A 60,948-nucleotide genomic window follows, 5' to 3' on the forward strand; every position below is an offset into this window, starting at 1 on the left:
CGACCTCTCGCCCTGCACATCGCACCCATCATACTATCGATACTGGTTCGGCTCGTCCCATTCGTCAAAAGCCCTATCGCGTGTCCCCATCTGAGCGCAAATTCATTCATGAGCAAGTGGAGGACATGCTACGGAAGTAGGTAATACAGGAGTCATCTAGCCCCTGGGCTGCTGTTATTCTTGTACGCAAGAAAGACGGTTCGTGGCGATTCTGCGTCGATTATCGGCGTCTAAATTCTGTTACGAAAAAGGACGTCTATCCCCTTCCTCGCATAGGCGATGCCCTCGACTGCCTCTCTGGTACGTCCCATTTTTCTTGTCTTGATCTCAGATCGGGCTACTGGCAAATTCCAATGGACCCTGCGGATATGAAAAAAACAGCCTTCGTAACGCCAGATGGCCTTTATGAGTTTAATGTTATGCCATTCGGGCTGTGTAATGCGCCAGCCACATTTGAACGCTTTATGGACACAGTTTTGTGCGGCTTAAAATGGGACATTTGGCTTTGATATCTGGACGATGTCGTCATATTTGGGAAATCCTTCCAACAACACAATGACCGTCTAGTACGCGTCTTGAATTGTCTGCACAACGCCGCCCTAATTCTAAGCTCGAAAAAGTGCCGCTTTGGAGAGCGCCAAGCGCTGGTGCTAGGACACCTTGTCAATGGTGATGGTGTAATGCCGGATCCCCAGAAAACTGTCGCTGTTGAGTATTTTAAACCCCCGCAGACAGTGAAGGAGTTGCGCAGTTTTCTAGGGTTGTGTTCGTATTTTAGACGATTTATACATCGCTTTGCTGACGTTGCTTACCCATTGACGTGCCTTCTCAACAAAACCTCCACTTTTGTCTGGACACCAGACTGCGACGCGTCATTTCGTCAACTCAAGTTTCTTTTAATATCGAAACCCATCCTACGTCACTTTGATCCTGCTGCAGTGACAGAAGTTCACACGGACGCTAGTGGAATCGGTCTCGGGGCAGTCCTTGTCCAACGGCACGATGAACGAGAGCATGTTATGGCGTACGCAAGTCGCACCCTGAGCAAGCCGGAGCGAAACTACACAGTCACCGAACAGGAATGCCTAGCTGTAGTTTTCGCTGTGCAGCATTTCCGTTCATATTTGTACGAACGGTCGTTTACTATCGTAACTGACCATCATTCACTCTGTTGGCTGCGGAACCTTCGATACGGTAGCCTCGCACGCTGGGCCCTCCGGTTAAAGGAATATTATTTTGCCGTGGTGCACAAAAGCGGGAGGCGTCATGCAGACGCAGATTGTCTTTCTAGGATGCCAATGGCCACGACTGGACTTGACAATGACGATTTCGACAATTATATATCGTTCCTCGAGCCAGCGTTCCCTGACACGAATGTTTTCAAAACGGAACAGCAAAATGATAGCCGTCTGCAGCCTCTCTTTGCCGCCGCCCAAGCCAGTGTACCTACAAGCCGTTTTTGTGTGGGTGATGGCCTCCTATGGAAAAAGAGGTATTCGCCTGTCGGCCAGCGATACCTACTCGTAGTTCCCAAGACGCTGTGCACGGACGTATTGCGTGTTATGCATGATGATCCAACTTCTGGGCATTTGGGATCGGTTCGAACACTCCACCGTGCTCAAGAAAGATTTTACTGGCCCAGAATGCGCTCGACGATTGAACAATACGTTGCCAGTTGCAAGCAATGTCAACGCCACAAACGTCCAACTGCAACTCCATCTGGCTTGCTGCACCCTGTGAAGACCCCGACAGCTCCGTTTGATCAAGTAGGCATTGACCTCGTAAGTTCGTTTCCGAAGTCCGTGGATGGAAATCGTTGGATTATAATCTTCGTGGACTATCTCACACGTTACTGTCAAACCGCCGCTCTTACATCTGCTACGGCGCATCAGGTGTCGCTTTTCTTGCTGCACTCAGTCATCTTACGACACGGGCCGCCGCGAATTGTCATCACTGATCGGGGCCGACAATTCACTGCTGATGTTATTGAAGAGCTCATGCGTTTATCCTCCGTAACTTTCCGACACTCGACGCCATACCATCCACAGACAAATGGCTTGACTGAGCGCGTCAACAGAACGCTTATCAACATGCTAGCCATGTATTGGACGCAGGGCATAATAACTGGGACACCATACTACCCTTCATCACGTATGCGTTTAATACAGCCACGAACGAGATGACTGGGTACAGTCCATTTTTCCTGCTCTATGCCAGACCGCCACGCTACCCCCTGGATACTATCCTGCCCTTCACAAGCCGTGAAGACCCCTGCCTGGCTGAGACCCTCTGTCTCGCCGAAGAAGCTCGGAGAATCGCCCGATTACGGTCTGGTGCTTCACAAGAACGTTCTAAAGTGCGATACGATGCCAGTCACCTGCGGGTCACGTATTCTGTAGGTGATTTAGTCTGGCTGGGGCGTCCCATTTGGCGCCGTGGCCTACATCAAAAACTCTTGGCCCACTATGACGGACCATATGTGGTTGTCAAGCGCATCAGTGACTTAACTTATGCAATAGCCCGCCTGACAGCATCGGATCGTCGGTTTGCCAAAACCGAACTATATCATGTTGCCCGCTTGAAGCCGTGTTAGCCTCGCATGACCCACGAACACGCCCAGAGGGTTTAGGCTGAGTAGGGGGAAAATTTTGCTATTTCATCGTAACAATATATATATATATATATATATTATACGTACGCCTGGTCCTGGCTTTTATTGTCCTAAATGATGAGATGCTCGAACGTCGGCACGTTTTTTCTTTTTTTTTTCATCTCGTTGCTCCTGCTGCAATGAACTGCCAAATGGAGCGCGTTGCACAATTACCGGCGTGCCGTAGAATGCTTCTCCCAGCTAAACCGCGGAACCCTCGCAGCTCACATTTCGGGCAGAAATGGCATTTTGTCGTTGGTATGGTTCTTGCCTGATTCGATCAGAAGTCGGATGTTCCCATCGTACGCGGTGGCGATGCCGGTGTTATCGCTGAGGAAGTGGCTTGTCTTGCATCGCCGCCGCCGCATATAATGGAAACAATCGACTTCTTCTGATCGAATCAGGCAAGTACCCCAAAAAAATTTAGTATTAAAAATATTAACGGCAAAATGCCATTTTTGTGCAAATTTTCAGCTGCGAGGGTTTGGCGCTTTAGCTGAGAGGAGCATTCTACAGCGCGCTGTAAATTTCCGGGTCTCCTCTTTTAGAGATCTTTTATGTTTCTGTAAACGAAGTTAAGGCACCTACCTGCCTGTCTGTCCTATATATGCACTTTTCCACGGGCCATCGGAATGCGGTAAATAACCCGTCTTGCCTCTACCAAGGTTTTTATTTGCTTGATTTTACTGTTCTACACGTATGCGTCCTTCTTCATTCCCTTTGTTTTTCAATTTTCAAAGATAGGCTAATCATTTTGGAAGGGGAAGAAAACCGAATGCGTACACCGCGTCGTCGTGCTCTTTATTAATATTGCAGGAGACGTTATTTTGGCATGTCATCATTCATAATTTTTTTATACGCTCCGATTTCAGGAGGTTCTTTTATATCCGTCCATTGCGTCTTTTGTTTCAACTGGTACGCTCATTTTGTTACAGTTTTAAGGTGCACAAACTACCCCAAGAGCTAGCCCTATGGTTCCTAGTTTACCAGGGCTCTTTCTTTTGCAGTGCTTCGGTGTGTTTCGTGCTGGCTGCACTACGCTGTGGGGTGGTTGCAGTCACCGCTTCTCGGGCGCTTTTGTGATGAAACACGACGCATGCATGTTTTCCGCCACGCCGCAGACCATGCACTTCACGTTTTTCAATGCAGCACACACGGGTTTGCAGCAACATTGTGCGACACGATGCCTTCGAGCATAAGTTGAATGGAAAACTTACAAAAGACCAGCTAGCTGGCTACCTGCCAAGCCACGTACAGCCTGTGATACTTGCACGCGGTCACTTATCCTTTCTAGTTCCGAGAACTCAGGAAACTGGGCATTGATTTTTTCGCTCGCCTTATGACACAGCGCAAAGGTGACGCACGCTTTTTTGTCCTGATAAGCTTGCCCCTCAAGGAACATCGGAATTTTGGACACTGAATCTCAAGCGCCAATAGCCGTGTTTACATGAATGCACAGCTAGCGCATCGCATCGCATCTCAACCGGTTCCTACAGCATCGCATTCATGTAAACAGGGGTAATGCGCTAGGAAAGCGCACCGCATTAATGCGCCAAGCAGGGCTGGATTTAGAGGGGTAAGTCGACGTACCCCTCTACATCTCAATAGGCGACACCGCGTTCCGCCACCACCGCGCTAGAGATGATGCGCTAAATGTAAACACTGTCGCATCGCATTACCGTGAGGCGCTACGAAATGCGATGCGATGCGATGCGATGTGCTACTGTCGCCTTCATGTAAACACGCCTAATGATGGAGGCGGGGTAAGGAACAATCAGAAGAACTCCCCGGAACTCTTCACAGCGTGAAATCATTTTTCGCCGGACTTTCGGAAACCAGTTTGGCTGTAGCTTCCACATTGCCTACGCGGGGTACACGAGACTGTTCATTGTGAACAATATGGCAGGGCCGAGGGAGCCCAAATTGCGTGCCTCTTTTCAACGGCGAGCACGTAGTAGCTCTGGACACATACTCTTCTCAAGGCTCCGTCTCCGTGGGGTCACGAGTCATTCCAGCAGAAGCGATGTCCTGTTTGAACGCGGAAGCATCGAGCGGTCTCTGTCTTATGCCTATGGGCACTGCCCTGGAGTTGTAAATATTTGTATCATACTCAACATGCAAATAGATATGCGCGAGCGAAGTCCTTCGTTGTCACTGCAGGGAACTACCCCCTGTAGAGACGTAACCTTAAATTAACTGACGCGGCAGAATTCTGTTAAGGGCGCAGCTCACGACGACTCTGCAATCAGCGACGACGTGGAGCGTGGATAAAGCCAGAGGTACGCATCTTCTAGTGCTCCAACCGTCTTGGGCTGCCCAAAAGCAGCAGCGGAAGAGAGGGCTCGTTAGCAGATTTGCTGGGCCAGCGTTGAGAACAAGTATGGACTTGAAAGGTTAGGTTACTGCTGCCGTGGCGCCGTGTCACAAAGACAAGCTTAGGACTCCATGACGCATGCAAATGATGGGCGACAGCAGCAGGTGTGGCAGCAGCGATCAACGTACACCGGCGCATGGGGCTTGTAAGGTTCATTTTCAAACTTCTTGCTGCCCTTGTTGTGGGTTTAGGCAGGTACTCCAGGTACTCATTTAATCAGCACGCGTCGCAATAGTGAGCATAGTGTTGAGCCCGAGGTTCGTGTGGTCCCAATCTCTATAATCAGCAGGCGTGATGGCATTTGAGTGACCACCCATACGTATACCACGTGTTTCAGCGAAGGTGAACCAGAAGATTTAAAACTGCTTTTTGTGATATTGAGATAGTTTAAAATTGCAATTGTTTACATCAGGTAATAGGTTATTCAAGCTAATATGGTGGTTAATTAAACTCGTAACAATTGACTTCATATTGCACTTACGTAATCAATATTCGTGGTTACCTAAGTTTGTAAGTGCAAGATGCCGGGCTAGTCGGTACTGCATTCCTAATGAACAGCGCAAGGAACAACATGGAAACACACAGAATGGATGGACACTGGCGCTGACTATACTTCGTCTCACAAGATGCTTGCAGCACTGCGAAAGGCAGAGGCACCCCGGTGTAATCAGGATCACGCGCACTACAATAGGCAATTGTGCTCCTATGCGGCTCTCGCCCCCAAATTGGCGGGGGTAACAGTATAGGAGCACAATTCTCTATTATAGTGTGCAGGGGCGAGAAGCACTTTGGAGCATAATTGCAAGGGCTCCTCTTCCTTTTGCAGTGCTATAGATAACTTGTGAGACGAAGAACAAGTGAAATTTCATTACCGAGCAAAACATATATAAACATGCATAAAGAGGTGGAGCCAGGGCAATTACTAGACTGTTTTCGGTGATCGCACAGCATCACCTTGGCTTCTGACCTTTATGCATGTTTATATATGTTGTGCTCCGAAATAAAATTTCTGTTGTTATTGAGCGCCTGTGTCCGTCCATTCTTCTGTGTGTTTCCTTGTTGTTCCTTGCACTGTTATTTAGGCATACCTAAGTTTGGTCTAGTTTTGGGACACGTCCTTTAGAGTTTTCTGACGTTGAGCGCTAGCGTTGTTGATTACTGTGTCATATCATTTCTCCTACGGTAAAACGGCTTAACAGAATCATGCGCACAGCTTTGAACTTTAGGCCAGTTTGCGCAGTTTAATTTCATGTCTCATAATGGACAGTTTTGCAGTAGCTTCCTGCGATTGCACAAAGCCCCTCATCTACCATTTTTGATGACCATGCTTTCGAAGAAGAAGGAGTTTTCTGAGCGTGCTTTTCACGAACGTCCCCTCAGTTATCGACGCCCTGTCCTGCTACACAGTAATGGACCTTTTCCAAGTGGCGCACCCCTTTTGTGACCGCCAGGTGAAGTACTCTTGACGGGACGGCTTACCGAGGTTCCCTCGCATATTTCCAGCAAAAAATTTTTCACAATAGTTGAGGGGGCTTATTTTTTTAGCAGTAGTTGAATGCGGGACTGTTATGTATGAAGCAGATGAAGTGCAGGGGGAAGGTATATCAGGGCGTGTCCACAGATGCCTCAAGCATTACTACACATGCTAGCTGAAAGTAGCCCTGCACTTAACTATACTGCTTGGAAAACAGGCTGGCACCACACTGCGAAAGAATTTGTGCAGAAAAAATTAGAGCGATCCTCGGTAACCCGCCCCGTCAGACGTTCCTCGATTGGCGGTCACAAGAAGGGTGCGGTGCTGGAAAAATGTTTCCCATGCAAGAGAAAGGCTTGCTGTATCTGCAGCCGCGACGCGGTTCCAACACGCTTCCATTTTTCTTTCCGCGTCGCCGTAGTTTAGTCGCCGAGGTGTTTCCATCGCTTGCATGTGTATACATTGTGAATGTGTGTACTCCCTCACAACTCATTTTTCTCTCGTTGTTCTCTCACACATGTTCCCTCGGGGTATGGATTCAACCAAAACGATGACAAAAGACTACTCGGTTATCCTGCCGTTTTCAAACGCAATAAAAATTAAACAATGCCTTAAGTCCTCATGTACTAATATCGGTGTGCAAACTGCACCCTGAATGGCTACATGGCCCGTCACAAATATGTCGGTCTAGCACGAAGAAACCAACATTGCGGAAGCGAGGGCGTCTGTGACCGGCTCACGAAGACATCATATTGCCGCGAAACCTTCAAAACAGTATTTTTTGTTTTTTAACAGCCGCCGGCATACAGGCTTATCACTGATTCTGGACTGTGTATCAGTTCCGTAATCTTTGTTTGTTAATGCTCGATGTCGCGAGTCACATCTTTATCAGTTTTGTTGTAGTGCAAGATGCACCGAGATCTGTCTCGAAGGTTCCGGCCACTTGGGTGTCTTTCCACAATGTTCCAGCCCGTGCTGGTTTTTTGCGACGTTATCTAGATTGTTCTGTGCAGCCTTTAAATTGAGCGTTGCCGAGTGTGACGTGCATTCTTTGTTCGACGACCGACGAGCAGGTTTGGTGCTATCGCCGCCGCCGAGTTGCTTAGTTTTTTTGCGGGCGCAAGTCAGCCCCAATAAAGAGTTATTTTAGTACCATCACGCCTTTGTTTTCTTTTGGCGTGTACGGTCTGGCCACACTACGTGACATCTGGTGGAGGTGCTGCCTTTGATCCTTCAAGCGAAGACCCTAACCGTGTTCTTGTCGCCCTGGAAGAACAGCCTACAGGTCACCGAGCCAGCCGCCGACTTCAAGGCCTACAACCCGAACACGGTCTGCTGCCTGACCCCATTCGATTTCGGAAGGCATCGACGCTGACAATGGCCCAGCCTACAGCACAGGCTGTTTTCGCCCGACCCCGTGAGCCCCCCTGCTTCCATGGACGACCGGATGAAGATGCTGGAGACTGGATGGACCTTTTCGACCTTGTGGCAGAATTTAACGGCTGGAACGATGCTGCGAAACTCAAGCAGGTCTACTTTACTCTTCAAGGACATGCCGAGTTTAGTTCGAAAATCATGAGGCAGCTATGAAGGATTGGGAGATTTTCAAGGAAGTGTTTTTGGCTGCCTTTTCAAGCATCGTCCGAAAGAAAAGAGCCCAGGCCCTCCTTCAGTCAAGACTTCAACTTACTGACGAGCCTGTACTGGCATACGTTGAGGAGATGAAGCGCCTCTTTCGCTGCGCCGACCCTAACATGACCAAAGGTGAGAGAGTTAAATTTTAAATGCGAGGCGTCAAATAATCGTTTTTTGCAAGTCTTGTCCGAAATCCGCCAAAAACCGTGGCGGAATTTGAAACGGAGGCGTCTAGTATCGAGAAGACGTTTGCCACCGGGATGCGCCCCTACGAGGACTGCTCAACCCGCTACCCCAACGCATCTGCATGCGGAGAGAACCTTCGGGACCTCATTCGGGAGATCGTGTGAGAGGAGGTCCGCCGAATGCTACCATCATCGCAACAATCCCAGGTGGCGACGCTCGCGGACGTCATCTGTGAAGTTCAGCAGGCGCTGGGCGTTCCTAAAGCGACGACTCCGACGGCTCCAGAGCATGAATCAGCAGCGATGGACTATGCAGCTGCATTATGTCGTCCTGCACCCCGACGCGCCGCCCCTTGGCCCCCGCCCGCCAAGTCTACCAACGATCTTCAAGCTCCAGGAAATGTGACGCCTGGAGGACAGCAAACAGCCGACCGCTCTGCTTCCATTGTGGCGAGGCAGGACACATCCTCCGTCACTGCCCGTACAGGCGGATCGGCCTCCGTGGTTTCGCTGTCGACGCCCCACGACCCCGTCCTGGCGAGCGTCCACAGGAAATCAACGACTTCCTGCGCAGCGGAGAGCACTCGTCGCCAAGGCGTCTATCACGCTCCCCATCACCGTACAATGCCCGATTTGCGTCGCCGGGCCACGGTTACGTGCAACGATGGTCTCCTAGCCCCCGTAGGGGAAACTAAAGGCAGCAACCTTTGGAGGGGAGGTTGCTCAACGGCGAAAAGACGAAGATCCCCCGCCGCCGACGACTATTAACGACGACGCAAATATTTCATCGCCGCTCCACACGACGACATCGACGACAACACGACCAGATTGCAAGCAGACACCGCCGCCCAGCGAAGTAACAACGGTATGCCCCAACCATGACTTGAAGAAACGACGGAGCTGAGATCGGACACTAAGGCCCATGTGCAATGCGAGGAAGCGAACAAGTGCCTTTGAAGTTGATATCGACGGTCCGGTGTCTACAAGTGCCCTTGTAGACACCGGAGCTGACTATTCAGTTATCAGTGGATCGCTGTTGCGTCGATACTTTGGGCCGTACAAAATCCTTCGCCGCGTCGGACCACTGGACTATGAAGTCATTCCCGACGGAACGTCAGCATCACAACGGCGACGCGCACGCCCAGAAATTGTACATGTTGTGCGACTGAAGCCATATTACGCGCGTTAAAGAATCTGTGGTGTTTAAACTTTGCAGTGTTTATGTTTAAGTTTCTTTGTTCTGGAACATCGAGGCGATGTTTTTTTTAAGGGGGGAGTAATGCCGCGAAACCTTCAAAACAGTATTTGTTGTTTTTTAACAGCCGCCGGCATACAGGCTTATCACTGATTCTGGACCGTGTATCAGTTCCGTAATCTTTGTTTGTTAATGCTCGATGTCGCGAGTCACATCTTTATCAGTTTTGTTGTAGCGCAAGATGCACCGAGATCTGTCTCGAAGGTTCCGGCCACTTTGGTGTCTTTCCACAATGTTCCAGCCCGTGCTGGTAGCTGTTTGCGACGTTATCTAGATTGTTCTGTGCAGCCTTTAAATTGAGCGTTGCCGAGTGTGACGTGCATTCTTTGTTCGACGACCGACGAGCAGGTTTGGTGGTATCGCCGCCGCCGAGTTGCTTAGTTTTTTTGCGGGCGCAAGTCAGCCCCAATAAAGAGTTATTTTGGTACCATCACGCCTGTGTTTTCTTTTGGCGTGTACGGTCTGGCCACACTACGTGACAACATATCTTTTCAGCAAACGTTTTTCTTGTGTATATGGCGTACGTTAAGGCTGTTTAATGTTGCAGCGGAGGCAGCATTACCACACATATGCCAAACGGAGTCGATGCGTTGCAAATAAAGAAAATGTATGTCTCGTATCGCTTCGATAGCGGCGACGTCTTGTGACTGACTGCACAATCAGTCGAAGTGTGGTAGTTTTCAAATTACTAGCGTACCAGTGTGCGCCTAGAGTATATTTTGAAGGGCGCAAACATACCCTTCGAAGGAAAAGAACATTATCTTAAATGGGTGCAAAAACATACTATAATATGAATTTATTTTCTTCCTCTGGGTGGTAATATTACCCTTCCAAACAAAGCATAACTATGAACGTAGAAGTGCAAAGTTACGCCCATTCATAGGGTGCAAAGATGCACTTACAGGGTGCTATAGTAAGCTCATTACGCTGGCATAAATGCAGACCCTGTGAGGGTAAGTTTACGCCTTAGGATTACGCATAAGCTTATTCCAACTGGGGGCATTCCACTTTCATGGCATAACCTTTAGTCCTTCTGAGAAAGAGCAACGTTACTCCCCAGAAGCATATACTTGCACTTCACCATATGGCGTAACGTTAGCCTCGTTGCAGCGTAAACGTTACACCACACGCACTTAAGCCCCTGTCGAGGGTGTAACTTTGCACCCAAAGGGGCTCCCCAGTGCGTCAGTGGACTTACCCCCTAAAGGGTAAGATCACACTTTTTTTTCTTAGAGTCTCACGGGGCCTGCAACGCTGGCATATGTGCGGGTGCATTGGCTCTGTTCGTGTCCATGCCTTCGGCAGGCACAGCAACATGGTGCTTTTCACTGTCGTTGGCACTTAAGTGCCAACTCGCTTGCAACAGTGACATGGCGCGGAAGGTCGTCAAGCTTCATCCCTGGCTGGAGCTTGAGGGACACCAACCTCCTAGTCGAGCCTTTATCGGCGACACTTTGAACGCGCCACCGCTCTCTCGTGACATCACTGACTGTCCCGTATGGGTCAAAAGCTAGCCTCAGGTCTTCGTCAGTTACGCCATGAAGAAGCCAGTGCAATTACATACGCACGCATTGGCTCACGCGGCTCAATAACAAGGCACCGATGCTCTTTAACCTTCAGCTCGCCCGCACTCAAAATCTTCTTCACACCTTCCGCATCCTTGAAAGTTACCGCCCATACATGGCTCATTCGATACGCCCCCAGAGCCATAACGTCTCAGAGCAGCGACATTCCGGCCAGCGCGTCGCGAAAGTCTTCAACCCCATATGGGCGGGCCCTTATGTCAGCGTGCAGAATAATAGAATTCAAAACAACTCACCCGGTTGACAGAAATGGCAGGATAACCTGCTATTCCTTTTCAGATTCAAAAACCTCGTTTCCGCGGTCAGGCATTGCCGCTGTAGGCGCTTCGGCGGAGCCTTGCATCCTGCATCTGTTCACTTTCGCGACCGGAAGCAGAATCCTTGGGCCCAGCAGGCGTCCACTGCGCCACTCGTTTTTTTTTTCTTCATTGCTAAATTTATAATTAGATTTTTAACCCATGTTGTTTGCTTGTCGAGTAATGTTTTTTTTTGTGTGTGTAAAACCTTCCACTGCTCCACTGTGCTGTAGAAGCATTCCGTTAAAGGTGAAAGGCATTGCAGTGCAGATAATAAAGGGATTACAACTGCTACAGGTTGACGTGCTCGTAACAGCTCCTAACAACAGTAAAAATAAAGTATAGCAGAGCGTGGTTTCGATCCACGGACCTCTGGGTTATGGACCCAGCACGCTTCCGCCACTCTGCTGAGCTATTGTTTTTTTTATTGCTTGCTTAGATAAAATATACAAAGGTTAGAACACGCTGACCGCCGCGCGGTCTACATGATCATTTAAAGCCTCTTGAGGGTGAGGAGCGTATCCAGGAGCCCTACTCAGTGAGGCGGGTCTGGAAGGACCCGACAGGCGTCACGCACATACATAATGCTTTGTATGAAGTTTTCTCTAACACAAGAAATGCTAACATCAGCATGGCTGACTAACATTCAAATTTTCCATATTCTATGGAGGCCTATGAGCATTATCATGTCGTGAGGAATGTCGTAATCATTATCAACGGGTAGAAATCGAATACTATACGATGTAATTGCAGATCCTTTTTAAGGGTACGTTTTCATATATCCCAATAAAACATCGGGCCCCAAAAATCAATGAATACGTGCCCTATTGTCTGCTGCTTCTTGCATAACGAACAATTTACTGTCCATGGCACAAAAATGCCTTTTTCTTTTAGCCATGTCTTGACCGGAAGAGTATGCACTTTAAAAAAATTGTTTTCATACTTGGTTTAATACTCATTCTTCTTACTCTCTTCAAAACGTCATGCCCGGGACCTCCATGGTATATAGTTCTGTAAGAAGCTGCTGCGACTGATATGAGGAGGTCGTTATACAGGCGTCGCCTGCTAACAGAGCTGAGGTATTCCATTGAAAAATCACTTTCAGTATTCGGAATGCGAATACCACTTCACGCCAAAATCTGAACAGGTCACAGCGCTTATATTGACAGGTTGACACAATAAACTCTGGCAGTGCTGTCACGAAGCGGGTTTACATCACCGTGAACAGAAATGGGTCCCTCTGATCTCTCAAGAAAAGAAAGCGTGATACAATTTGTTTAACAAAAAGGTGGCAGAGGCTTAAACCACCGTTGCGAACAGAATGAAACATATTTGTGCCGCTGGTACTTTCCCCATTTCTGCCCCAAAAGAACACTTTAAGGACTCGGTGAACTTTCTGCAGATTGGTTCGCTTCATGAACAGGAACTGTAAAACACACCACAGGTTAGCTGCAATAAATATTTTGTATATTGTTGCAAGAGAAAACATCGACAGATTGCGACCTTGGCATCCTTTCGTTTTTTCCATGGCTCGATCCGTTTCATCATTCCAGTACACTTGAGTTTCCTTGTAGTGCTCTAGGGCACGCCAAGGTACTTAAGTACAGCGCTGTCCATCGCATGTTTGCAAACAATTCAGGGGTTTCATTCCAAATTCCCATGCCAAAATTCAGCAGACTTATCCCCGTTCATTTGACAACCCGTTTTGTTACAAACTTCTCTCGCTACTCGCATCACTTGGTTTATGCTTTCTTATTTTCACAAAATACTACAACATCATCGGCGTAGGCTAAAACTTTCACCTCAAGTTTTTCCCAGTGTGAATCCTCGGATCCTTTCATTATTGACTAAGCGTAAGCAGAAAGGGTCGATGATGATGATAAGCTCTTTATTTGCTCCCAAAGAAGAGGAACCAGCCGAAAGACTGGTAGTAATGCCTAGAGAAGGTCAGCAGGGATCCCTTGGGACTCTGCGGCCTCCAATGCGTGCAAAATGAGCTGGCGCTGTTGGGCGAGCTCGGTGGTACACAGGAGGGACTCCCACGCATCCACTGTAGCTGTATTGTCTGCGTTGTATCGTGTACATGTCCACACCATGTGAATTAATGTGGTCGGTTGTGAGCAGTGTTTTCAACTAGGTGCAATAAGATTTGGGAAAATTTTGCTATATAGCCATGGGTTTGGAAAGGTTCCTGTTTGTATTTTGCGCCTGTGGACGGCCTCGCACCGGGATAGTTCCCGGTGTGCAGGGGGGTATAGACACCGTTTGAGCAGATAGTGTTGGAGGATCTCCGTGTATGTAACAAGGCGTGAATGAGTGCCTTGGGGAGTGTCAGAGGAAGCGGCAGGCTGAGGAGGGTGCTCCGCCCGGTAGCTGAGTTCTAGGGCTAGAGCATGCGCCTGTGTGTTCCCGCTGAGCGCCTCATGAGCTGGGGTCCATATGAGAAGACGAGGTGTACACGGTAAGGGGAGAGATCGGAGGATAGTGTGCGCCTGTCGGGATATACGACCTGCATCGAAGTTACGAATTGCCTGTTGGGAATCGCTAACGACTACTTTGGTGGAGGGGTCGGTCAGAGCTGACGCGATGGCAACCTCTTCCGCGGTGGTAACAGTTGCGGCGTTGAGGACGCCGCAGGCGTTGTGCCACTTTCGGTGCGGTGCCAATGCAACCGCAACCATAGCTCGGTGACGGGGGTGGTGGGAGGCATCTGTGTATGTAACGTCGGGGCGACCAGTAAAACGTTTGTTGAGTTGCCGGGCTCGGTCGGCTCTGCGCTCTGTATGATACTCTGGATGCATACGTTTGGGAAGCGGAGGTATACGAAGACTGAGTCTCTGCTCAGGCGTGAGGTCCATATACGTAGAAGTCGCCCTCAGAGGAGTGATTCCTACCTGGCTCTGTACTGCACGGCCCACATGTGTCAGCGAGAGGCGCTCATATTGGGAAGTTAGAGTCGCTTCAATCAGCTTGTCGACTGTGTTGGAGATCCCGAGGGTCACACGTTTGGTGGTGGAAGTGGGCAGGGGTAGACCCAATGCTGTCTTGTATGCCTTGCGCAGTGATGCATCCAGTCGCTCCCGATCTGTTCGCGTGAGGCGAATGTTAAAGGCAACATAGGCAATGCGCGTACAAACGAAGTCTTGTACGAGGCGCAAGAGGTTGGATTCGCGCATGTCCTTATGCTTGTTGGCGACTCTCTTGAGCAGGCGGCTGATCGGGATTACAGATTGATCTATTCGCTGAAGAATAGTGGCGTTTCCTCCATTATCTTGTAGATGAAGGCCCAGGATACGGATTCGGTCGGTACGGGGTAAGGGGGTGCCCTGTACTTGCAGATTGAAGGATGCCGGAGGTGATCTGGGGCGTCTTCCCTGGGTTGGGACAATGATGTATTCAGACTTGGTGGCCGAGCAAGATAGGTCGACTGTGGCCAGGTAGGTACTAACGCGATCGATGGCTGTCTGCAGAGTCGACCTCGATCTGGCCGTCACTGCCGTGTGTAATCCACAGAGCGAGGTCGTCGGCGTATAGGCTGTGGTGCAAGTGGGAATATCTGCCAAAAGATTGCGCAGGCCAAGCAGCGCAATACTGAACAGGAGTGAGGAAAGCACTGAGCGTGGGGTGTACCCCGGCTTCCAGGAGAGATGATGGAAGGATCTTCTGAGCCGGTGTCAAGTTGCACTGTGCTGTTCGTGAGAAAGATGCGTATATATGCATACGTTCTTTGTCCCACCACTAGGGTCTGGAGGTTCTGCAGAATGGCTTCGTGCCGGAAATTGTTAAAGGCCTTCGCGACATCTAGACCAACTATGACTTTGGTGTCCAAAGTGCTATGTGTCAGCACCTGATGCTTGAGCAAGAGCATGATGTCTGGGGTCGCAAGGTGTGGTCGAAAACCAAACATTTTTTCTGGAACTAGGTGATGTTCTTCCAGGTAACGAAGAAGACGGGTCTGAATTACATGCTCCAATAGTTTTCCCACGCAGGGCGTGAGAGAAATGGGGCGGAGGTTCGAGAGAGTAGGTGTTTTGCCCGGCTTGGGGATGGAGCACGAGGTTGGCGCATTTGCACTCTTGCGGGATGGCTCCCCGCTTCCAGCATTTACGTCTGTGAGAGCATGAATCGAGGCGTCGTTGAGGTTCTGAAGCATAGGGTGAGATATCCGCTCCGGGCCTGCAGCTGAGTTTGTCTTGAGACGATTGAGCTCGGCTGGTACCTCCGGTAAAGTGATAGGAGCATCCAAACGGACGTTTTCCTTCCCCTGATAAGGAGGGAGAGATTTCACCGGTCCTGGGCGGATGTATGTGTCTATTAGCTCCTGTTTGAGGGCGTATGAGGTGCCGGCAAATTGGTGGAAGATACGCTGGAGCTGCTGGCGAGCTTGGCACTTGCTCCTTTCAAGGTCGATGAGGTGACGGAGTAGTTTTCAGGTGCTTCTGGTGTAAGGAGCCTTATCCATCTGGTCACATATATTGTACCAGTTTTGGCGTGTAAGCTCTACGGCATAGTTCGCGATGTTTGTATGGACTCGGGCGAGCCGTCGTCGAAGATTCCAATCCCACTTGCGAGTTTGTATCAGGGCCTCCAGCTTGCGCTTGCGGTCCCACAGTTGGGCATAATATCTGTCGCATTTTGGTACGGAGTCTTCCACAGCTACTTCAGCAGTGACATCTGCAACTTGTTTGAGGGTGTCGGCTTACCAAGCGGCGATGTCTGTGATAGGTTGGGAACTCTTTTCGCTTGGCGCGAAAGCAGTCCTAGTTGACCACTTTAGCTGGTCGCGTATGTTGTCGAGTAGGCTCCTGAATGACAATCTCCAGAACGTAGTGGTCACTTCCGAATGTTTCATGAGTATTGCACCAGGTACCTGCAATTCCCGGTCCCGTAAAGGCGAGATCCGGGGTTGTGTCCCGCGAGACGCCCCTTCCTTTCCGAGTGGGTTGGGTGATATCTGTTAAGAGGTACAATGCGAAAACCAAGAGCAGCAACGGACAGCCCTGCCTGACAGACGATCGCAAAGCCACAGCTTCAGTAACGTGTCTGTTAACGTTAAGCCGGGTCGTGCACCCTGAGTAGGCCATTTTCACCCTGTCAAATATAACATTGCCTATGTTAACATATTCTAATATGGTCTATAGAACCTCGTGGGAAACGATATCAAACGCTTTCGCAAGGTCTAACTGCAACATATCAGCATGACTCCCGAAAGTATCACAACATTCCAAAACGCTTCTAGTAAGGTGATCATTCGATCAGATCGGGCGCTCTTTAATGCCACATGTTTGATATTGGTCGTACCAGTTGCTTTATTACACTTTGTAACCTTCTTGCCAAGACTTTCATGAAACTCTGGTAGTTAACGTTGGTGAGGCTTATAGGTCGGTAAGACCCCACCGACTGTAAATCAACAGGGTCCTCAGTTTTCGGTATTAGCCCAACATGAGCAGTTCGAAAAGAGGGTGGCAAGTCATTCATTTCTTATGCTTCTATCAAAACTCGATGCAAAGCCTCGCTGATGTCTGCTTTGAATTCCTTATAGAATGCAGCGCCTAATCCATCGGATCCAGGAGACTTTCCGGCGCTCAGCTCGTTTATTGCTTTTTCAATTTTTAGCACACTAAATGGGCTGCAAGTATAGCTTTGGCATCTTCGTCTAATTTAGACATATGCTGCAAAAAATGAGTACTCTAACCGTTTTCTTTTATTTTCTTGGGCGCCAGTAGATCACGATAGTGCTCCACAAATGCTCTTTCTATCTTAGCTTCGTCTGACGTAACTATTATCGTACACTATTTGGCCGATAGTGCTTTTTGCTGCCTAGCACGTTTCGTCACTTAGCGTCCGTTTGCTTGGTGTTTCGCCCATCCATAATAGTTCTGCGTGCGCACATACTATAGCTCCCCTGTATCTGTATTCGTCGATAAGTTCCAGCCTACTCTTGACATCCCTTATCTGTTTCGTAAGCATGCCAGGCTGCACACTTTCTATGCTTAGCAATAGGTCAAGTTCGCTTTGCAGCTCTTTTTCATTCTCTTGTTTTCTTCGATGCTACACAGACGCCCTTTCTATTGCCTTAATTTTAGCCTCAGCCTTGAAATTTTCCCAACCCTCTGCCCAGTTTCCAAAGCTAGTATTGAGGAGTTTCTTTAACAATTCATTTACTCTGTTGACATAAGTTGGTGTGTTGGTGTGTTGAGGATTTTCGCACATAAGCGACTAAGGCTATCATGCGCCAAGAACAAGGTTGTTTGTTTTTACATTTTGGATGTGATTAATCTATTTTTAAATTGTCGGTTGGTTGGTTTGTGGGGTTTAACGTCCCAAAGCGATATTTTTAAATTGTTGTAGCTTGTTAAGGATCGTTACTTCTTTTAGGAATCCGAAAATGTGACAAATTTGAACGATTGAATTTTCTCCCAAAACGCAGTCTGGGATGGAAAGGGATCTGTTCAGTGTAAAACGGTGCAAAATATTTTTGTCTTAATTTTTAGAATAGTGCATGAGAGTAGAATGTGATTTGTTGTTAGTTCGCCTCCACAATTTTTACATAAAGGTTTGCCTTCTTTTTTAAGAGTGATACCATGTGTTAGGTGCGTGTTACGCTCTGATAATCTGTACAAATAATGCTGTTTCTAATGCCTTTCAGTAGTATTTCTTCTACAGCCACTGAAATGGCATGATACTCAGCTGCGAAAATCGATGAACACTCAGGCAACCCTACTACTTTCTCCCATTTACCTTGTATGACAGCCCTTCAAGTGTAACGCACTGTCTTAAAATCATCTGTATAGAATTCTGTATAATGTTTGTATTTTTAATGAAGTGCCAAAAACTAATGTAATGTGTTCATGCGGTGTTTGTTTCTTTTGAATGTAGGTTAATGTGAAGTCGCGCACAGAGGGAAAATGGTACCAAGGCGGAAGTGGGCTTCGTTTCCGGGCAATATTTGGAAGTGAACCCAGTATGTTTAATTCCTGGCATGACTATTCAAAACGAAGGCATAATGGTTTGATTTCTCTGGGTTTGTTGTTAAAGAGGGTTCTAGATGGGCAGCTTGTGACTATCGGGTAACATAGATGTTTCGGTAAGGATTCTATTTCAGTACATATGCACAAGTAACAATTGTTCTCCTGTATTTAAGCGGTGGTTCATTTGTTTCAACATAAGGACATTTTATTGGAGATGTCCTATATGCGCCAGTGGAGTGGCGCAATCACGAGCTGTGTACTGGATCCAAGCGTTTGAGATACGATGGTCTCGCTGAATCATACACAATGCTTCCAAAATCTAGGGTAGAGCATATTAGAGACCGATAAATATGTAGAAGGCATGTCCTGTCGGACCCCCAGTGTTTTCTTTACAATAATTTAAGCATGTTTATTGATTGAGAAGCTTTCTGTTTGAGGGCATTTATGTGGGGTAAAAATGTCAACTTTTTATCAAAGATAATTCCCAGAATTATACGTTCATTTTTTAACGGTGGTGCGGTTTTCTTTAAGTGTAGCGCTGGGGCAGTATGGAAGCCTCGTACTGTCATCTACCAGTTTACCATTGAGCTTCCAAAGTTCCCAGATAAATTTTACTTGTTTTTTTCGCTCCAATGTTGTATACATTACTAAACGGTGATCGGTAAATGATGCATATTGCGGCGAAACCTTGAAAACTGTATTTGTTGTTTTTTAACAGCCACCAGCATACAGGCTTATTACTCCGATTCTGGAACGCGTATCAGTTCCGTAATCTTTGTTTGTTAATGCTCGATGTCGCGAGTCACACCTTTATCAGTTTTGTTGTAGCGCGAGATGCACCGAGATCTGTCTCGAAGGTTCCGGCCACTCGGGTGTCTTTCCACAATGTTCCAGCCCGTGCTGGTAGCTGTTTGCGACGTTATCTAGATTGTTCTGTGCAGCCTTTAAATTGAGCGTTGACGGGTGTGACGAGCATTCTTTGTCCGACGACCGACGAGCACGTTTGTTGCTATCGCCGCCGCCGATTTGCTTAGTTCTTTTGCGGGCGCAATTCAGCCCAATAAAGAGTTTCTTCAGTGCAATCATCGACCCTTCACTTGTGTCGTCAACCTTGGTTTGGTTTGGTTTGTGGGGTTTAACGTCCCAAAGCAACTCAGGCTATGAGAGACGCCCCAGTGGAGGACTCCGGAAATTTCGACCACCTCGGGTTCTTTAACGTGCACTGACATCGCACGGCACACGGGCGCCTTGCTTTTCGCCTCCATCGAAAAGCTGCCGCCGAGGCCGGGATTCGATCCCGCGTCCTTGGGAACAGTAGTCGAGTGCCGTAACCACTGCGCCACCCCGGCGGGGCCCGTCGACCTTGTCACCCCTACGTGAGAACTGGTGGAGGTGCTGCCTTTGATCCTTCAAGCGAAGACCCAAGCCGTGTTCCTGTCACCCTGGAAGACCAGCCTACAGGTCACCGAGCCAGCAGCCGACTTCAAGGCCTACAACCCGAACACGGTCTGCTGCCTGACCCCATTCGATCTCGGAAGGCATCGACACTGCCAATGGCCCAGCCTACTACAGCACCGGTTGTTTTCGTCTAACCCCGTGAGCCCCCTGCTCCCACGGACGACCGGATGAAGATGCTGGAGACTGGATGGACCTTTTCGACCGTGTGGCAGAATTCAACGGCTGGAACGACGCTGCGAAACTGAGTCAGGTCTACTTTGCTCTTTACGGACATGCCCGAGTTTGGTTCGAAAATCATGAGGCAGCTATGAAGGATTGGGAGGTTTTCAAGGAAGCGTTTTTGACTGCCTTTTCAAGCATAGTCCGAAAGGAAAGAGCCCAGGCCTTCCTTGAGTCAAGACTTCAAAATACTGACGAGCCTGTCCTGGCACACGTTGAGGAGATGAAGCGCCTCTTTCGCCGCGCCGACCCTAACATGACCGAAGGTGAGAGAGTCAAATTTTAATGCGAGGCATCAAAGAATCGCTTTTGCAAGTCTTGTCCGAAATCCGCCAAAAACCGTGGCGGAATTTGAAACGGAGGCGTCTACTATCGAGAAGACGTTGGCCACCCGGATGCGCCACTACGAGCGACCACTTCAGCCGGACTGCTCAACCCTTTACCCCAAAGCATCTGCAAGCAGAGAGAACCTTCCGGACCTCATACGGGAGATCGTGCGAGAGGAGCTCCGCCGAATGCTACCATCATCGCAACAACCTTAGGTGGCGACGCTCGCGGACGTCGTCCGTGAAGAAGTTCAGCAGGCGCTAGGCGTTCCTAAAGCGACGACTCCGACGGCTCCAGAGCATGAATCAGCAGCGATGGACTATGCAGCTGCATTTTGTCGTCCTGCACCCCGACACGACCTCCCAAGCCGACGCGACCTCCCAAGCCCTCGTCGCTACCATCCTGCTTCCGAGAGCCGCCCCTTGGTCCCCGCCCGCCAAGCCTACCAATGAACCCCAAGCCCCAGAAAGTGCGACGCCTGGAGGACAGCAAACAACCGACCGCTCTGCTTTCATTGTGGTGAGGCAGGCCACATCCTCCGTTACTGCCCGTACAGGCGGATCGGCCTCCGTGGTTTTGCTGTCGACGCCCCACGACCGCGTCCTGGCGAGCGACCACAGGAAATACATGACTTCCTGCGCAGCGGAGAGCACTCGTCGCCAAGGCGCCTGTCACGCTCCCCATCCCCTTACAATGCCCGATTTGCGTCGCCGGGCCGCGGTTACGTGAAAGGACGGTCTCTAGCCCCCGTAGGGGAAACTAAAGGCAGCAACCTTTGGAGGTGCGGTTGCTCAACGGCGAAAAGACGAAGATCCTCCGCCGCCGACGACCACTAACGACGACGCAATCATTTCATCGCCGCTCCACACGACGACATCGACGACAACACGACCAGTGCAAGCAGACACTGCCGCCCAGCGAAGTAACAACGGTATGCCCCGGCCATGACCTGAAGAAGCAACGGAGCCGAGGTCGGATACTAACGCCCGTATTCACAAACGCGCCTCGACTCGACGCTCCACCTCCACTTGTTGGAGCGGAGAATACAGCCGCTACTCCACTCCAGGGCCGATTCGGATTCATGAACGCCCCTCGGCGTTTCCTCCGACAAGTTCTCCTCGAGAATACCTCCTCCACTCGGAGCAGCGCAAGTGGCATATGGGGACGAGATTAAGATGAACTTTCGGCCCGAAAACTGCGTGCTGAACTGTGTAACGTGCTCAGTTTTTCATGTCAAGTCTTCTAAACAACTTTCGAAACCGACCTCGACGTTAACAGCATAGTGCAACTTGTTTTGTGGGCTGGATGAAAAGGGCGGCTGTGAAAAATAGCTGAAAATGTTTTCGCATCTGGCAACGGTCGCTGCTGGTGACGTCAGCTTCGAGAAATGGTGTGAATATTTCAGTTTATTTTTTTGGTGTGAGATCTACGCTCGGCCTTTATCGCTTTGCCTTTTTTTATTACCAGGCTTTGACAGACGTTTTTTCTTTTTTTTTTTATTGACAGGCTTGACCGACATTTTTTTTACCATGCTTTTTTTTTATTGCTGGGCGTCAAAATACATTGAAGGAGAAAAAAAAAGTACAAGCCGCGAACTCCTACTGTTCCTACGAGCATGGCTCGCCTGCTCGGAGGCGAGCTAAACATGCGTGCTGCTTCGCAGCGCATTGCAGCTCATGCACGCTGAATTCTACCCTCCAGAAGAAAATGCCGCGTGCGGTTTCCAAACAAGTAGGGAGCCCTAATTAAAAACGTGCTTGAAAAGCCATGCTCTTCGTCGGCCGCGAATATCCCTCCGTAGGAGGAGCACACCAACGCGCTCCCTCGACAGCGCCGCGCCGGCAGCGCGTCCGCAGACGTACTACGTACCCTCAGGCGACGGGCAAGCCATTTATGTCCGCACAGTCCCACCGCGCCTCCGGTGCTCGCCAGCTTACTGGATCCAACACAACACGCTGTTCCCCCACAAGTTCGGCGCCGTCTGTGGAAGCGCGCGGGGCGAGCCACGGAAAGTGCGCCGCCGCAGCTCGACTCCGGCCGCGGGCGAGCTCACCATTTGGCCAAATCGCGCCTCAATTCTGCACTCGGTGGACTCCGAAAAGGTTATCCATTTATCTAGTGACGACTTATTAAAATGTGCCCGCGCCACACACGCGCAATGCGACGATGCGACATCAAACACAGTCGTCGGTGGCTGATCACGGTTATCCATGTTCGGCGTGAGCGGCAGGGACGGCCGGAGGCTAGCCATGACCACATTCGTAAAACGATAGCGTGCCAGAAGTCCCGGGTGACTGTCACTCTCAGCTGATGCTTTAGCGAAAGGTTCGGTGCATCCTTGTCGTATCTTCTTTCGTGAAAAGTTTGGTATACCGGCAGAACGAATTCCACACAGCGAGCAAGCGATGCGATGTCGGCCATGTTTACAAGCGGAGTGGTGGTCGAGGAGCGGCCAAGGTAGCGTCGTCGCAGACTCGAGATTCTCGAGAAAACTCAAGTTTTCTCCGCCGCTGGAGGAGCGATTCGAGTGGAGATTGCTTTGTGAAACGAAAAACAGGCCTCGAGGGCCGCTTGGAGTAGAAGTTCGAATGAAGGCGTGTTTGTGAATACGGCGGTAAGGCCCACGTGCAATGCGAGGACGCGAACAAGTGACCTTGAAGTTGATATCGATGGTCGCAGAGTCACTGCCCTTGTAGACACCGGAGCTGACTATTCAGTCATCAGTGGACCATTAGCCTCCCATCTTAGGAAAGTTACAACCGCTTGGGATGGCCCGCTGATTCGCACCGCAGGTGGCAACCTGATTACTCCATCGGGACGATGTACTGCAAGAATAACCGTAAATGGGCGTACTTACCCCACCAGCTTTGTGGTCTTGCAGCCGTGTTCCCGCTACGTGATTTTAGCCATGGACTTCCTAAATGAAAATAGGGCTATCATCAACCTCCGATCCAAGCTCATCAAGCTCTCTGCAGACAAAGCCATACCTGCTACGACGCCCTCGACGGAACACGTCGCTCTAAACGTCCTCGACGGAGAATTGACCGTGCCGCCCCGATCAAGCGTCGCCGTCAGCGTAGGTAGCACAGACATCGAAACCGCTGAAGGCATCGTCGAAGGAATCCAATTGCTCTTGGAACGAGGTATCGGCATCGCAAGAGGCATCGCGAAATTCCGGAGAGGACAAGCTCAGGTGCTGGTAACAAACTTCACTGAAGAATACCGGCATCTCAACAAGGGCTCGACCATCGCTTTTCTCGACGAATTAGCGGACCTCAAAGACGTATTCGCCCTCCACGACCAACCACTGGAAGACGCACCGGACCAATTCCGTCAGCCCACATTTGACATCAACCCAGTATTGACCCACAGCAGGAAAAACCAGATTCGCAGTCTTCTTCGAAACTACAGGGAGTGCTTCTCGTCATCATCGAAGGTACGACAAACACCACTGGCCAAGCACCGCATTATAACGGACGAAAACGACCGACCTCTGCGCCAAAGCCCTTATCGTGTATCGCCGCGAGAACGGCAGGCCATTCGCGATCAAGTTGAGGAAATGCTGCGTGATGACGTAATCCAGCCATCGAACAGCCCCTGGGCGGCACCAGTCGTTTTGGTCAAGAAGAAAGACAGCACACTTCGCTTCTGCGTTGATTACCGCCGCTTGAATAGCATAACTAAGAAAGATGTCTACCCGCTTCACAGCATCGACGACACTCTCGACCGGCTCTGCAATGCAAAGTACTTCTCATCGATGGACCTGAAGAGCGGATATTGGCAAATTGAGGTCGACGAATGAGATCGCGAGAAAACCGCATTCATCACACCGGACGGCCTTTATGAGTTCAAGGGTGATGCCATTTGGCCTCTGCTCCGCACAAGCCACGTTTCAACGAGTAATGGACACAGTCCTGGCAGGATTGAAGTGGCAAATTCGTTTGGTATATTTGGACGACGTTGTTGTCTTCTCGTCAAACTTTGAAGACCACCTAAAACAACTACAGACAGTGCTGGAAGCCATCAAGTCATCGGGACTAACGCTAAAAGCAGAGAAGTGTCACTTCGCCTACGAAGAACTCCGGTTGCTATGTCACATCGTTAGCAAGGACGGTATTCGCCCAGACCCGGAGAAAACAGCTGCAATCGCACAATTCCCACCGCCTGCCGACAAGAAAGCTGTGCGCCGATTGCTTGGGCTGTGCGCTTATTATCGACGATTTGTCAGAAACTTTTCGCGGATCGCCGAACCGTTGACGCAGCTTACAAAGGCTGACGTACCTTTTAAATGGGAAGCGCCACAAGGAGAAGCCTTCGACGAACTTAAGCGCCGCCTGCAATGCCCTCCTGTACTTGGCCAATTTGATGAAAACGCCGAGACCGAAATTCACACCGACGCGAGCAGTGTGGGCCTAGGAGCCGTTCTCGTGCAGAAGAGTGCCGGACAGGAGAAAGTAATCGCCTACGCTAGCAGGTCCCTCACAAAAGCCGAAGTCAATTACTCGACGACCGAGAAGGAGTGCCTTGCAATCATCTGGGCCACTTCAAAGTTTCGTCCATACCTATACGGCCGACCATTCAAGGTGGTAAGCGACCATCACGCGCTCTGCTGGCTGGCTAATTTGAAAGATCCTTCTGGCCGCCTTGCCAGATGGAGCCTACGACTTCAAGAATTTGACATGACTGTAGTCTATAAGTCGGGCCGGAAGCATTCCGACGCAGACTGCTTATCCCGCACTCCCGTCGATGCTCCCCCGAAGGACGATGACGACGACGCCTTTTTAGGACCGGTAAGCGCCAGCAGTTTCGCAGAACAACAGCGATCAGACCCTGAGCTGAAAGCGCTAGCCGATTACTTGGAAGGAAAGACCGCTTCCCCGCCAGGTGTGTTCAGGCGACTTTTATCTTCATTCGCGTTAAGCAATCGCCTCCTCGTGAAGAAGAACTTCGCACCCAACAGGACTGCGCAACTTGTAGTGCCTAAAAACTTCCGGCAGGAAATTCTGCAGGCGTTTCATTATGAGCCCACAGCAGCCCATATCGAGTTTGCACGCACGTTGCGTCGAATCCAGGAGAAGTACTACTGGCCGCGACTGCCTGCCGAAGTTGCCCACTACGTGAAGACATGTCGTGAGTGCCAACGAAGAAAAGACGCCGCCTATCAGACCAGCAGGACTACTAAACCCGATTCCGCCCCCAATCCTGCCCTTTCAACAAATTGGGATGGATCTCCTCGGCCCCTTTCCATCTTCGTCTATGGGTAACAAGTGGATTATCGTGGCCACTGACTGCCTTACCCGTTACGCCGAAGCTAGAGCACTACCAAATGGTACCGCGGCAGAAGTCGCCAAACGGCGTTTACGGCAGAGTTGACGCAAGCCATCCTGGAATATAGCCACACAAGCCATCGACGAACAACTGCGTACCATCCCCAGACCAATGGCCTTACGGAGCGCCTGAACAAAACGATCGCGGAATGATCGCTATGTACGTCGACGCTGAACACAAGACCTGGGATGCCATCTTGCCGTACGTGATCTTCGCGTATAACACGGCAGTCCTGGAGACGACCAGAGCGACCCCGTTTAAGCTTGTGTACGGCGAGAGCCCACGACGACGCTCGAAGCAATGCTGCCGCTCGTAACCAGCGAAGACAACCTTGACGTCGCCGCCTACCTGCAGCGTGCAGAGGAAGCGCGACGACTCGCACGGCTGCGTATTAAACACCAACAGCGCACCGACAGCCGACGATACAATTTACGACGATGCCACGCAGAGTACAATCCAGAAGACCAAGTGTGGGTTTGGACACCAATTCGCCGTCGCGGATTAAGTGAAAAGTTGTTGCGTCGATACTTTAGGCCATACAAAATCCTTCGCCGCGTCGGACCCCTGGACTATGAAGTCATTCCCGACGGAACGTCAGAATCACAACGGCGACGCGCACGCCCAGAAATTGTACATGTTGTACGACTGAAGCCATATTACGCGCGTTAAAGAATCTGTGGTGTTTAAACTTTGCAGTGTTTATGTTTAAGTTTCTTTGTTTTGGAACATCGAGGCGATGTTTTTTTTTTTTTTTAATGGGGAGTAATGCCGCGAGACCTTCAAAACTGTATTTGTTGTTTTTTAACAGCCACCGGCATACAGGCTTATCACTCTGATTCTGGACCGCGTATCAGTTCCGTAATCTTTGTTTGTTAATGCTCGATGTCGCGAGTCACACCTTTATCAGTTTTGTTGTATCGCAAGATGCACCGAGATCTGTCTCGAAGGTTCCGGCCAATCGGGTGTCTTTCCACAATGTTCCAGCCCGTGCTGGTAGCTGTTTGCGACGTTATCTAGATTGTTGTGTGCAGCCTTTAAATTGAGCTTTGACGAGTGTGACGAGCATTCTTTGTCCGACGACCGACGAGCACGTTTGTTGCTATCGCCGCCGCCGATTTGCTTAGTTCTTTTGCGGGCGCAAGTCAGCCCAATAAAGAGTTTCTTCAGTGCAATCATCGACCCTTCATTTGTGTCGTCGACCTTGTCACCCCTACGTGACAATATTTAACTTCATATATTTTGCATAGGGGGACAAGCTCCAAGCTGATGTACGCGCGATCAAGCCTTGCATAGCTTCTACGCTCGAAGTGAGTGTATTGCACTTGTTTGCCATATGTGACATTGCACCTGATGTCTTCCAAGTTCTATTCTAAAACCAGCGTGCTCAATACATATTCACTCTGGTCCGTTACAACTTGCCTCCTCGCGCGATCATCAGACAATCACACACAATTGAAGTCACCCAGTAAATTAACCTTCGCTCACATTTAAAGTACACCTCAAGTTGTTCAAAAAATATCCTTCAGTCAATTTCCTTTTTCTGCGCGTACACACCCACTACTCGCCACTTCAGGTTAGAAAAGGAAAAATCGACTACAACCAATCGTACAGAGGCACACACCGTGACTGTCTCTTCAACTATTCCCAAGTTATTTCGTAATGAGATAGCACAGCCTGCCGAGATACCAACCGCATGGCATACACAAACATCGTACCGAGATCTAAATGGCTGCACTATGTGGTCCGTTTGCTCTTGGCTCTCTACCTTTGTTTCTTGTATAGCAACCACATATATCTCATTTTCAAACAGAAGCCGGTTACCTTGGTACGGTCCCTAGCTGCCAAGCCCCTGCCGTTTAAGGTCGCTACACGTAGCGTTGACTGAAAGTTTGACGCCATTTCAAAGTAAAACAAACGGACCACAGAGTGCTTACCTCGACGGGTTGAAACCTTGGTTTCCAGGCGTCCCTAAAGCAAGTGACAACCATGTAGTCGCCGTGTCTAGTACGAAGCCATTTTTGGTTGAAAGTTCCTTTTCCTCTCTTAGTGTGCTGGCCCCCATTGCTACGGAGGCCATTATTCGGCCGGTGGAGACATTGGGCTATGGTTTAAACATTCTGGCTAGCGGCACCTCCCGAACCGTCCCATTCAGGCTGTCGTCTGTCCCTGCAATCTCGCCGTGCCTTCTCTACCCTGCTGCGTTCTCAGCTACTTCCATAAGCTCCGACTGACTCTTATCGTTTGCCACTGCTGCGACGCTCTCGTCGTTCGCTACAGTAGTTTTTGATGCGCTCGCCTCGTCGATGCCATCTTAGTCTCGAACCTTCCTCTCCTCAATCTTCAGAGTTGGCCTCAGCTGCCTTTTCAGGCGCAGTCTGTTGAGAACCTGGTAATCACCCAGACTTTTCTGTCGTCCCAATAATTACTTCCTCGGCATCGGCTTCGTCCATGATGTGCTCCGAAACTTCTGCCGAACCTCCCGGCTCAGCTATGCTTGCGGAGGTCTTGACGCAGGCCTCTTCATCATGACCAAAGCGTCTGCCCTTGGTGCAGCGAGGTACACGACACTCGCATCGGATGTGACGCATAGATCGAAAACGAAGGCATAGCGGTGGTCGACCTGGCACGACGTACAAGGCCATTGCACCGGCAATGCGCAGTTGGCGTGGCAGATCGTCGACAAACACTCCTGGCTTCAGCTTGAGTGCAATAAGCCTCGTCGTCGTTGTCTTTCCGTGATTCCGTGGACCCGCCACATTTCCTTCGAAATGTTGGTCACTTTTCCATAAGGCACTAAAGCCGCACGGATGTCTTCGTCGGGCATGCTGTAGAACAACCAATGCATCTTGAGCCTGATGTCTTGGTTCGACGGGTCAGTTATCATGCATCGGCTTCCGTTTGCAGTCAGCTCATGTATTCCGACATTTTTCGCATTCCTATTCCATCCTTGAAGGTAAGCGCCCATACGTGTTTCATCTGATACGCCCCCAAGGCGATATCCTCGGGGAGCATATCCAGACGAGAGAGCAAATCACGAAAGTCTTTAACGTGGTACAACCTACTTTTTACATCGGCATGCAAGAAAATTGTGTTCAAAACAGTATGACCTGATGGCAGCGGCGGCAAAACCAATTGGTAGTCCTGGTCCGTTGAATCCAAAAACCTGTTTCCACGACCCTACTGGGCCTCTGACACCGCTCCGTTGGAGCCCATGAAAACACGCCCGCCTCGCCGGCCGGAGGTACAATCCACTGCGCCACTCAGCTGGACAAGCATCTCGTTAGAAGGGAATGTTATTTCCGTGCAGATAATGAAGCGATTACAGCTTCTATAGGTTTACGTGCTCGTAACTGCTCGTAACAACAAAAAAATAAAACTTAGCAGAGCGTGGTTTTGATCCACGGACCTCTGGGTTATGGGCCCAGCACGCTTCCACTGCTCCACTCATTTTTTTTTCTTTATTTCCGAGGTATACATGAACAACAAATTGTCACACTTAATAAAACACTTCAGCTGCCCTTGAGCTGACGCGAATGAGGTTAAAATTTCTTCAATTTTACCAGGTCATCCAGAACTTCTGCCCACTGTGGTGGGTCGGGGAGCGCGCAGTTACATTCCCGTAGATAAACAGCACTTTCAACAAAATTTTCACGTACACTGCGAATGTTAATATCTTCATGCCTTACTTGCATCCGTGTTTTCCACAAGCTGTGGAGGCCCAGAAGCATTATTAAATCATAGGGTACGTCTTCGTTCTCCACCGGTAAAAACCAGATGCCATAAGGGTTTAGTGGTAGCTCTTTTTTAATTGTTCTTTGTAGCACGTCCCAATGAAATACTGCATCCCAGCAGTCTAAGAATATGTGTTCAGTTGTCTCTGGCTTCTTGCAAAGCAGGCAGTTTGTCGTCCAAGGGACATAGATTCCTTTTTCGTGAAGCCAGGTTTTGACGGGTAGAGTGTTCGAGTGCAACTTAAAAAAGAACGTTTTGGCAGCCGGTCGAACTGGCATCCTCTTCACTCGTTTTAAAATATCCTGCCCTGGGCCTCCACGGTAGGGCTCTCGATACAAAGGTGCCGGCAGCATTATTTCCACTAGGTCCTTATACAGCTTTTTCTTGCCAACACTGTACAAATATTCACGGGAAAAACGCACTTCTAACAACTTGTAAGAGAGAACTACCTCGCGCAAATATCCTGTGACAGCACCACGCATGTTTTCACTTGAGGAGACAACAAATCCGGGTAACAGCCTTTGCAGCCGCACTTGCATGACTGTTCTTAAAAAGGTGTCATTTTGGTCGCGAAGAAAAAAAAAGAGCGATACCACTTGGCGCAGAAACAAATGAATCAAACCGACTCCTCCGCTTTTTAAAGAAAAAAATAAATTCGTTCGCCTCGTCTTTTCCCAGGTCGAAGTCCAAAGAAAAACCGCAAACACACGATGAATTTTTTGAATGGCAGTTCGTGACGCACATAGAACTTTCATTACATACCATATCTTTGAAATAAAAAACACATTGCAGATGAACGCGCGTGAAAAGATTGACAGTTGCCTTCCCTGCCATGCTTCCGCTTTCTCTCGCACTCTATTTGTTTCTTCCTTCCAATGTAAGCTAGGATCGCGATAACATTGTAGGGGCACACCCAGATACTGCATTGGCACGGAAGACCATTGCAATCGGGAGAAAGAAGCCGGTTCAGCATCCCATAAGCCGTGCCAAAATCCGGAGCTTTTTTCCCAGTTAACCCGACATCCAGTCTTGTCACAAAACTTTTCAACAACGTTAACCAATTCACAAATGCTCTCTCTGTTTTCACAAAATGCTGCAATGTCGTCCGCGTATGCAAGTAGCTTCACATGCGCCGATTGAAGCTTGAAACCCGAGATGCATTCATTATTGAGAATGGCCAAGCATAATGGCTCGAGATAGGCTGCAAAAAGCCTTGCCTCACAGAAGAACGCACTGCGAGACTGTCAGTGAGATCGCCATTCACTATAATACGCGTCGAGCAGTTTGCGTACGCCATTCTCACTCCCTCCACGATTACCGAGCCCAGGTTACAATGCTCTAGAATGGAGAAAAGGATGTCGTGTGATACGCGATCGAACGCTTTTTCCAAATCCAGCTGAATCATGGCAACCTGACTTCCAAGCGTGTCTACACATTCCAGTACGGTTCGTGCCACTCATTTCTTTAATTGCGCCCCGCCGGGGTGGCGCAGTGGTTACGGCGCTCGACTACTGTTCCCAAGGACGCGGGATCGAATCCCGGCCTCGGCGGCCGCTTTTCAATGGAGGCGAAAAGCAAGGCGCCCGTGTGCTGTGCGATGTCAGTACACGTTAAAGAACCCCAGGTGGTCAAAATTTGCAGAGTCCTCCACTACGGCGTCTCTCATAGCCTGAGTCGCTTTGGGACGTTAAACCCCACAAACCAAACCAAACCATTTTTTTAATTGCCGGTCTTCAACACTGTAAATTAAAACATGAAGGCTATGTACACCAGTTTTACAAATGTAGCCGAACCCAGGCTAGCGGCTCTGGCTTTGTCACATTAAAATTCGTTAAGTGTCACCCAGGGTTCTAGCCTTGGTAGCCACTATGAACGCTGTCCTGCAACATTTGTATTTATACATACTTATGCATATTTTCCCGAACATACATTCGCGCTGGGTGTGCGCCCAGATTACCACGATACCCAGCCATACGAGAACGCCAAATACTGTGGAGGCCCACCAGCATGACTAAGTAAAACGGGAAATCGCTCTCATTTTCTGTTGGCAAGAACTTTATTCCATATGAGTCTAGCGGAAGCTCTATTTTGATCGTCGTCTGTAGCAAATCCCAAAAATAGATACCTTCCCAGCAGTGCAGAAATACATGGTCGACTGTTTCCGGTTGCTTGCATATAAGACACTGTGACCCCCATGGCAGAAACATCTGTTTTGCCTCCAGAAAGTTTTTTACTGGCACAGTCCATGTGTGTAGTTTAAAGAAGTAGTTCTTGATTCCCGGTGACAGCTTCATTTGCTTTACCCTTTTTAATACGTTGCCACATGGGGCTCCACAGTACAAAACTGTGTACAAGGGAGTGGGGAAAATAACATCACGCACATTCTTATATATTGTCTTTCTGGTCACTGCACTCAAATATTCAAGCTCTGCCTCATTAACATGCCATTAAGTAACTGCACTCTTGTCACGAAGGACACGGTTTGTTGTTTTATCTTCCGGTCTACAGACACAGTTGAAGTCGCCAAGCAGGAGAACACGCCTCTCATGTATTAGGAAGGATTTAATATATTGAAAAACCTCTTAGCGCTCAAATGTTCTAGTCGGTGCATAAACGCAGATCACTATCCAGTCCAATTCAGAAAAACTGAAATCACATATCAAAAGCCGTCCACTCTCACACGAGAACACAGACTATACACACTCTATGCAATTTCGAATGAAAATGACACATCCCCCCGATCTTCCAACCGCATGACAAACGCAAACACTATATTTAGAACGATATATTTCAGCCATTTTCTCTGTTTGTTGTTCGCCTTCAATTTTCCTCTCTTGAACTGCTAGCACATCAATTTCATTTTCAAGCAGAAGGCGGTTCAGCTGCTGTTGTCTCCGACGCGTTGACAGCCCTCTCACATTTAGCGTGGCTACTCGCAAGCTAGTGGATAAATTGGTCGCCATCTCAAGAAATTATAAATTGCGAAACATGTCACTCACATCTGTTCTGCAGAAAGACAGCATTGCGGTTGATCTGTTGCATGGGATGACCATTCTTCCGTTTTGGCGAGTCCGTCCGTCGTTCCAAGCGCTGCTCCCGATCAAGGACCGGGCTTGTAATATCTCGACCGAAAAGGGTACCCTCGCTAAGGCGGAAGCACAGGTGACACAGTTCTGCGGTCTGGAGGCACGTTTGGCCTTGGCTTGAAGGTCGACCAGCGAAGGGGGGCCGCCTTCAGTGGTGGCTGTCCGTTTTCCGCTTCTCCTTGGCTGATCCCTCGTTGAAAATCTCTTCGTGCACACGCTTCACAGGCAAGGTAGAAGCAGCTGTCATCTCAGTTTCAGTGTCTCTCTGTTCCTCACTGTGTTGTGTAGTCGAAGCTGGGCTTGCAGCACTGGCATTGCCGTTTTGTTTCGTGGGTGTCTCGGTCCCAGTAACATTCGACAACGAAACTATCAAATCTGATTCACAGTGTTCTTTCAGAGCAGGGGTTTTCTCAGAGGATTGTTCTTTCTGTTCTGCATCCTCAGTGATTCCACTACTAGCTTCCTCGGCGTCCACTGCGTCCATCAAGTGCTCGTCTGCCACTTCACTCGGCACGGGGCCTGCAACGTTGGCATACGTGCGGACACACTGGGACTCGTCATAGCCGTAGCGACGACAGAGCCTGCAGCGCGGCACACGACACTCACGACGTATATGACCTTTCCCGCGCCACCGGAGGCACAGCGGGGCTCTTCCTGGGACGTGGACGAGTGCGACGTCTTCGGCGACCCGAAGCTGATGCGGCAGGTCAATGGTAACGCCCACTTTGAGCTTCAGCGTGACCGTTCGAGTCGTTGAAGCCTTGTCGACGCACACTTCCACTTTCCACTTGTCTCTTGATATTTCGGTCACTTTTCCAAAAGCCGCCAACGCCGCTCGCACGTCATCGTCGTGCGCGCCGTGAAGCAGCCAGAAATGTTTTAACCTGATGCCTTGGTTACAGGGGTCAATGACCACGCATCGGTGGTCCTTCACTTCAAAAGCTTCGGCTTGCAAAATCTTCGCTTTCGCCTCTTCCTCTTTAAACGTTACCGCCCACACATGATTCATTTGATATGCCCCGAGGGCAACCACTTCCGGCAGCAGTGAAAGACGAGCGAGGGAGTCTCGAAAGTGCTTCACCCGGTACGGCCTGGCTTGTATGTCGCCGTGCAAAAACACAGTATGCAAAACACTCGAACCTGTAGGCAGATGCGGTAAAACCAGTTCATAATCCTTGGCAGGCCTTTCCGTACTCATGATACCACGGCCCAGCTGGGCCGCTGAACCCGCTCCTTGGGAGCCCATGATATACACGTCCGTCACGCTCGGTGGCCAGAAGTGGAATCCACTCCGCCACTCTGCTGGACGAGCATTTCGTTAAAAGGGAAAGGTATTTGAGTGCGGACAATAAAGCGATTACAGCTGCTACAGATTGACGTGCTCGTAAGAGCTCGTAACAAAAAAAAAAAGTAAAACATAGCAGAGCGTGGTTTCGATCTACGGACCTCTGGGTTATGGGCCCAGCACGCGTACACTGTGCCGCTCTGCTTTTTTTTTTCTTTATTGCCGGTCATCACCAACACAAAACAAAACCAACAAAAACTCGCTACAAACAGAATGCTCACAGCAGAGCGGTTACTACAAGCATGACACTGTTAATACAGAAGCCGGCAGGCTCATACGAGTTGCCTTTGTCAAGTTAAAATTCCTTCAGCTCGCATAGTGGTTCGACTCTGAAATTCAGTCTGGCACAGTGGGCTTCAATTTTTGCGTTTAAACCAATGCGTGCATACTCTAGCGAAAGTAAAGCCTTGCAGGGCGGGCGTCAGGGTCACGGTGAAAACCCGACATTCTGGACCGCCATAGACTGTGCAGCCCTATTAGCATAACCGCCACTCTGCTGGACAAGCATTTCGTTAAAAGCGAAAGGTATATGAGTGTAGACAATAAAGCGATTACAGCTGCTACAGATTGACGTGCTCGTAACTGCTGGCAACAAAAAAAATAAAAATAATAAAATTGAGGCTCGGAAATGTACTGCCGGACTTTGTTGTCTCGACCGAAAGTGTATCGGGACGCATTTTTGGTTATTTTAGAGAAGTTGTCGCGAGTGTGCGATTCCTGTCTGTTCGATTTTCTTATGAATATTTATCTTGTGTTAGCAGGAAGAAGCTGCACAAGGATTTGTGTGACGTAGTTCTTCCCATACCAATGTACAGGGCCTTATACAGTGGAGGACCAGGACGCGACGTACTTAAGCGGGTGAAGACGATGCAGGTGCCGTCAAATGCAAAAACTTTTTTCTTTAAGTTACACACGGAAACACTGCCAGTAAAGAAGTTCTTGGAAGGGAAGAATTTATTTTTACCTTGGGGTTCGCATTGCGTAATTTGTAAACAGCCAGAAACTATAGACCACGTTTTCCTACATTGTTGGGAAGGGGTATACTTTTGGGATATTTTACAAAAGATTTTAAAAAAGGAATTTCCATTAGACTCACATGGTATTAGGTACTTGCCAGTAGAGAATGAGGATGGGGTGCCTTTTGACCTTAATATGCTAATGGCCCTCCAGTGTATTTGGCGCTCGAGAATGGCAGGATACCATTGCGATCCTGACGCACGCCAGCACGGATCTATTTTCGGGAAGGCATGAATAGATATATTTAGATTCAGAAATCTGCGCCACTCTGCTGGACAAGCATCTTGTTAAAAGTGGTAGGTATTTGAGTGCACACAATAAAGCGATTACAGCTGCTACAGATTGACGTGCTTGTAACTGCTCGTAACAAAAAAAAAAAATATAGCAGAGCGTGGTTTCGATCCACGGACCTCTGGGTTATGGGCCCAGCAAGCTTCCACCCCGCCACACTTTTTTTTTCTTTATTAACATTTTTTTTAAGCACACAGCATACACTCTGAATACACAACAACAAAGCAAAACAAAGGGAATGCTAAAAGCACTAGGCACGTTCTGCCTAAAGCGCTAGATTTAAAAGTGTTTTACTGAAGCCAGCTGGTCCAGTACAGGCAGCCACTCCGGAGAATTATCTTGCGCACGCAGAATTTCTCTCAGGTATACCACGCTCTCGATGAAGTAGTGTCGAGCGGGGTGTACAACGGTTCGCTCATGTCTGACATCCATACGCGTTTTCCATACGCTATGCATACATAATAGCATCAGCATGTCATTCTGCACTCCTTCAGGGTCAGCGCATGGCAGATATCGAATTCCGATTGGCGTTATTGGCAATTCCTTTTTTAAAGTTTGCGTCAAGATATCCCAGAGGAAAACTGAGTCATGGCACTCCAAGAAGATGTGTTCAATCGTCTCGGGTTTTTTGCAGATAGCCACTCTGTTGGACAAGCATCTCGTTAAAAGTGAAAGGTATTTGAGTGCACACAATGAAGCGATTACAGCTGCTACAGATTGACGTGCTCGTAACTGCTCGTAACAAAAAAAAACTAAAATATAGCAGAGCGTGGTTTCGATCCAAGGACCTCTGCGTGATGGGCCCAGCACGCTTCCACTGCGCCAATCTGCTTTTCTTTCTTTATTGCATGAATTGGTACAAATGCATCAGTAAACGATCGTGGTTGCCATGCCCCTTGGCTGACAACCGTGTCTAATGGACTTTCATTACCACAAGTTCGCCCATCAGACTCAAGACCTCATCCGCAGCGTCTTACTGCTTCAAAATGACTTTTAGTTTATACACTTGTTCAACAAAATAATCACATATAGATCGTGCATCGACATCACAGTGCCTATAAGCCATCCTACTCCTCTAAATACTGTGAAGGCCCAAGAGCATGATGAGGTCGTACTGAAAATCATCATTACAAGTTGTCAAGTACCGAATTCCACGTGGCGTCAATGGCAGGTCTTTATTAAGTGTCCTTTGTAACACATCCCTGTAAAACACCGCATCCCAACAATCCAGGAAAACGTGCTCAACTGTTTCAGGTTTCCTACATAGTAGACAGTTTGAGCCCCAAGGTACAAAAAGGCCCTTTTCTTCCATCCATGTTTTGACTGGGAGGGTTTCTGTATGCAATTTAAAAAAGAATGTTTTTACGCCCGGTGCAACAGTCATGTTTTTAACTCGCTTGAGCACGTCTTTCCCTGGCCCTTCACAGTATAAGGTTCTGTACAATGGAGCTGGGACAATTGTGAAATAAGATCCTTGTACAGCCGCTTGGATGGTACCGTCGCTAAATACTCTACAGAGTACCGCACGCGCAAAAACCTGAACGACCACACCACTTCTCGCAGGAAGCGTGACACAGTGTATCCTCGAGCAGAGCATGAAGAGACTACAAACTCTGGAATTGCACTGGATAGCATGATTTGCATAAAGGTTCTCAGAAATGCATCTTCTTGGTCACGTAGCAAACAAAACCTTAAAACCATCTGCCGCACATATAGATGAATTAGAGACAGCCCTCCGTCCTTAACTCGCCGAAAGAGATTATCTCTGCTAATTTGTTCCCAGGTTCCCAGTTGGACGACCAAATGAAGACTGCAAATACACGATGGAACATTTGTATATTGATTCGAGCACAATACAATACTTGAATTAAATACATCATTCTTGCCACCAAAAAGGTATTGCATACAGTCGCACGGGCGAAAATAGAGAGGTTACGTCCCATCCATCCTTTCGTCCTTTCCCGTATTTCTTCCGCTTTTTCATTCCAATAATTCGTATTTTCCCCGTATTTGTCCAATGGGACACCCAAATAAACTCCGTGCATTGTAGCCCATCTTATTCTACAGAAAAGTTCCGGTTCCTCTTCCCATTCCCCGTGCCAGACTCCGAGACTTTTCTTTAAATTAACAACACTACCAGTCTGCCTGCAATACCTTTGTGTTACTTTCAAAGCTTCCGAAACGCTTTCGCCGTCTTCACAAAAAAAGCGCCACATTATCAGCGTATGACAATATTTTCACTTCACATACTCCCAGCTTAAAACCACGGATGTATTCGCTAGCAGTTACCATCCTACACAATGGTTCCAAATATATAGCATATATAGCATATAGCAAACAGTGCGCATCCCTGCCGCACAGATGCTGTTACACCAATTCTTTCAGATAACACTTTGTTAATCATAAGGCATGTAGAACAACATGCATAAGCCATTTTAACTCCTTTCAATACAACGGCACCAACAACAATATGTTCCAACAAAGAGTACAATATTTCATGAGACACACGATCAAATGCTTTTTCAAAATAAACTTGAACCATGGCCACTCTCCTGTTTAGAGCATCGCAGCACTCGAACACACTCCGCGCTACATGAATATTATTAAATATGCTTCTGGTCTTTATTCCACATGTTTTATGAGGTCCAACAATATCTTATAATGTATTGCAATCTCTTAGCTAACACCTTCATCAGAATTTTATATTCAACATTTGTTAACGTGATCGGTCTATAGCTTGTAACTTTTAAAAGCATAGCTGGCTCATCAGTCTTGGGAACCAAGATCGTATGCGCGTTGCTAAACGACGGTTGCAGATAACCCACATCAAAGCACTCCTTGAAAAGCCTATAGAGCATGATAGATAACTCAGTTTTAAGGCTCTTGTAAAAGGCCGCACTCGAACCATCTGGTCCCAGGGACTTTCCGACATTCAATTCATCAGTGGCTTTTTCTATTTCCTCCACACTTATTTCGTTCTCTAACTCTTCAGTAACTTCTTTGCCTAATATTGGCATCAGAGGCAAAAAGTTATCTCTAAACCCTTCTTCACTTGGTGCTTTGCTCGAAAACAGCTCACGGTAATGCTCCACGAAGGCGCTCGTAATTCCGTCTTGATCATTATGCCTCTGCCCTTTGTATTCAATAACCGTTATCTCGTGCGCGCGCGCATATCGCTTTTCATCAGCGAGGGTGCGTTTTGTTGGCGTCTCGCCACCGAGCCATTTTTCTGTGCGCGCTCTTATCGCAGCACCTCTGTACTTCTGGGCATCCATAGCTTCTAGCCTAACCTTGATGCCTTTTATATCATGCATGAACATACCTGGCATTCGTTCGTCTTCACGCCCTAAATATTTTAAGAGCTCTTACAGTTGCTTTTCTTGTTTCTTTTTCTCATACTTAATAATGGAAGAGCGCTCAATTGCATTCATTTTAACCTCCTGTTTAAATCGTTCCCAGGATTCAATACAGCCTGTTTCGCTCTGATAAAAAATATCAATGCTTTCCTTAACTTTTCTTAAAAATAGTTGGTCTTCTGTAAGCCTTGAGTTTATTTTCCATAAGTCCCAGTTCATTTTTGATTTACACTGCTTCGTTCCGCCCAGCGTGACCGTAACTAAGCAATGGTCACTCACTGACACTTGCTTCACTTCATACTGTTCACAGGTAGGCGGAAACTCCGGCGACACATATATTCTGTCAAGTCGCGCGTGACTACTACCTTGAAAATGTGGGAAATGCACGCGTTTCTCACCATTCACCAGGACTGTTACGTCCTCTAAGCTGCACTCATTGAGGACACACTTCAGCAATTCGGCACTTTGGAATTTTCCAACATTTCTATTCGAACGATACTTAGAGTCTACAACACAGTTGAAATCTCCCAAAAATATAAGCGCACGACTGCATTCAAGGAAAAGCACCAACTGCTCAAAAAAGTCGCGCCGTTCTTTTTGTGTCGTTGGTGCATACAGGACCACCACCCTCACCGCACAGGTTTCGTACTTGATGTCGCACAAGACGAAACGCCCCCTTGCACAAACAAGTTATTACTTGCTCCACTGCTATGCCTACACTTTTCCCCAGGAGAAGACAGCAACCTGCCGACAAACCGACTGCATGGCTTACGCAAACATTGAAGCGTGACCGAAAACCAAACACCATATTATCTGTTTGCTGCTCATCCTCAACCTTTGTTTCTTGTGTGGCTACGATGTCTAAATCTAGTTCGCTCAACAAACGGTTCAACTGCACTTGCTTCCGTCTCGAGGCGAGCCCTCGGACTTTTAGAGTGCCCACTTTTAGCGGTTTTTTCCAATAAACCATACTCTAATCCAAGCTACCAATCTATGACTACAGGTCTACTTCTTCAGTCTCTCGTCGCGAGTGAGCGACGAGGACCGCAACGAGGTTTGCGATAAGGCTAACTTGGCTTTCTTAGCGCCTTCTACCCTCCACTGCTTTTCTAGTCGACGCAGTTCCCGTTTTGTAGCTGGTACCTTTTCGTAGTCTCGTGTTCTCTTCATGGAGGCGGTTGCCATATCCATCGGGGACTCAGCAACGCTGCCTTCCGAAGTGCCTTTCGCTGTTGGCTGATCCGACGACATAGCAGCCTCCGCTCCCTATCCACTCGTTTCTGCAGCGGGTTCGCTAACTTGCGTCTTCCCTCCGCCGGTGGTGTGCTCCGGCTGTTGGACAGCAGGTCCCTCTCCGGATCCTGTAGGGGGCAGAGCTCCAGCGCTCTCCAGTTCCTCCTGGTCCATGATGAACTCGCTTCCGTCGTCTTGAGGGGGCACAATACCCGTGGCCACACGGGCATACGTGCGGACGCATCCCTCCCGGTCGTGCCCGAAGATATGACACGAACTACATCTCGGAGTGCGGCAATCACGTCGAATGTGGCCTGTCTTCTTACATCTTAAACATATTGCTGGCCGTCCAGTCACCACCACTAACACAAGCCCTCCGTAAAACTTGTACATGTGGGGCAAATCATCGATCGAAAGCCCCTCTTTTAGCACTATTTTTACTAGCCGAGTTGTCGATTCGGCCTCTTCAAAACCCGGGCTGTTCCACTGCTCATAAGTGAATTCTTTCACATCTCCAAAGTCTTCAAACGCCCTCTGCACCGCTTCACTCGAAACGTAGGAAGGCACCCAGTGCACCCTGAAAACTAACTCACGCTTGTTCGGGTCAATGACTGCACAGTAGCGTCTCTTCACTTCCAGCGCGCCTTCTTTCAGCAGGCGTTCCTTCGCTTCCTCAGTCTTCATCTTCAGCCTCCAGATATGAGACATTTGGAAGGATCCAATGCCAGCCACGTAGGGTAGTACACCGGCCTTTTCCAACGGCTCACGAAAATCCTGTATGCGATAAGGCCGGCCGGCAATATCACAGTGAAGGAAAACCGTTGTCTTCATTGCTTCTCCCGAAGGAAATGTAGGTAGAACCATGCGGTAGCCCAGTGGTGGGCGTCGTTCACCGCATCCTCGGAAAGACATGACCGATAACGAAGCACGCTCAGAGATTGCCATCACACATCCGTCTCCCACAGAAGCCGGAAGTGGAATACTGCGCCACTCTGCTGGACAAGCATCTCGTTAAAAGTGAAAAGTATTTGAGTGCACACAATAAAGCGATTACAGCTGCTACAGATTGACGTGCTCGTAACTGCTCGTAAAAAAAAAATATAGCAGAGCGTGGTTTCGATCCACGGACCTCTGGGTTATGGGCCCAGCACGCTTCTCCTGCGCCACTCTGTTTCTTTTTATTGCATGAATTGTATTTGTATTTTTATTGTATGATGTATTTGTACCAATTCCTGCACCACTCTGCTGGACGAGCATCTCGTTAAAAGTGAAAGGTATTTGAGTGCACACAATAAAGCGATTACAGCTGCTACAGATTGACGTGCTCGTAACTGCTGGTAACAAAAAAAAATTAGCAGAGCGTGGTTTCGATCCACGGACCTCAGGGTTATGGGCCCAGCACGCTTCCACTGCGCCACTCTTTTTTTTTCTTTATTACCGACTTGGCAACTACAAAGAACGATGAAAAGTCGCATGGAATTAAAAACACGAGTCACTTTCTGGCAGGTTTCTTGTGATAGAATGGATTAAGTGACATGAGCTTGTCCAAGACTGGCAGCCGTTCCGGGGGTTCAAATTGCCCTCCGAAAACATCACGCGTGTACATTACACTTTCAACAAAATACTGATGGGCTGGGTGTACGACAACATGCTCATGGCGAACATCCATCCGCGTTCTCCATATGCTGTGCATACACAAGACCATTAATAAATCACTGGGCACTTCTCCTGCCTGGGCGCATGGAAGATAGCGTATGCCAAACGGCGTTATTGGTAAGTCCTTTTTAATAGTATGCTGTAGCACGTGCTACAAAAAAACCACATCGTGTCAATCAAGGAAAATATGCTGTATGGATTCCAGCATTTTGCAAATTGAACAGTCAGCAGACCAAGGCACAAAAAGGCCTTTGCTTTCCCGCCATGGCTTCAGCGGAAGAGTGCCGGTATGCAATTGAAAAAAAAAAAGATTTAGCGGACGATCTGATGGGCATTCTTTTCACTCTTTTCAACACGTCCCGCTCCGGACCCAAAGCTTATACAGTGCGATAAAGCGGCACAGGTAAAAAGGTTTCCAATAAATCTTTGTAAAGTCATTTTTGCGTAACAGCACACATATACTCATTTGAAAATTTCGCCTTCACTATTTGGAAACACGCGACAACTTCGCTAAGAAAAGCACTTAGAACCATTGGCCCTGTAGACATAGTCGAAACTACATATTCCGGCAGTGAATCCCGCTATCGACCCTGGATTACCGTTCTAAGAAAAACATCGCTTTGTTCGCGCAAAAAAAAACTGGTTACAATGCGCTTTAAGTATAAATGTGACAATCCCAATCCCCCATTATGCACCGTATGAAACAGATTGCATTGACTGGTACGCTCCCATGTTGAAGCCCACACAAACGTGGCAAATACTCTATGCAGTTTTTGAACAGAAGTGTTTGACATAGATAACACTTGCAGGATGTTGGTTGGTTGGTTTGTGGAGTTCAACGTCCCAAAGCGACTTAGGCTATGAGAGACGCCGTAGTGGAGGACTCTGGAAATTTCGACCACCTGGGGTTCTTTAACGTGCACTGACATCGCACAGCACGCGGGCGCCTTGCTTTTCGCCTCCATCGAAAAGCTGCCGCCGAGGCCGGGATTCGATCCCGCGTCCTTGGGAACAGTAGTCGAGTGCCGTAACCACTGCGCCACTCTTGCTTTTTTTTTCTTTATTGCCGGCTGTCATACACATAACCAAGGTTGACACACAAATTGAACTGAACACTCCAGCTCGTGATGTTCACATAAATATGACACAGGTAAAAAAGCCGTTGACCCTACTGGGGTTGACGTTGTCGAGTTAAAATTCTTTCAACTCTACCAATGGTTCAACTTTCACCACCCATGCTGGGACTGCACTCATCGCTTTGTGCATTTCAACAAAGGTGTACATACACTTGCGAAAGTAGAGCCTTGCAGGGCGAGCTTCAGGGTCAACGTGGAAGCCCGCCATTCGGGACCGCCAAAGACTGTGTAATCCTAGCCACATTACGGTGTCTAGGGGTACATCATCTTCATTATCTGTCGGCAGGAACCTGATTCCGTGTGGATCGAAAGGTAATTCTTTTTTAAGTTTTCTTTGTAATACGTCCCAAAAATAAACCCCCTCCCAGCAGTGCAGAAAAACATGGTCTATTGTCTGGTTGTTTACATATTAGGCATTGCGAACCCCAAGGCAGATAAAAACCCTTGTCTTCGAAAAATGTTTTCACCGATAATGTACCTGTATGTAGCCTAAAGAAAAACATCTCTACACCCGGAGAAACTGGCATTCTTTTCACGCGTTTTAATACGTCTTGACCTAGACTCTCGCTGTACAAGGCTCTGTACATAGGAAGCGGAAAAAGGTTGTCACAAATATCATTGTACAGTTTCTTCTTTTTGACTGTACTCAAGTATTCAACGCAAAAACGAGCAGTTAAAATTCGGACACTGCTTACTATTTCTTGAAAAAACTTATAAATTCGCCCTGGAATACTTCTCGTAGAGACAACAAAATTGGGCACTGCCCGCACGAGCCTTACTTGGCACGCAGTACGTAAGAAAGGGTCTGAGACGTCACGGAGGAAAATAAAACGATTAACCAGTTGGCGTACAAATAGATGACCAAGCCCAAGTCCACCTTCTCGAACCCGGCGAAACAAGTTATCTCGGCTACACCTTTCTCATTTGGATGCCCAAATGAAAACTGAAAAAACTCGATGAAGCTTTTGTACATTTAACCTGGAGCAATGAAGTACCTGCATGACATACCACAAATTTGCCACAAAAATCAGATTGCACACAGTGGCTCGTGCGAAGATAGATAGCGGCGCCCCTTTCCACTTGTCGACCTTCTCGCTTATTTCTTGAGCTTGGGCACGCCAGAATGAATCACTGTCTTCATAGCATTCCAAAGGTACGCCCAAATACTGCACCGGTGTTGTGACCAAGGTTACGTTGGCAAAAAAATTGGGTGTCGATGACCACTCCCCATGCCAGAAACCTAAGCACTTTCCCCAGTTTTCTGGGCTTCCTGAGATCGCACTGAATTCTTTCACTATCTCAACAGCCTTGAGTACACTTTCTTTGTCCAAGCAGAAAACTGCTACGTCATCTGCGTACGCCAAGAGTTTCACCTCGCACATATGCAGTTGGAAGCCCTGGACAAATTCGCTTCGTATAATAGACAAGCACAAAGTTTATATATAAATACAGAACAGAAGAGGGCTGAGGGGGCAGCCCTGGCGCACCGAGCGTTGCACATTTATTGGATCGCCCAGTTCCTTGTTGACAATCAATCTCGTGGTGCAGTTTCGGTACGCCAGGGCCACGCCCTCTCTGATAACAGAACCCACGTTGATATAGTCCAAAATAGAAAACAAAGCATCATGAGAAACACAATCAAAAGCCTTTTCCAAGTCGAGCTAGAGAACCGCGACCCTAGCGCAAACAGCGTCGCAGCACTCCAGCACGCACCTCGCCTTATGTATATTAGTAGTTATGGACCGTCCTTTGATGCCACAAGTCTGATGGGTGCCGACTATCTCTTGAATTACTGTCTGCAGCCTGGCCACAAGAAGTTTCATTAGAAATTTGTAATCAACATTTGTTAGTGATATAGGCCTGTATGATGTCACAAATCCTAATTTCTCCGTTTCATTAGTTTTAGGTATTAACACAGTGTGTGACGTGGAAAACGAAGGCGGCAACACTTTAAGGGGGAAACCTTCGTTAAAAACTGCCAACAGCGGGGATAGCTCTCCCTTAAATGCTTTGTAGAAAGCTGCGCTCAAACCGTCAGGCCCAGGCGACTTCCCTGGGTTTAGGTTTTCTATTGCTCGTGCTACTTCTTGCTCGGAAGTTACCTGCTCTAGTCTTTCTTTTGTGCAGTTGTCCAGTCGGGGTAATGAAGAAACAAACACCCCCTTAAACTTCTCCAACTCAATGTCCCTAATTGCGAATAGCTGCTGATAGTAATCATAGAACGCACGTGCTATGTCATCCTTATCCGTCATACGGCTGCCGTTCCATTTTATTTCTAGTATTTCGTTTCGACGAGCGTGTGCTTTTTCGATACTGAGGGCCCGCTTAGTGGGGGCCCCGCCAGCTGTCAATCTTTCAAACCTTGCGCGAACGATCGCTACACGATATCGTTCCTCATCCATTAACTCTATTTTCTTTTTAATATTTTTGATGTCATCTTTATACACCTCCGGCTGTTTGCTTTCCTGAGCAACTAACATGTTTAGTGTTGACCTTAGTCCTGCCTCTTCTCGCTTTTCATTATGACGAATGCAACTACCTCTTTCTATCGCTTTCATCTTTATTTCTTGTTTAAATAGCTCCCACTGCTCCCCAATGTTACTGTTAGATCGCTTCTCTATTTCTTTTATCTTCTCTAACATAGTATCACGTAAAATCTGGTCATCTAAGAGTTTAGAATTTAACTTCCAGAGTTCCCAGAGAAAATGTTTGCTTTGATTTCTACGTCCAATACTGCACTTCACAAGAGAGTGATCGGAAAACGAAATCGCGATAACGGCATAATTTTGACAGTTTGGTATCGCATCCAACGATACATAAATCCGATCGAGTCGCGCATGACTGGATCCCTGGAAATGAGTGTAAAGCACTCTGCGCGCACCATCCAAACACTCAGCAACGTCTTCCAGCGAAAATTCACCAATCATCTGGGACAAACAGTCAGTGCTTGCGTCTTTGTAGGAACGGTTTGAGGTCTTATCTCTAGCGCTTAACACGCAGTTAAAATCCCCCATCACCACTAGTTTCCTCTCTGAACTTAAATATCGTTGCATGCTTGTGAAGAAGTTGAACCTTTCTTCAACAGTATTGGGTGCATACACACACAGAACGCGCCATTCGCTATTGTGAAAAACGACGTCGCAGACAATAAGCCTTCCACATGCGGATGAGGCCACGGCCTGCACTGTCAGTCCTGGCAACCGCCTAACAAGCAGAAGGCACCCAGCCGATGAACCCACCGCGTGACTAACTGCCACATCATACCTTGACGTGAAACGCCGCACCATGTTCCCAGTCGCCTCCTCCCCTTCCACTTTGGTTTTCTGAACCGCTAGCACGTCTATGTCTAACTCTGTCAAAAGGCGATGTACTTGGATTTGTTTTCGTCTCCCTGCCAACCCACGGACGTTAAGCGTTGCTACGCTCAGGGCCTGTTTCATCGCCATTTTCGTGCATAAGGAGGACACCGGGAGCAAGGCGCTTACCTTTCACGTCTAGCGTGCCGCTAGACAGTTCCAGAGGTCCCACCGCCATCACTTGTGGTGGGCCCGACTTGCTGCGGGGAAGGCTTTTCAGCGGTTTTCCTGTCTGCCGAAGTATTAGGTTTGGGCCTGAACGGTGGTCGTCGGCTCTGTGTCGCTTTCGCTGGTGGCTCCTCGTTGTTGCTAGGGTTTCCTTTGTCAGCACAGTTGCCGGCCTCGGCATGCGGACGCTTTGGGGCACAAGCGGTGCCCGTTGGTCGAGCTCCGACTTCCGTGATAGCACTCACACTCATTGCTCGTCCCTGTTGTGCGGCGCCTTGACTGAACACGTCCTCTTTCAAGGACAACTCCGATACAGCCGACGCTGGCTCTTGAGTGCTGGTGTCCACGCACGCCTCTTTATCCGTGCCATGCGATGTCGCCACATTATCTGGCACTGCGGAACCTCCCGTGTTGTCTTGGGTTCCCTTCGCTGCTTCTTCAGCCTCGGCAACGTCCATCACGTCCTCGGGCGTCTCCCCTCTCATAGCTGGTACCGTTGCCGCCGCGTACGTGCGCACACACTCCACTTCCGAAGCGCCGGCAGCGAGAGCAACGCGTCCTTTACACTCGCGTCGCACGTGTCCGGAGCCGTGGCAACGTAGACATTGCATAGGCCTTCCGGGCACTACGACGAGGGCCAACTCGCCTGCTACCCTCAGTTGATGGGGAAGGTCATCCAATTTCATCCCTGTCTTCAACTTCAGGAGTACGGACCATGTTGTGGAGCCTTTTTCGTTTACGCCCGAGGCGCGCCATCGTTCACGGGTGACTTCGGTTACATTGCCGAATGGGGCGAAAGCCGTCCGAATATCTTCGTCAGCGACACCGTGGAGCATCCAGTGAAGTCGGAGGCGGACTTGCTGGTCTTGAGGGTCGAAAATAATGCATCGTCGCCCCTTAACGTTAAGCACTTTCAAAGCGCACATGCGCTTTGTGGCTTCAGCGGTCTTGAAAGTGACAGCCCATACGTGATTTACCTGATACGCCCCCAAGGCGACAACCTCGGGGAGCGCGTCCGTCTCGGCGAGCGCATCGCGGAAATCCTCGACTCGGAAGGGTCTAGCTTTAACATCTCCGTGCAAAAAAAGCGTGTTTAACGCAACACGTCCTGTAGGCAGCTGAGGCAGAACGGTCTGATACTCGCTATCAGTACTTGCGTCGGACCTGTTTCCGCGGCCAGCCTGGGCCGCTATCGCCGCTCCGGTGGAGCCCATGATCCTGCGTCCGCACCAAACGGTAGCCGGAAGTAGAATGCACTGCTGCGCCACTCTGCTGGACAAGCATCTCGCTAGAAGTGAGAGGTATTTGATTGCAGAAAATAAAGCGATTACACCTGCTACCGGTTGACGTGCTCGTAACAAAAAAAAATAAGTAAAACATAGCAGAGCGTGGTTTTGATCCACGGACCTCTGGGTTATGGGCCCAGCACGCTTCCACTGCGCCACTCTTTTTTTTACTTTATTTCCGAGGTATACATGAACAACAAATTGTCACACTTAATAAAACACTTCAGCTGCCCTTGAGCTGACGCGTGTGAGGTTAAAATTTCTTCAATTTTACCAGGTCATCCAGAACTTCTGCCCACTGTGGTGGGTCGGGGAGCGCACAGATACATTCCCGTTGATAAACAGCACTTTCAACAAAATTTTCACGTACACTGCGAATGTTAATATCTTCATGCCTCACTTGCATCCGTGTTTTCCACAAGCTGTGGAGGCCCAGAAGCATTATTAAATCACAGGGTACGTCTTCGTTCTCCACCGGTAAAAACCGGATGCCATAAGGGTTTAGTGGTAGCTCTTTTTTAATTGTTCTTTGTAGCACGTCCCAATGAAATACTGCATCCCAGCAGTCTAAGAATATGTGTTCAATTGTCTCTGGCTTCTTGCAAAGCAGGCAGTTTGTCGTCCAAGGGACATAGATTACTTTTTCGTGAAGCCAGGTTTTGACGGGCAGAGTGTTCGAGTGCAACTTAAAAAAGAACGTTTTGGCAGCCGGTCGAACTGGCATCCTCTTCACTCGTTTTAAAATATCCTGCCCTGGGCCTCCACGGTAGGGCTCTCGATACAAAGGTGCCGGCAGCAATATTTCCACTAGATCTTTATACAGCTTTTTCTTGCCAACACTGTACAAATATTCACGGGAAAAACGCACTTCTAACAACTTGTAAGAGAGAACTACCTCGCGCAAATATCCTGTGAGGGCACCACGCATGTTTTCACTTGAGGAGACAACAAATCCGGGTAACAGCCTTTGCAGCCGCACTTGCTATTGACTGTTCTTAGGAAGGTGTCATTTTGGTCGCGAAGAAAAAAAAAAGCGCGATACCACTTGGCGCAAAAACAAATGAATCAAACCGACTCCTCCGCTTTTTAAAGAAAAAAAATAAATTCGTTCGCCTCGTCTTTTCCCAGGTCGAAGTCCAAAGAAAAACCGCAAACACACGATGAATTTTTGAATGGCAGTTCATGACGCACATACAACATTCATTACATACCATATCTTTGAAATCAAAAAAACATTGCAGATGAACGCGCGTGAAAAGATTGACAGTTGCTTTCCCTGCCATGCTTCCGCTTTCTCTTGTCCAGCAGAGTGGCGCAGTGGTCTCCTTGGGAGGGAGACCACTGCGCCACTCTGCTGGACAAGCATCTCGTTAGAAGTGAGAGGTATTTGATTGCAGAAAATAAAGCGATTACAGCTGCTACCGGTTGACGTGCTCGTAACTGCTCGTAACAAAAAAAAAAATAAATAAAACACAGCAGAGCGTGGTTTCGATCCACGGACCTCTGGGTTATGGGCCCAGCAAGCTTCCATTGGGCCACTCTGCTAGACAAGCATCTCGTTAGAAGTGAGAGGTATTTGATTGCAGAAAATAAAGCGATTACAGTTGCTACCGGTTGACGTGCTCGTAACTGCTCGTAACAAAAAAAAAAGTAGGACATAGCAGAGCGTGGTTTCGATCCACGGACCTCTGGGTTATGGGCCCAGCACGCTTCCACTGCGCCACTCTGCTGGACAAGCATCTCTTTTGAAGTGAGAGGTATTTGATTGCAGAAAATAAAGCGATTACAGCTAATACCGGTTGACGTGCTCGTAACTGCTCGTAACAAAAAAAAAAATAAAACACAGCAGAGCGTGGTTTCGATCCACGGACCTCTGGGTTATGGGCCCAACAAGCTTCCACTGCGCCACTCTGCTGGACAAGCATCTCGTTAGAAGTAAGAGGTATTTGATTGCAGAAAGTAAAGCGATTACAGCTGCTACCGGTTGACGTGCTCGTAACTGCTCGTAACAAAAAAAAAAAAACAAGTAAAACACAGCAGAGCGTGGTTTCGATCCACGGACCTCTGGGTTATGGGCCCAGCACCCTTCCACTGCGTCACTCTGCTAGACAAGCATCTCGTTAGAAGTGAGAGGTATTTGATTGCAGAAAATAAAGCGATTACAGCTGCTACCGGTTGACGTGCTCGTAACTGCTCGTAACAAAAAAAAAAAATAAAACACAGCAGAGCGTGGTTTCAATCCACGGAACTCTGGGTTATGGGCCCAGCAAGCTTCCACTGCGCCACTCCTTTTTTTTTTCTTTATTTCCTGACCGAGGACGTACAGAAAAAACACACAAGTGACATCAATAACATGACAAAATAAAAGATCAAGCATTGATTTCAAGCTTCAGCCTTCCTTAGCTGAAGTTGTCGGATTAAAAATCCCTCATATGTGACAACCCTTCCAAACTAACTAACCATTCTGGCTCTAGTTTTAAAGCTTTCTGTTCGTCCACATATGCCCGTATGCTCTCTCTAAAAAGCTGTCTCGCTGAACGTGCATCGACGTCACCGTGCTCTACAGCCATTCTGCTTTTCCATATGCTGTGGAGAGCCAGTACCATCAAAAGATCCAACGGTGTATCATTGTTCGCTTCTACTGGCAAGAATCGGATACCATGTGGGCTTATGGGTAGTTCTTTTTTAAGCGTCCTCTGGAGCACGTCCCATAAAAATACGGCATCCCAGCATTCGAGAAACACGTGTTCAATCGTCTCCTCTTTCCTGCATATTATGCAATGGACGCCCCAGGGTACAAAAAGCCCTTTCTGTTCCTTCCATTTCTTTACCTCCAATGTTCCAGTGTGCAGCTTAAAAAAGAACGTTTTCACCCCTGCCGGCACCATCATCCTCTTCACTCTTTTAAGAACATTTTTGCCCCCTGTGGACGAGTACACAGCTCTGTACAACGGTTCTGGAAGCACCACATCGCACAAGTCTTTATACAGTTTTTTCCGGTTTACACTCCACAAATAGTCTAAAGTAAACCGCACCATCAAGAACCTGTACGCCAAGACCACTTCCCTTAGATACCCGTGGACACCTCCTGGTATGCGGTCAGAAGAAACGACAATTCCCGGGAGAGCTTGACCCAGGCGTAACTGACAGACCGTACGAAGAAATGGATTTTTCACATTCCTCAAAAGCATGAAACGATTGACTAACTGGCGCAGAAACAGATGTGCCAAACCAAGCCCGCCGTCCTTCACCCGGCGTAAGAGATTTGTCCGACTTGTCCGTTCCCACGAAGACCCCCACACAAAGACGGCAAAGATACGATGCATCTTTTGGACATTAGCTCTTGAACAATATAACACTTGAAGCACATACCAAACGTTTGTCACTAAAAACAAATTACAAATCGTGGCCTTAGCAAACACCGCCCACTGCCATTCATTCCATTTGTCCACTCTATCTTTCAATTTACCGACTTGGTTTTTCCAGTATGGGTCACTGTCCCGATTCGATTCAAGAGGGGCACCAAGGTAGCTGACAGGGCTGGTAACAAATTTCATGTTAGCAAAAATGCCTGGGGTCGCTGGCCAGTCACCGTGCCAGAAGCCCAGGCACTTGCCCCAGTTAACAGCACTGCCGCTTACAGCGCAAAAAATCTTTTACAGTTTTCACAACTTCTACGATGCTTTCGTAGTCTACACAAAACATCGCGACATCATCGGCATAAGCCAAAAGCTTCACTTCTGCTTGATGCAGCTTGAAGCCCCGCATTTTCTCATGCTTGATAATGCTTAAACATAAAGGTTCAAGATAGATACAAAAGAGAATAGGTGAAAGGGGGCAACCTTGACGAACTGAGCGTTGGACAGCAATACTGTCACCGACAGATTTGTTCACAATTAGCCTAGTTGTACAAGCACTGTAAGCTATAGCCACTCCTTCTCTGATGACGCATCCGACCTTGACATAGTCTAATATACACAAAAGCAAGTCGTGGGGCACTCTATCAAAAGCCTTTTCAAGATCTATTTGGAGCATTGCTACTCCAAGTCCACCAGCATCGCAACATTCAAGAATGGCCCTCGCAATGTGAATGTTCGTAAAAATGGACCTGTCTTTAATCGCATGTTTGGTGGTCTCCAACAATATCTTTAATAACTGTTTGCAGTTTTTTAGCTAGTATTTTCATAAAAAATTTATAGTCGACATTGGTTAAACTAATCGGCCGGTAAGAGGTAACACTGCGTAATTGACCTCGGTCTTCCGTTTTGGGAATTAGCACAGTATGAGAAGATGCAAAGGACGGCGGCAGCACATTAAGCTCATATGCTTCATTATACACTTTTTCCAGTACCGGCCAGAGAAAATCATGGAAAGCTTTATAAAATGCGGCGCTAAGTCCATCAGGCCCAGGCGATTTGCTGGGGTTCAAATTCCCAATAGCGCATTTCACTTCGTCCTCCGTGATGGGGGTCTCTAGCACACGTGTCGTCTTTTCGTCGAGTTGTGGCATTAAAAGTAAATAAACTCTCTTGAAACTCTCGATATCAACTGCACGCCGTGCGAACTGCTGACGATAATAATCGATGAAAGCTTGCTGGATTTCTTTCTTTTCGTTGGTAATGGTCCCTTGGTATTCAATTTCATCTATCTGATTCCTTCGAGCGTACCACTTTTCTGTGCCTAACGCCCTTTTTGTCGAACCTTCCCCTCTTATCAGCCGTTCGGCTCTAGCTCTGACAAGGGCACCGCGATATCGGTCAGCGTCGAGTAGTTCAAGCTTGCCCTTAAGGGCTCGTATGTCGTCTATGAACAAACCGGGGTTATTGCTTTCCACATCGATTAGACGCTGTAGATTTACGTGAAGGGACCTTTCTTCGGCCCTTTCTTGTCTGGCTATAGCGCTCGATCTTTCCAATGCTGTCATTTTGACATTCTGTTTAAAAACCTCCCATTTAGCCCCTAACTTTGTTGCGCCTTTGTCATTCATATTTGCTATATGCCTTTCAACGTCGGCTTGGAAACTGTCATCAGATAATAATTTTGAGTTTAACTTCCACATTTGCCAGTCAAATCCTTGACATTTAGTTTTGTTCCCAGCGATAGTGACGGTGACCAAGCAGTGATCGCTGAACGATACTGGCTTAACGTGGTATTCGTGGCATACAGGCACCAGATCAAGAGATATGTACCGTCTGTTGCAGAAGTTTGCGGCCCAACGCGCCGGGCAGAGGAGCAGTATTGCTCCCGAGAGGCGGCGCTGCGCCCGCCGGCGCTGCCTGGTGACGTAGCTATAAAGAGTGAGGAGGCTTGTTCTCTTCTCCTCATCCCGCGGTTGATATCGCACATCTTTGCTCTCAGCCGCGGGATGAGGGGAAGAGAACAAGTCCCCTCACTCGTTATAGCTGCGTCACCAGGCAGCGCCGGCGGGCGCAGCGCCGCCTCTCGGGAGCGATACTGCTCCTCTGCCCGGCGCGTTGGGCCGCAAACTTCTGCAACAGACGGTACATCCTTTCGAGTCGAGCGTGGCTAGAAGCCTGGAAATGAGTGAACTGAGCAGCTCGTCCACCCTCCAGACGTCCAGCCACATCAACAAGGTTAAACTCATTTACCAGTTCTGCGAGAACACAGGTGCTGGCATCCCTATGCGGCCTTCTACTCGTTTTATCTGATGCGGAGAGTACACAATTGAAGTCTCCCATTATCCCAGTTAGCCTTTCAGAGTTGCAATACTGACGTATACCTTCAAAGAAATCGCGCCTTTCGCCAACGCTGTTCGGTGCATAAACACAAATGATGCGCCATTCGTATGAATACAGCACGAGATCGCAAACAACGAAGCGGCCATACGCACAAGTTGTGACAGCTTGAAATGTGACACCAAGGCACTGACGCACAAACAGCACACAACCAGCCGCTGCTCCAACTGCATGACTTACAACGGCATTGTATCTTGAAGTAAAAAGGCTAACCATTCTCCCGGTTTCTTCTTCACCATCAACTTTAGTTTCCTGAATCGCGATGACGTCTAGCTCCAGCTCGCTAACCAAACGAAACAGTTGATTTTGCTTGCGCCTTGCTGCGAGCCCTCGAACATTAATAGTCGCGAATCTAATGGCTTTGTCTAGACAAATCATTGCTGATGAACGAATACCCGGGAGCATGGTCATACCTTTAGTGATGTCTGTGGCCGAGCACCCCTCCATGGTGGCAGGTGTTAAGTCTGAGGTGGGAGCGGTGCAGCCACCCCTCTTTTCTCTAACAAGTTCGGCCTAGGCCGAAAGGACGCCCGCCGTACCGCCGCGGAAGTCTTTGTCGGCGGTCCTTCGACGTCTGCGTTCTCGTGACCTGGTGTTCGGTCCTCCGTGTCGTCGTGTGTCCGCTTCGCTACCGCTGCCGAGTTCGCTGCCTCAGATTCGACCATGCTGTCTGTCTCGTGAATGAATACTGTGTTGTGACTGACCTCCGTGTCCCCAGTTGAGTTGCTGCTGCTGGCCACCTTAGCGGCCGCGACGCCGACGGAACACGCTTGCAAATTCTTGACACCCTGCTCCTTGACTTCGTCCGCGTTTGGGGAGGGGGGAGTGACCGTTGTTTCTGCTGAGCTGGTGCCTGTCTCCTTAGCTGCTTCTTCCGCATCCGCCTCGTCCATGAGGTGTTCCGACATGTCGTCGTTCCTCACAGGCCCTGCGACGTTTGCATACGTCTTTACACACTGCGGTTCGTCGTGGCCGAAACGACGACAACGAGCGCAGCGCGGAACCTGGCACTCCTTCCGGATGTGACCCGTCGTCTTGCAGCGAAGGCACAGGGGAGCCCTGCCCAGAACGACGACGAGCGCTGGCTCACCGGCAACTCGCAGCTGGTGTGGGATGTCGTCAATTTTCACCCCTGTCTTCAGCTTTAAGGACACAGTGCGCGTAGTTGACCCTTTGTCGGTGACGCCTTGTGCGCGCAACCTTTCCCTTGCGATGTCAGACACCGTCCCATACGGCAACAGTGCGGCTCGCACGTCTTCGTCAGGAACGCCATGCAACAGCCAGTGAATCTTTAACCGGACGCCCTGGTCGTTGGGGTCGACGATTACACAGCGATGGTCCTTCACTTTCACATCACTGACAGCGAGCAGCTTACGTGTGGCCTCGGCGTCTTTGAACGTCACTGCCCAAACGTGGTTCATTTGGTACGCCCCCAGGGCGACCACCTCTGGGAGCAATCCAAGACGAACCAACGCGTCCCTGAAGTCTTCAACTCGGTACGGTCGAGCCTTCACATCACCATGCATGAAAACAGTATTAAGCACAATGCGCCCGGTTGGCAAACTTGGCAGAATCACCTGATACTCGTCAGCCGAAGCGTCAAAAAACCTGTTTCCGTGGCCGGCCTGGGCCGCAAACGCCGCTCCGCCGGAGCTCATGCTTCTACGTCCGTACACGCCGGTGGCCGGAAGTAGAAGTGCCCACTGCGCCACTCTGCTGGACAAGCATCTCGTTAGAAATGAGAGGTATTTTATTGCAGAAAATAAAGCTATTACAGCTGCTACCGGTTCACGTGCTCGTAACTGCTCGTAACAAAAAAAAAAAAAAAATAAAACACAGGAGAGCGTGGTTTCGATCCACGGACCTCTGGGTTATGGGCCCAGCACGCTTCCACTGCGCCACTCTGCTTTTTTTTTTTTTCTTTATTGCCTGGACAACATCCATACATGTGTAGCACTACCACAGTAGAATGGTTAATAAAAGACGTCCAGCCTTCTTGGACAGTACGTCGCTTAAAAGGGCTTCAAGTTGACTAGCTTGTCAATTTCCGGTAGCCATTCAGGTGGATCACCTCGGCTTTTCAACACTTGTTTGATGTAGACCACATTTTCCATAAAGTACTCTCGCGCAGGACGGACATGTTCATCAGCATTTCTCACAGCCATACGGGTCTTCCATAGACTGTGCAGGCCCAGTAGAATAATCATATCGAGGGGTAGCCCCCCTTCATCAGCTGCCGGGAGGAAGCGTATACCCCGAGGGGAAATTGGAAGCTGCTTTTTGAGCGTGCGCTGCAGAATATCCCAAGGGAATATCGCGTCCCAACATTCAAGAAAAATATGCTCAACGGTTTTATGCTTTCAACAGATTATACAGTTCACTGACCAAGGGAAAAATATTCCCTTTTCCTCCAGCCACGGTTTAACCGGCAGTGTTCCGCTGTGTAGTAGAAACAAAAGTGTCTGTTGACGAGCGCACGGGCATTTTCTTTACCCTTTTCAGAACGTTAATTCCTGGGCCTGCACCGTATATGGTGCGATACATTGGGACCGGGAGCATTACATCTAGTAAATCTTTGTACAATTGTTTCTTTGTTATTGAATACAGGTATTCTTTGGAAAATCTAACATTTAAAATTCGGAAACTCAGTACGACTTCACGCAAAAACCCACGAATACTTGTTCGCCTTAATTCAGAAGAAGACACAACAAATCCTGGTAACTCGTGCCAGAGGCGCACCTGTATCACAGTGCGCAATAATGGATGGCTCTGTGTACGCAGAAACATAAAGCGAGACACAATCTGTCTCAGAAACAAGTGAGTAAGACCGAGTCCCCCTTCTCTAACCGGACGGAAGAGATCGGTACGACTTGTTCTTTCCCACACTGAACCCCACAAAAAAACAGCAAAAACTCTGTGTAGCTTTTGAATACTGACTCGCGACATGCACAACACTTGAAGAACATACCAAACTTTAGCAACAATAAACAAATTATACACAGTTGAACGGGCGAACATGGAGAGCTCCCTTCCGCCCCACCCTAGTGTTTTCTCCCGAGAACGTTCAGCCTCTTGCACCCAATAATCATTTGCGTCTTTGTAATGTTCAAGTGGGACCCCTTGATATTTCACTGGTAGTGTCGAGAATTTTACGTTTTCGAGGGATTCAGGAGTGGAATCCCAACTGCCATGCCAAGAGCCCATACATTTGTCCCAGTTTATTGAACTACCCGACATCTGACAAAACTTCTTTGCTAAGTGCACGGTTTGACTAATACTTTCCTTGTCTTGACAATAGACAGCAATGTCATCGGCATACGCCAAAATTTTAACTTCGCTAGCCATCAGTCTGAATCCGTGTATACGTTCACAGTATCGTTCACAGTATCTTTTGGCAAAAGGGTTCGAGGTAAATCGCAAATAGCAAGGGCGATAGTGGGCAGCCTTGTCTAACTGACGACATCACTGGAATATTTTTCGTTAGTTGCTTGTTGAAAACAACCTTAGTATAACATTCGTTGTAAGCCATTTTTATTCCATCTAATAAAATATATTTAATATATTCTAGTATTTGAAAAAGTATGCCATGATCAACAAGGTCGAAGGCTTTCTCAAGGTCTATCTGGAGCATTGCAACGTGGTCACCCCAAGCGTCACAACACTCCAGAATGCTTCTAGCTACATGAATGTTTACACTTATTGTTCGGCCTTTAATACTACACGTCTGATGATGCCCTACTATTTCCTTAATGTCCTTCTGTAACCTACTCGCAAGAACCTTCATAAAAATTTTATAGTCTATGTTAGTCAGACTGATTGGACGATATGATGTTACAGATAAGAGCTTTAAAAGATCGTCACTTTTTGGAACCAGTACAACGTGTGTTTGGCGAAAGGACGGAGGGATGCAGTTTTCTTCATACGCCTGCAAAATCACTCGGTGCAAGGCGGTTGCGATTTCGCTCTTAAACATCTTGTACAATGCTGCACCAACACCGTCTGGACCAGGTGTTTTCCCATGGCTTAGTTCCTAAATAGCTTTTTCAATCTCATTTACATTTATTGGCGCTTCCAGACCTGCTGTAACAATTGGGTCCAATGCTGGGATTAATGCAAGAAATTCTTGTTCGAAACCTTCTTCCACTGGCCGTTGGTGCCCTATCAGGTTGCGATAGTGCTCAAAAAAGGCCATTTTTATTTCCTCGCCGTCACTAGTAACCGTATCTCCGTGTCTTATCTGTCTTATTTCGTTTCGTTTCGCGTATCGCTTTTCATCACTTATCGAGCGTTTCGTCGGCGCTTCACCCATGAACAACCTTTCCTCCCGGGCTCGTACTATTGCTCCCATGTATTTTTCTTTATCTGCACATTCTAACTGCGCTTTCAGTTTTCTGATCTGTGCGGTATATTTTCCGGGCTGCAGATTTTCCAAGCTGAAAACGAAACTTAACTCGCGCTGCAGTTCTTTTTCTTTCTTCCTTTCTTCTTGTCTCAGGACGGTGCTCCTTTCTATAGCGCCTATTTTAATTTCTTGCTTGAATACTTCCCACGCCGCGATAGATTTCGAAGGCTCACTTTCAAGCAATCGCTGTATCTTCATTTTAACCTCATTTACAAAAATTTTATCATCAAGGAGCTTAATGTTAAACTTCCATAGGTCCCAGCAAAATTTCGAGTTTTTTTCCTTTGTGCCGATAGTAAAAGCCACTAAGCTATGGTCGCTGAAAGAAACATGTTTAACTTTATAATCCGAACACCTTGGTAGCAGAGCCAAAGAGACATAGGCACGATCCAGCCTGGCGTGACTTGCACGCTGGAAGTGCATAAAGTGTGAAGAGCTGCAAGCCAAAACATGACCAACATCTTCCATTTCGCATTCTTGCATTAACGTGCTTAGTAGGAGAGCACTTCTGTCTCGCACCGACCTCTTGTCTGACCTGCCCTAGGCATAGCAGACACAGTTGAAATCGCCGAGTAGAATGACGCTCTTTGAACATTTCAAGTAGACACCGACTCGCTCAAAGAAACTACGCCGGTCATCCTCTCTGTTAGGCGCATACACGCACATGACACGCCACTGTACACCCGTCAAAGAGAAATCGCAGACAACGAAACGGCCATTATCACTCACAGTTACTGCTTCTACTAAAATGCCCAAAGAATTGCGCAAGAACAGCGCACAGCCACCCGAGGTACCAACCGCATGGCACACTAAAATATTATAGCGAGCAGAGGAGGGCTCGACCATGCGGCTCGTTTGCTCATCGCTCTCCACTTTCATTTCTTGTACCGCCATTATATCTATATCGTTATCTACCAATAGACGGCTGACTTGGTACTGTTTTCGCCTGGCTGACAACCCTCGCACATTAAGCGAGGCTACACGTAGAGCTACTTCTGGTTCAACTGCCATGCTGAAAATGAATCAAACGAGCCGCACGATCTTACCTGGTACATTGGGGTCAGGAGCCGACAAACTGCGCAGTACAGGCTGACATGACCGAAAAACAATGCTCCAAGGTGGCATCACTGGTTCATGCTGGTGGCGTTGAAACAGAGCGACGCTGCATTTGTCGCCGCTCCGGGCCGCATCAGGAATCCTTGAGCCCCAGAAGCGGCCCGAGCAGCCACGAACTCGGGGCTCCTTCATGGCGAAGGCTGCATCCCTGGTGGGTTCCGGTCAGGCGGAATAGTGGGCTTTGGCTTGAAAGATGGCCGACGTAGAGGGGCCGCTTTGTGGGGCGGTTCCTCTTGATCGGTCTTGTCGGGGGCGCCCGCTGCGTCGGTTACGTCGGGCGTGCGTTTCGTGGTCGCACTATTACTTGTACTTTCGCGCGTGTCCATCGGTGCCTGTTCCTTTGAAGACGTTGACGTCGACTTACCACTGGCACAGATAGCAGCAGCACTTGCTTCGGTGGCCTCGCCCGCAGCGCTTTTTTCATGTTGCAGGGCTTCTTGTCGCTCAGAATTTCCCTCGAGTTGAGGGGGCTGGTTTGTTCTCACCTTTGAGTCCTTTGCCCTCGCACTATCTTCCGCACCGCTAACTTCCGCGACGTCCACCTCGTCCATGAGGTGTTCTGAGAAGTCGTCGGTTCTTGCAGGCCCTGTTGCACTGGCGTATGTTTTGACACACTGCTCATCCGTGTGGCCGAAGCGACGACAAAGGCTGCATTTCGGCACTTTACAATCCCGCCTAATATGTCCTGTGGCCTTGCACCTCAAACAGAGCGGCGCCCTTCCCGGAACAACAAGAAGTGCGGGCTCACCTGCTATCTTGAGCTGGTGCGGAATGTCCTCTCTTGAAATTGGATTTTTCAACTTGAGCGCCACTGTTCTCGTAGTGGACCCTTTGTCTGCGACACCAAAGGCTCTCCAACGCTCTTCGGACACGTCAGTCACTGTTCCGTACGGCAGCAAGGCAGCACGGACATCGTCGTCACTAACGCCATGCAAAACCCAGGGGATTTTCAGGCGCACATCCTGGTTATTCGGGTCAATAAGTAGACACGGCCGGTTCTTCACCTTTACATCAGTAGCCGCCATTAGTTCCATCGTTGCCGCGGCACTCTTGAGCGTAACGGCCCAGACATGCTTCATCTGATACGCCCCCAAAGCAAGCACTTCAGGGAGCGCACCAAGATGAACCAAAGTATCTCTGAAGTCCTCGACGCGATACGGTTTATCCGCTGGGTCTGCGTGCATAAAAATTGTGTTCAACACAATTCTTCCTGTCGGCAAAGTTGGCAGTACGACCTGGTAATCATCGACGGCAGACAAAAACTTGTTTCCGCGACCAGACTGGGCCGCTGACACCGCTCCGACGGAGCACATGATTAAACGTCCGTTCGCTTCGGCGCCCGGAGGTAGAAAATCCACTGCGCCACTCTGCTGGACAAGCATCTCGTTAGAAGTGAGAGGTATTTGATTGCAGAAAATAAAGCGATTACAGCTGCTACCGGTTGACGTGCTCGTAACAAAAAAAAAAAAATAAGTAAAACATAGCAGAGCGTGGTTTCGATCCACGGACCTCTGGGTTATGGGCCCAGCACGCTTCCACTGCGCCACTCTGCTGGACAAGCATCTCGTTAGAAGTGAGAGGTATTTGATTGCAGAAAATAAAGCGATTACAGCTGCTACCGGTTGACGTGCTCGTAACAAAAAAAAAAAATAAGTAAAACATAGCAGAGCGTGGTTTCGATCCACAGACCTCTGGGTTATGGGCCCAGCACGCTTCCACTGCGCCACTCTGCTGGACAAGCATCTCGTTAGAAGTGAGAGGTATTTGATTGCAGAAAATAAAGCGATTACAGCTGCTACCGGTTGACGTGCTCGTAACAAAAAAAAAATAAACATAGCAGAGCGTGGTTTCGATCCACGGACCTCTGGGTTATGGGCCCAGCACGCTTCCTCTGCGCCACTCTGCTTTTTTTTTTTTTTTTTCTTTATTGCCTGACTTTGACACAAATACAACGCACTGGAAAACAAAACAACAGGAACAAAGGAATAATATATGTACACAAAGCTAGTTCACGTTGCCTATCCCCCACTGAGAGGCAGGCATTGTCATTTTAAAATTCCTTGAGCACCGTCAAAGGTTCCAGCTTTGACAGCCACTCAGGAGCACATGGTTGCAATTTAAGCACGTCGAGCCATCGCTGCACACTTTCACGGAAATACATGCGGGCTGGCCGTGCATCTGGATCGCAGTGATAACCAGCCATTCGTGCGCGCCATATACTGTGGAGGCACATTAACATAACCTGGTCTAACGGCAT

At 48.5% G+C, this 60,948-nt stretch overlaps 4 protein-coding genes and 2 non-coding genes across 6 annotated transcripts; all 6 read right to left on the reverse strand.

Annotated features, from left to right (window-relative positions):
- Window positions 1-32,482: 32,482 nt before the first annotated feature.
- Window positions 32,483-33,819, reverse strand: LOC146209821 (uncharacterized). The gene is made up of 2 exons (XM_084581242.1): window positions 33,030-33,819; window positions 32,483-32,493 (listed from the first exon to the last, which is right to left on the reverse strand). Exons 1-2 carry the CDS (start codon window positions 33,817-33,819, stop codon window positions 32,483-32,485), a joined length of 801 nt encoding a protein of 266 aa, XP_084437368.1.
- A 6,029-nt stretch (window positions 33,820-39,848) lies between these two features.
- Window positions 39,849-40,727, reverse strand: LOC146209822 (uncharacterized). Its single transcript, XM_084581254.1, has one exon. The coding sequence runs from the start codon at window positions 40,725-40,727 to the stop codon at window positions 39,849-39,851; it is 879 nt and encodes a 292-aa protein (XP_084437380.1).
- An 8,348-nt stretch (window positions 40,728-49,075) lies between these two features.
- TRNAM-CAU (transfer RNA methionine (anticodon CAU)) lies at window positions 49,076-49,147 on the reverse strand. The gene has a single exon. It is a non-coding gene; the product is annotated as a tRNA-Met (tRNA).
- Window positions 49,148-53,309: 4,162 nt separating this feature from the next.
- LOC146209824 (uncharacterized) lies at window positions 53,310-54,831 on the reverse strand. Its single transcript, XM_084587458.1, has one exon. It carries the CDS (start codon window positions 54,829-54,831, stop codon window positions 53,632-53,634), a length of 1,200 nt encoding a protein of 399 aa, XP_084443584.1. The 3' UTR covers window positions 53,310-53,631.
- Window positions 54,832-58,819: 3,988 nt separating this feature from the next.
- Window positions 58,820-60,004, reverse strand: LOC146209825 (uncharacterized). The gene has a single exon (XM_084581265.1). It carries the CDS (start codon window positions 60,002-60,004, stop codon window positions 58,820-58,822), a length of 1,185 nt encoding a protein of 394 aa, XP_084437391.1.
- A 168-nt stretch (window positions 60,005-60,172) lies between these two features.
- Window positions 60,173-60,244, reverse strand: TRNAM-CAU (transfer RNA methionine (anticodon CAU)). The gene has a single exon. It is a non-coding gene; the product is annotated as a tRNA-Met (tRNA).
- Window positions 60,245-60,948: the final 704 nt, after the last annotated feature.

This window comes from Amblyomma maculatum, chromosome 1, assembly GCF_055883805.1.
Source record: "Amblyomma maculatum isolate TAMU_Amacu chromosome 1, ASM5588380v1, whole genome shotgun sequence".
NCBI classification, from domain to species: domain Eukaryota; kingdom Metazoa; phylum Arthropoda; class Arachnida; order Ixodida; family Ixodidae; genus Amblyomma; species Amblyomma maculatum.

Excerpts from the sequence above, each read along its gene's own strand:
- LOC146209821 (XM_084581242.1), bottom strand. The coding sequence starts at position 33,819 with ATGGGCTCCCAAGGAGCGGGTTCAGCGGCCCAGCTGGGCCGTGGTATC.
- LOC146209822 (XM_084581254.1), bottom strand. The coding sequence starts at position 40,727 with ATGTCTTTCCGAGGATGCGGTGAACGACGCCCACCACTGGGCTACCGC.
- LOC146209824 (XM_084587458.1), bottom strand. The coding sequence starts at position 54,831 with ATGAGCTCCGGCGGAGCGGCGTTTGCGGCCCAGGCCGGCCACGGAAAC.
- LOC146209825 (XM_084581265.1), bottom strand. The coding sequence starts at position 60,004 with ATGTGCTCCGTCGGAGCGGTGTCAGCGGCCCAGTCTGGTCGCGGAAAC.